The sequence below is a fragment of the Vombatus ursinus genome, unplaced genomic scaffold, assembly GCF_900497805.2.
Source record: "Vombatus ursinus unplaced genomic scaffold, bare-nosed wombat genome assembly UNPS02014773.1, whole genome shotgun sequence".
NCBI lineage: Eukaryota > Metazoa > Chordata > Mammalia > Diprotodontia > Vombatidae > Vombatus > Vombatus ursinus.
Window position 1 is genome coordinate 9742097 of NW_020954551.1, and position 72089 is coordinate 9814185.

General features: G+C 41.2%; 2 protein-coding genes across 2 annotated transcripts; one reads left to right on the forward strand and one right to left on the reverse strand.

The window, feature by feature from the left end:
- The first annotated feature begins 18516 nt into the window (after positions 1-18516).
- Positions 18517-34530, forward strand: CUNH3orf49 (chromosome unknown C3orf49 homolog). Its single transcript, XM_027863780.1, has 5 exons — positions 18517-18641; positions 21927-22249; positions 24027-24151; positions 32148-32261; positions 34333-34530. The coding sequence occupies exons 1-5, from the start codon at positions 18517-18519 to the stop codon at positions 34528-34530; spliced, it is 885 nt and encodes a 294-aa protein (XP_027719581.1).
- A 14335-nt stretch (positions 34531-48865) lies between these two features.
- THOC7 (THO complex 7) lies at positions 48866-57740 on the reverse strand. Its single transcript, XM_027863910.1, has 8 exons — positions 57644-57740; positions 53531-53648; positions 52364-52491; positions 52002-52088; positions 51022-51079; positions 50447-50513; positions 49666-49735; positions 48866-49279 (listed from the first exon to the last, which is right to left on the reverse strand). The coding sequence occupies exons 1-8, from the start codon at positions 57660-57662 to the stop codon at positions 49212-49214; spliced, it is 615 nt and encodes a 204-aa protein (XP_027719711.1). The 5' UTR covers positions 57663-57740; the 3' UTR covers positions 48866-49211.
- Positions 57741-72089: the final 14349 nt, after the last annotated feature.

Consider the following 72089-nt stretch of genomic DNA (forward strand, 5'->3'; position numbering starts at 1 on the left):
GGCATGAAAGATAGCCAGCTGCTCTACAGAATGACAGAGATTCCATTTAATTGGACAAGATGGCATTCTGCCTAGGGTAAAGATAATAAAGGTTTTTTAAACTATCTGGACTGAATGCCCAGATAACTTTACATATTAACCTATTCTTTTGCTTTTGCTTTAAGAATAGAGTAATACAATTGGTAAACAGGAGCAGAAGATCAAATTAGAACAATATGTTAATGCCTTGCAAAAATAGACAGGGAATTCACTGCTAGGAGAACTGTCAAGTGGTCCAGTGGAAGAAGAGCTAGAATTATGCTACCCTTTCCATCCTACAGAGTCCCACTATGAGAGTAATACTCCAAGGAGTTAAATGACAGTAAGGAAAAAATTCCATGTATTCTGAAATATTCAGAGAAGCCTTATTTGTGATACTAAAAAGCTGGAAGTAAGATATGTGTCCAAAGTTTGGGGACTGGCTGGATGAACTGTAGCAGGGGAATACAATGGGATAGTGCTATACTATAAGGAATGATCCATACAAAGAATTCAAAGGAACAAGGGAAAACTCACATGAAGTCATGCCAAACAAGGAAAGCAGGGACAAAAGAGTAATACGTTGCATTTGTATTATATACACGTTTGAATTACATGTGTAATGAGGGTCTGGGGGCAGCTAGGTGGCAAAGTAGATAGATCACCAGGCCTAGAATCAGGAAGACTCATCTTCCTGAGTTCAAAGCCAGTCTCAGACACTTACTACCTGTATGACCCTGGGCAAGTCACTTCACCTTGTTTACCTCAGTTTCCTAATCTATAAAATGAGCTGGAGAAGGAAATGGCAAACCACTCCAGTTTCTTTGCCAAGAAAACCCTAACACAAAATGTTGAATGTGACAGAAAAATGACTGAGCAACAACAAAAATCAGGGTCTAGCATATCTGTAGAATGTGTCTAATGACATCTCTATGTAAAGATTCAGGGATGCTGCTTCTGAGAGAGTGGTGATGAAGAGGGATGGAAGTGTACCAGAGAGCCTTAGGCATTTTGACCTTCTATAACTGGTTCTGGTTGGGTGGTGAAGGGTGAACAGGAGGCTCTCTGATTGGCTTTAGAGGCACTCGGAAAGACCTTTCAACTTCACATTTCTTCTTTGCTACTCTTTGCCTCATTTGTTTTCAGCTGTGCTCTGGTGTCTATTGAGAGAGACTATGCCATGTGGCCCACTGAGAAATGGGATTTCCTTTGCCTTTTGGTTCATTTTTCTTTCACTCTAAGCACAATTAACGAAGTCTCCAACCTTGAGCAAATAAACCACAGGGATCCAGGGATCAAAATCCAGGCCAGATTTTACAGCCAGCATAGCATTGATGCCCCAAGGAGCAAAGGGCAAACTTGGGGACCACAGAGCAGCAGAAGGACTCATCTGTCAGTGACACCACTTTTGGATACGAACTTAGTAAACCAAATGCTATGTAGGAACCAAGTTAAGTTTTAAACCTAATCCACTCCTAAACCCCAACCCCAGGTGATATAGGAAGAATAATGTTCTTGAGATGTTGGGGAAATGTTAGTATGTTTGTCTTGGCTATATTCTTGAAGTAAATATCTCTTTCCAAAAATCAATTGATGTTAAGTAGTTAAATGGAACTGTAGTACTATTTGATGGCCCCCTAAGAATGGGGGGAACAGAGCTAGTGGTAACTTGAAATGATAGCAGAGAAAAGAGATACCCCATAAACCCCCAGAGTACCCTGGAACCCTAAAGAGGATGTATCAAACCTAGGCTTGAGAGGATAGCAACAAAGAGCTAAATTAGATATGAATTCAATGATATAAAGCTAAGCCAAAAAGACAGATTGACAAAAACAACATCATCAAAACTGTGAGCATTCCACACATCATCCCACTCAATTAGTGTATGCCTTGGGATGAAAATATGATAAAAAATGAATCTGAAGATGCCTATCTGAACAGGAGGCAAACCACCAAGCTCCCTCTACTCCAGCAAAATCCAAAGGTTCATGCTAACCTGAATAATGATTAAGAAATCCAGAGAAACTAATCATTTCTTTCATCTCACAAAAACACAAAAAGTTAACCAGAAATCTACAGACAATAGGAATGGGAGATTCCCTTCTCCCCACCCCCAGCAAAGTAAGGGCCAACACAACTAGCAGCAGGACACAACAGAAGCAAAGCCTTCAAGACTCTGTGTCTAGAGGTATCAGGAGTGGAGGGCTCCCTGGAAAAAGTCCCAGGGAGGTCAGGAAGTCCCAAGGTGGGACTCATGGAAGCAGTGAGCAGAAATGAGCAGGAAACAGTGTGGCACTGACCAGCACAGTGCCACTGTGCTGATGAAATTGTCCTGCCCCAGGATCTTTGAGATCCCTAACACTGTGTCCATGTAGGATCCTGAAGATCCAGTAATGTGAATCTCAAAAATTGGGGGGGGGGGGGTACGGGAGGGAGCCTAATCTGGGAGGTAGAAGTTAGTGCAAAAACCTAGGGGACCTAGAATAAGACTAAGCAAAGATGACTACCACACAAAAAAGGTACAAAAAGAGCAGAACCTGGTCCTGGCCCAAAGGCTCCATTCAGGGACTAAAGTTAAAGAAAGGAACAAACCAAAGAAGACACCAAAACACACACACACACACACACACACACACACACACACACACTCACTCACTCACATACATTTGCAAAGCTAGATATCAAGAGAGAAAGATAGAGTAACTGCTAACAATTGTAAGCAGAGACTGGAAAGAAAAAATGTATTTTCCATGAGGACTACATGAATAGCTTCAACAAATGGATCACTGCCTTGTCATGGCAGCAGTCAGTGAAATTATGAGCTGTGCCATGCATGATTACCCAAGTTGGACAGGTCATGGTGGAGAGTTCTGACAAAGGGCGATCCACTGGAGAAGGAAATGGCAAACCACTCCAGTATCTTTGCCAAGAAAACCCAATGGACAGCACTAAAACAATAAAAGAGATGACATTGAAGGATGAACTCCCAAGGTTAGAAGGTGCCCAATACGTTCCTGGGGAAGAACAAAGGACAACAAGAAGTAGCTCCAGTACTAATGGAGCAGCTGGGCCAAAGACAAAGCTCAAAGGAAGCTCAGCTACAGATGTGAGTGTTGACAAAAGGAGAATCCAATGCTGTAAAGATCAATGTTGCATAGGAATCTTAAAGGTAAAATCTATGAACCATGGTGAGCTGGATCTGGTCAAATAGGAGATAGAGAGATTAAACATTGACATCTTAGGGGTCAATGAACTTAAGTGGTTGGGAATGGATTAATTTAATTCAAATGATCACTACCTATACTACTGTGGGCAAGAATCTCTTAGAAGAAATGGAGTAACCCTCATAGTTAATAAAAGGATGAGAAAAGCACTAGAGTATAATCTCAAAATTGACTGGATGATAGCTGTTCAAATGCAAGGCAAACTATTCAACAACGCAGGAATATAGATCTATGCTCCAATCACTGATGTCAAAGGGGCCAAAGTTGATCAGTTCTATTAAGACCTACAATATCTGTTTGAAATAACCTTAAAAAAAAGGTGTCATATTCATCATAGGGGAACGGAATGCTAAGGGAGGAAATCAAAAGATAATTGCAGGCAAGATAATAAAAGATTATCAAAAGATATTAACAGTCAAGTTTGGCCTTGGAGTACAAAATGAAGCAGGGCAGAGACTAATAGAGTTTTGGCAAGATAATTTGCTGATCAGAACAAACACTTTTTCAACAAATCAAAAGGCAACTCTGCACACAGACAACACCAGATGGTCAATATCAAAATCAGACTGATTATATATTTTGCAGCCAAAGGTGGAAAGGCTCTCTATACAATCAGTTGAAAACAAGACCTTAAGCTGATTGGGGCTGAGATCATGAGCTTCTTCTTGCACAATTCAGACTTAAATTGAAGAAAGAAGGGAAAACCATCAGCCCATAGAGGTATGACCTAAATAACATCCCTTATGAATGCAAAATGGAAGTGATGAATAGATTTAAGGGGTTAGATCTGATAGATAGAGTGTCTGAATAACTATGGACAGAGGTTTGCAATATTGTACAGGAGGCAGCAACAAAAAACATTTCAAAGAAAAGCAAGAAAGCAAAATGGTTATCTGATGAGGCTTTACAAACAGCTGAGGAAAGAAGGAAAGCGAAAGGAGAAAGGAGAAAGGGAAAGATATGCCCAACTGAATGCAGAATTCCAGAGAAAGCAAGGAGAGATAAGGTTTTCTTAAATGAGCAATGCAAAGAAATAGAAGAAAACAATAAAATGGAAAGGACAAGAGATCTCTTCAAGAAAATCAGGTATCAAGGGAATGTTTCATAGAAAAAATGAGCATGATAAAAGACAAAAATAGTAGGGATTTAACAGAAGTAGAGGAGATTAAGAAATGACAGGAAGATACAGAAGAACTATACAAGAAAGATCTTAACATCACCAATAATCATGATGATGTGGTTGCTGATCTAGAGCCAGATATCCTGAAGAATGAAGTCAAGTATGCCTTAGGAAGCATTGCTAACAATAAGGCTAGTGGAGGTGATGGAATTCCAGCTGAGCTATTTAAAATCCTAAAAGAGGGGGCAGCTAGGTGGTGCAGTGGACAGAGCTCCCGCCTTGGAGGTAGGAGGACCTGAGTTTAAATCTGCCCTCAGACACTTGACACTTACTAGCTGTGTGACCTTGGGCAAGTCACTTAACCCCAATTACCTCACAAAAAAAGACTTAAAATCCTAAAAGATGATGCTGTCCAAGTGCTGCACTCAACATGCCAGCAAATTTGGAAAATTCAACAGTGACCACCGGATTGGAAAAGATCAGTTAACATCCCAATGCTAAATAAAATCAATACCAAGGAATTTTCAAATTACTGAACAGTTACACAAGCTAGACTTCAGCAATACATAAACTGAGAATTACCAGAAGAGCAGGCTGGTTTTCAAAGAGGCAGAGGAACTAGAGACCAAATTGCCAACATTTTCTGGATTATAGAGAAAGCAAAGGAGTTCCAGAAAAACATCTACTTCTGCTTCATTGATTACACTTTTAAAGCCTTTGACTGTGTGGATCACTACAAAATGTGGCAAGTCCTCAAACAGATGGGAGCACCAGATCATCTTGTCTCCTGAGGAACCTGTATGTGAGCCAAGAAGCAAAAGTTAGAATCAAACATGGAAAACTGATTGGTTTAAGATTGGAAAAGGAGTTTGACAAGGGTATATATTGTCACCTTATTTATTTAACTCATATGAAAAGCACATCATGCAAAATGCCAGGCTGGATGCATTAAAAGCCATAATTTCTCCCAGGAGAAATACAACAATCTCAGTTATGCAGATGATACTACTCTGTTGGCAGAAAGTGAAAAGGATTAAGAAGTGTCTTGATGAGGGTGAAAAAGGAGAGTGTAAAAGCTAGCTAGAAGCTTAACATAAAAAAGTGAAATTCTTGTCAACTTGTCCCATCACTTCCTGGAAAATAGAGAGAGAAGAAAAAAAAGCAGTATCAGATTTTATATCTTGGGCTCAAAGATCGTTACAGACAGTGACTGTAGCCATGAGATTAAAAGATGCTTGCTCCTTGAAAGGAAAGCTGTGACAAATCTGGACAGCTTACTAAAAAGCACAGATATCACCTTGCCCACAAAGGTCCACATAGTCAAAGCTATGGTAATGTGAGAATCTAAGAGTTGGATTACAAGGAAAACTGAGTGCTGCAGAATTGATGCTTTTAAATTGTGGTGCTGGAGAAGACTTTTGAGAGTCCCTTGGACAGCAAGATCAAATCAGTCAATACTTAAAGAAATTAATTCAGTCCTTTTAATCATATTTTCATATCCAGCCTTTTATTATAATAATTTGTGTGACTATCTTAAAGCCCTATTGGACCATAGGCTATGCGGATGAAGGGGATATGTATTATTCTTCTTTGTATACACCAAAGTCATTAACTCATAGTAGGTACTCATTACATTTTTGATGAGTAAATGAATGAATCACTCATAATTAAGCACAATTCCTTAGAGCTACACACCACTACTGTCATGGACATTTTGGATCCCCCAGAGGCTCAAGATAGTCTGTAGATCTTATATAGCTCATAAGCTTACCAGGCTCTCCCAAATTGGACCTTTTAATACTCAGTCAGAAGACACAATTAGCTCTTGGCAAAGGCATTTCCTGGTATCACATAGTAAGAGAAGTAGCCGTAAACATAATCTTATGTGAATACATTCAGCATCAACGGGGAGAGCTTAGACTCATAAAGTTCACTAGTGGAGAGGAACACTTGTAAATAACACATTTGACCAAAGAAATTTCTTCCTCTGAGGATACAAGACACCTCATATCTTACAATGATGCCCTTTTACTCTTTCTTGAGGGATACAGCATCTCTGGTAGGCAAATCGTTCTACTGGATCCAGTGGGACCTACTCCTAGGTAAGGCACGTGGTCCTGATGTTTGGCTATAATCTCCACCTTTTTATTTATTTTTTTTGTAAATAGTATTTTTTCCCAATTACATGTAAAGATGGTTTTCAACATTCATTTTTATAATATTTTGAGTTTCAAATTTTTCTCCCTTTCCCCTACCTAAGATGGCAAGTAATCTGATATAGGTTGTACATATGCAATCATGTTGAACATATTTCCACATTAGTTATGTTGTGAAAGAAGAAACAGAACAAAAGGAAAAAAAAACATGGGGGAGAAGCAAAGAAAGTAAAAATAGTATGCTTTGGGAAAAAAAAGAAACTAATTCAGGCTAATCGCTAGAAGGTCAAATACTAAAGCTGAAGCTTAAATACTTTGGCCATATAATAAGAAGATGGAACTCATTGGAAGAGACTCTGATGTTGGGAAAGGCTGAAGGCAAAAGGAGAAGAAGATTGGAAAAATATAACATATCTGATATCAAAAACAACTCAGCTAGAAAACAGGTCAAGGAGAAATCATTTAAGAATCAGTGAACTCCTTGAAAAAATGTGATTTTAAAAATGATTATAATAATAATAATTATAAAGGTCTGAATACTATATTTCAAGAAATCATAAATGAAAACTGCCCAGATCTATAAGAAACACAGGGTAAAATATATAAAGAAGAAATCACAGACAAGCAGAACAGTTTTGAAAGTAATATATAGAATTTGTTATATACTTTTTTAAAACTATTGCATTATTTTTATTTATATTTTTATTTTTTAATTTATTTATTTATCTTTAGTTCTTAACATTCACTTCCACAAGATTTTGAGTTTCAAATTTTCTCCCCATCTTGCCCCTACCCCTATCCCAAGACAGCATGCAGTCTGAATACCCCTTCCCCTAATCTGGCCTTCTTTCTGTCACCCCTCCTCTTCTCTTATCCCCTTCCTTTTCTATTTTCCTGTAGGGCCGGATAGATTTCTATACCCCATTGCCTTTATATCTCATTTTCCAGTTGCATGTAAAAATAATTTTTAACATTTGTTTTTAAAACTTTGGGTTCCAAATTCTCTCCCTTCCTCCCTCCCCACCCACTCTCATTGAGAAGGCAAGCAACTAGATACAGGTTATACATGTGTAGTCACGCGAAACATTTCCATAGGAGTCATGTTGTAAAAAACTAACTATGTTTCCCTTCATCCTATCCCACCCCCTGTTCATTCTATTCTGTCTTTTGACCCTGTCCCTCCTCAGAAGTGTTTGCTTCTGATTGCTCCCTCCCCCAATCTGCCTTCCCTTCTATCATCCCCCCTCTTATCCCTTTTCCCCCTATTTTCCTGTAGCATAAGATAGATTTCCATATCCAATTGAGTACGCATGTTATCCCCTCCTTAAGCCTAATCTGATGAGAATAAGATTCACTCATTCCCTCTCACCTTCCCCCACTTCCCCTCCACTGTAAAAGCTTCTTCTTGTCTGTTTTATGTCAAATAATTTACCCCATTCTGCCTCTCCCTTCCTCCTTCTCCCAGTATAATCCTCTCTCACCCCTTAATTTTATTTTTAAGATATCAGCCTTTCATCTTCAACTCACCCTGTGCCCTCTATCTATCTATCTATCTATCTATCTATCTATCTATCTATCTATCTATCTATCTACATACACACACACACACACACACACACACACACATACACACACACACATTTTTCCCTCCAACTGCCCTTATACTGACAAAGGTCTCAAGAGTTACAAATATCATCTTTCCATGTAGGAATGTAAACAATTCAACTTTAATAAGTCCCTTATGATTTCTCTTTCCTGTTTACCTTTTCATGCTTCTCTTGAGTCTTTGAAAGTCAAATTTTCTACTCAGCTCTGGTCTTTTCATCAAGAATGCTTGAAAGTCCTCTTTTTCACTGAATGTCCATTTTTTCAACTGAAGGACTATACTCAGTTTTGCTGGGTAGCTGATTCTTGGTTGTAATCCTATCTCCTTTGGCCTCAGTTATATCATATTCCAAGCCCTCTGGTCTCTTAATGTAGAAGCTGCTAAAATCTTGTGTTATACTGATTGTGTTTCCACAATACTTGAATTATTTCTTTCTGGCTGCTTGCAATATTTTCTTCTTGACCTGGGAACTCTGTAATTCGGCTATAATATTCCTAGGAGTTTTCTGTTGGGGATCTCTTCCAGGAGGTGATCAGTGGATTCTTTTCATTTCTATTTTACCCTCTCGTTCAATAATATCAGGGAAGTTTTCCTTGATAATTTCTTGAAAGATGATGTCTAGGCTCTTTTTTTTTAATCATGGCTTTCAGGTAGTCCAATAATTTTTAAATTAGTTCTCCTGGATCTGTTTTCCAAGTCAGTGGTTTTTCCAATGAGATATTTCACATTGTCTTCTATTTTTTCATTCTTTTGGTTTTGTTCTACAATTTCTTGATTTCTCATAAAGTTACTAGCTTCTATTTGCTCCATTCTAATTTTTAAGAAAGTATTTTTTACTTTTTTTTTAAGAAAGTATTTTCTTCAGTGAGCTTTTGAACTTCTTTTCCATTTGGTCAATTCTTTTTAAGACATTCTTCTCCTCATTGGCTTTTTAGACCTCTTTTGTCATTTGGGTTGGTCTATTTTTTAAGGTGTTATTTTTTTTCATGTTTTTTGAGTCTCCTTCAGCAAGCTGTTGACTTGTTTTTCATGATTTTCTTGCATCACTCTCATTTCTCTTCCCAGTTTTTCTTCTACTTCTCTTACTTGCTTCTCAAAATCCTTTTTGAGTTCTTCCATGGCCTGGGACTGATTCACATTTTTCTTGGAGGCTTTGGAGGTAGGAGCTTTGACTTTGTTGTCTTCTGCCTATATGTTTCGATCTTCTTTGTCACCAAAGCAAGATTCTATGGTCTGACTTTTTTTGTGCTCTTTGCTTATGATCCCAGCCAATTTGTTACAGTAGGAGTCTGCTTCCAGGATGGATAATGTACTGTCCCAAGCTTTGGGGGTTTTGTGCAGCTGTTTTCAGAGATACTTCTAGGGACCTGTAAATTTTCAGTTCTTCCAAGGTAGTATGATAAAAGGCAAGGTGTTTACTCCTTTCCTGGCCTGGGCTTTTGTTTATGAGTGACCACAAGCACTCTTTTCTGACTTGGAACTGTGAGGGGGATTCCCTCTCCACCACCACCACAAGCTCCACTATACCAATGCTCCTCCTCGCCCCAGGATCCAAGAAGGGACAAAGCAAGGGAATCCTGCCTCAGCACCAGCAAAAAGATCCCTGAAATCCCCCTCTGATTGGCTGCTTGATCCCCACTCCATCTGTGGGCTGAAAGCTCTGGAAGCAGCCACTGCCTCGGGCTGCACCAGGACTTGGGCTGGACCTTTCCTACTGACCTTCTAAGTTGTCTTTAGCATTTATGGGTTGAGAAGTCTGGAAACCACCACAGCTACCCACGATTCAGTCCCCTAAGGCCTGCTCCAGGATGGCTGAGGCCAGGTCTTTGCTGGTGTGGCCCACAGCTAAACTGTGTTCCTCTCCCAGCACGATGTAAGAGACCTTTCCTGCCTACCTTCCAGGTTGTCTTGGGCTGGAAATTTGTTTCACTCTGTCTTTTTGTGGGTTCTGCTGCTCTAGAATTTGTTTAGAGCAATTTTTTACAGTTATTTGGAGAGGCTTGGGGGAGAGCTCAAGAAAGCCCCTGCTTTTACTTAGCCATCTTGACCCCACCCTGTTATATACTTTCGAAAAAAGCAAATGACTTGAAATGGTGATTCAGGGGTTTTATTATGGAATACTCTTTTTGATAGACATTTTCTTTTAAGTTCAGAATTTTAAATATGTGTGTGTGTGCATGTGTGTGTATATGTATGTGTGTGGGTATATGTGTATGTATATATTTTAAAAGACCACTTCAACATTGACAAACTGTGACCATGCAAGTCTGGAATGGACACAATAGAAACTATACACCACACTGTACACTCACACATCTGGTAAAGACTACATGCCCAGCAAAACCAGCCTGCCACACAAGACCAGTGATGAATAGACCCAGTGGGCACAGCATGAAGCCAGTATCTGCCTTTTTTCTGTGACCCTGAAAGAATGACGCTATGTGTCATCCCTCCATAGATGTGCCTTGGCCACCCACATTCTCTACACACGTCCACTCCAGCCATTGGTACATGTGCTTACAGGAGAAGGTGCCCCAGGTCTGTAGGGAAATATCATATTGCTTCCTTTCTTACTACTCCTATTTTTTTTGAAATGCCTTTACTTTGAAAAAAGAAAGAAAAAATAGATTAACCTTCCTCATCTGCCTTTCCCTTAGGAGATCTCAATTCCCACATGCCTTTAATAGTGTATATAACTCTTCATGCTGAATGTGATTCTAGAAAAATGGTTCTTAAACATTTTTTGACTCTTGGCACCATATTCTTTCCTTGAGCAATAAGAACACACTAAAATGTAAGTTGCTAGCACAAGGGAGAGTTGGGAGATTCACACCCGCTACTCAACTGGAGCGGTGATTTTGTTGAGCTCTTTGAAAATTCAAGATGTGAAGTGGTTTGAGAGGAGTGTGTATAGGAACCAGGCAAATTTTGTTTGTAGGTGCTATACTTATCACGCTACATATGCTATTGAAGTAAAATTTATACTAAACAAAAATACTCATCAATTTTCTTTTTTACTTGCAAAAATTTTATATTCAAAATTTAGTATCACAGCTAGCAAAATTCACGGCACACTGGTAGGCCCAGACACAACCTTTGGAAACCTCACATGTCCTCTTCACTGTCCTATCAAATAAATTGGCTATTTAATCTTCTTGGGCTGATGAAACTAACAAATAACAGCCTTGATTAACTTTTTTAGCATTCTTAGCTAGAAGTAACTCATACTGTTCCTTCTGATTTCCTTATGTCCTCTCTCCTCATGGAGAGCCAGGAAGAAAAAAAGTCATGAGATAGTACAATCACACTGGAAGATAATCCATATGTAAAGCCCTTAATATAAAATAGCTAGGTGCCATAATGAAAGAGAGAGAGAGAGAGAGAGAGAGAGAAAGCTGGACAAGTAACAACCTCACTTAGTCTTAATATTCTCATCAGCAAAATGAGGATGATAATAACAGCTCACTGGATTGTTGTGAGGATCAAATGCAATTACGTATGTAATGCACTTTGAGAATCTTAATGAGCTATATAAATGCTAGCTATTATTATTGTTGTTGTTGTTGTTATGATGATGGGAGTATTTTTCCCTACTAATCAACTTTCCTATCAACTAAGCCTTCATTTGTTTTTGTTTTCTTTTTCTTCTAGTTGAGTAGAAGTTCTGGTAATTTCCTGATTAATAGTTTAAATGGGTGTAGTGAAAATAAAATTTCCATTCAATTGTTTCCGTAAGTCATATCCACCTGCTTCCTGATACAGGGTTACTTTTTCTCAAAAAAGATCTCAGTCCTCTCTATCTACAATTGTTACAACATACTGTAGCCATTTCTGGGTGATTTAAGAAATGGCATTATTTAGCATATAATTTTCTCCTTAATGTTGACCTTAGCTACCACCTCTCTTCTGGTCAGTCAGGCAATAAACATTGATTAAGTGCTTACTGTGTTAATCCACTATATAAGCAAAGATTACAAATGAAAAGGGGGTAGAAGAAGTGAATGGAATCCTGGGATTTGGTATTTCTTCTCAGCCCTGCAAGTTATTTGGAACCATCTTAAACTTTGAGCAGGAAGGGCTCAAATTCTTATAATCTAGCCACTACTTAGATTTTTATAATCTAGCTGATAAACCACTAGCTTACTAACGTTCAGACTCCTTAAGAGTCTGCGCAATATGATGTATGTTCTAATAAACCTTGTCTTTTGCTGAAAAAAAAAAAAAAACTTTGAACAGGAAGACAAACTTGATTCACTCCTAGGAACTCTCAAAGGGACTCGTACAATTTGCAAAAACAGCAGTTTGAAGGGGCAGCTAGATGGCGCAGTCAATAGAGCATAGGCCCTGAAGTCAAGAAGACCTGAGTTCAAATCCCGACTCAGACCAAACACTTGACACTTACTAACTGTGTAACCCTGGGCAAGTCACTTAACCCCAATTGCCTAAAAATTTAAAAAAAGAGCAATTTGAGAGAGAGAAGAAAAGAATACAAGAGCTGAGCAGCAGCAGAAGCTGTGGGGACACTGTCCAGCACAACCCAGGATATAATGAGAACAGTTGGGAAAAGTTGGAGGCCCAGAGACAACAGGCAAGTAGGGAAACAGAGAGGAGAACAGAAAAGCAGCAGAGAAGGGAGAAGCTACTACTACTACTACTACTACTACTACTACTACTACTACTACTACTATGTAAGTCCCACATAGATGAAGCCTAGTGATTTCATCAGGATAGGGAACTGCTGGTGTAAGGAACTACTGCTGCTGCTGCTAATACTACTTCTGTTGCTGCTGCTGCTGTCATCTCTACATCACTATGCTTACTCCTTGTCCTTAAACTTTTGCCGCAGACTCAAACATAATGATGTCAGGGCTAAATTAGAGCTAAACAAACATGATTATTTAGGACGGAGCCGAACCTCTCATTTAATGGTGCAGATTTTCCTAACAGGGTTATAGTGATTTTATTGATAATTTTCATCTTATGTAAACTTCATAAAAGACCCTGTGGACCTGAGGGCTGTTGTATTGCTCCTGGGATTAAAAAAAAAGAAAGAAAGAAAGAAAACAAGCTAATTGCTGTAACAAACTGTGGTTGATTAAATTTCCAGAGAGAAAAGGGATAGTGAGGAGAGGAAGGTGCACAAGAAAAGCTCACATCCTGAACCCCTTCCCAGGGAACAGTCCGGAAAGACCCGGAAAGACCTGGAAAGGAGTCACCTTGCTCTGCTCTTCAGGGAAGATGAAAAGAAAGGATGGAATGCAGGGACCTATTCCAGCCTCCACTGTGACCTCCACTAGTCACAACCAAGAAAACAATGGCCACAAAACTGAAGTCAAATGCAAGGACGTTAGTGCCTGGGATAAAGTTCAAGCCCACATCCTTCCTTTCTGTTTAACAATCCATAAACTAAAAAAAAAAAATAAATTAAAGCTACAGATACGTTAGTTGGATTTACTTAACTGGTATTTGAATATTTGTTGGGAAGCATCTATATGTTGTGCCAAGACAAAATATATTAATGATTTCTTCAAATAAGAAGTTTAAGTGCCCTAGAAAATATTTGAAATTTTTGTTTATTATTTTTGTAAGTGTTCAATAATGATGATTTTATTTTATTTCAACTGTCTTGGACATTTCAAATGTTCAACCAAGTAGAACATAAGCTTCTTGAGGGCAGGGACTATTTTAGATTTTTTAACATCTGACTTTCCAGTGCCTAAGGGTGTATAGACAGAAACTGAATGGAACCAGTTAGAATTCATCGGAACATGCTCATAGATTGTGAGATGCCATCTACCATTCTGATTTAGCAGAAACCACCAATTAGTTCCTTCTACCTTCCAAAACTTTTTTATTTCCCAAAATTACTGCCCTATTTTAATTCTGTATGGCAGGCTAACAGATGCCAAAGCAATAATTCAGTAAGAAAAGAAAAGCATCAAATGAATTGCTTTCAAATGTGCAAAAAAGCAAGCAGTTGATGGATGTATTGATTTTTCAGTTTGTTGAAAGACCCCCCCAATTTGATTAAAAATTTCAAATTAATGAATTAAAAATATTTTTAACACACCTACTATAAACAAGGTACTGGGCACTAGGGATGCAAAGATAAACACTTCGTAGTAATTTTCTACATCAATGCTACCAATTTTAACAAAAAAAAACAAAAAACAAAAAACCAAGAACCCAAATTGGGATTAAAATTATTCCAAAGGCATCCGAATCAGAAAACAAAGTTATAGATACTGACCTGGGGCAGCAACCAATAAAAACAGAAAATGAGCAACAATCATCATTTTAGGGATGGTTTCTTCTCCAGGAGCAGCCCTGGCTCTGAGCTGACTCCCAGCAAGGGGCATGCACTCCTCCAGGAGCTTGTGAAATTGTTTCTGCGGGAAACATTCTGGTTTCTAGGTGCTTTCTGTAAACTTTGCCATAGCATAGCACTCACAAAGTAATCTCTGGCTGCTGAAAAGTGACACCCTCATTTCTCAAGAGAGAAAAAAAAATCCAGAGGGATTTGTCTTGTTGCGCTAAGACCAACAGATTCACTTAGTACCCTACAAGGACTCCTCTGTCTCGTGATTCCTCAGGAACTTGGGGGACATGAATTAGTAGGAAAGTCTCAGGGGATGACCAGCTCACTGGGACCATTCTTCACTTTACAAGAGAGTTTAGTTTAAAGGCATCAAACAAATGATTAGATTTGCCTGGATTTAATTTATTGATCACTTTTCAGGAGCACACTTCTGCGTAAAAGCAATTATTTAAAAAAGAGAACCATGATACTTTTTAAACTTCATTTTTCTTGAGTTATTTTATCTGTTTTCTTTCACAACATAACTATTATGGGGGGAGGGAGAGAACCATAGCTAACCAGACTCCAAGCCATGAATCTGCTTACATCCTAACAGCCAAGCTGGTTGGCTGCCAGGGAAGCTTATGTTGGCAACAGGTGTCGCTCCTATAGAAATCTGATCACTTCTCTGTATCTCTCATCGTTCGCAAGCCTAAACAAGTAAGCAGCCTGGTACAGAGTACACTCACCATCTGGCCAAATGGGGAAGCTCTGGGTCAGGTCTAGGTGACCTCATCCCAGTAGTTTGAAAGATGGTCAAAAGAGCGCTTACTGCCTCTAAAGCTAGGATTCTTAATCAGACGCGTCATGGTTCAGGGGCTATGGATGGATTTCAAGGGCTCCATGAACTTGAGTGGGAGAAATTACATTTCTATTTTCATGGGTGATACAGCAGATAGAGTGCCAGGCCTGGAGTCAGAAAGAACTGAGTTCAAATACGGCCACAGATGGTTACTAGCTGTGTGACCCTGGTTAAGTCACTTAACCCTGTTCACCTCAGTTTCTTCATCTGTAAAATAAACTGAAAAAGGAAATGGCAAACCATTCCAGTATCTTTACCAAGAAAACCCTGAATGGGGTCATGAAGAGTCTTGAAATGACTGAACAAAATGTTCATGAAGCTCTGGTTTCCTTTACAATCCTATGTATTTTATGTTGTGCATTTAAAAAAGCATTCTTCAAAGAAGGAGTCCATAGGCTTCACCAGACTACCAAAGGAGTCCATGTCACAAAAAAAGGTGACAAATCCCTGATCTACAGCCAGAGGACCTGAGTTCAAATCCCACTGATGACATTATCCATGTCACTTTGGGCAAGTAAACTTAGCTTCCTTCAATCTCAGTTTTCTCAACTGTAAAACTGAGGAGCCTAGACTAGATGACTTTGAATGTCCCTTCCAATTTTAAATCTATAAAGATCTTATGACTAGATTAGCTACTCACTTCCTGTGTGACCTTGTCCCTTCCCTTTACTGGGCTACAGTTTTCTTATCTACAAAATGAGAGAAGTGACCTAGAGCACCTCTAAGGTACTAACTAACCTGTTCTATTTATTTCTGATCCTCTTATCAGATAACTGGGCAGCTAGGTGGTGCCATAGTGCCTAGAGCACTGGGCTTGAGAGGAATCAGGAATGCTCATCTTCATGAGTTCAAATCTGGCCTCAGACGCTTATCAGCTGTGTGACCCTGGGCAAGTCAACACAGTTTCCTCATCTGTATAATGAGCTGGAGAAGGAAATGGCAAACTACTCCAGTATCTTTGCCGAGAAAACCCCAAATGGGGTCACAGAATTGGACACAACTGAAATGACAACAAAAATCATTCCATCCTTCTTTACCACAGGTATTCAGACTTGTGGCAGGTAAATCAAAGCACTTGCTATGCATATTTTCTCAGATACTAGGTTAATATAAAAATAAAATATAGCATCTATCTTCATGGTGCTTATAATCCAGTAGGGGTGATTAGACATCGCCTGATGGACCAGCTTCCCATGGCCAAAGTATAGTATTAATATAATAGTTGACATTTACATAATACCTTAAATTTTGCATACATTATCAGACAGGCAGCTTGGGGTGGTGTTCTGTTTCAGATTCTCACACTTGCTAGCTGTGAAATCGTGGATGTGAGGCGTAATTTCTCTAAGCCTCACTTTCCTCATCTATAAAATAAGGATAATAATAGGACCTCCTTCACCGGAATATTATTTACTACCTTCTCATTTTATCCTTACTACAACCCCATGAGATAGGGACTACAGGTAATATTGTTATATTCACCATTTTGCAGAAGAAGAAATTAAGGCTCCTAGAACTTAAGTGGTTTGCCCATGGTTCCAGGACCAACAAGTGTCAGAACTGAAATGTGAACCCAGTGCCAGCCGTTGGGTAAGGAAGATCTGAGTTCAAATCTAGCCTAAGACACTTACTAGCTGTGTGATGCTGGGCAAATCACTTAACCTCTGCCCCATCTTCCTCATCTGTAAAATGGGGATAATAATAGTGCCTACCTTCCAGGGTTGCTATGAGGGTCAAATGATGTTTTATATGTGTGTGTGTGTATGTATATGTGTGTAAATATATATATATATGTACACATAAGTTTTACATATTATCTATAATATTATCATTTTATGTATATCACTGTATAAATTCTAGTTATTATTATTATTAAATAACTATAGGAAGTAACTATAGGAAACCAAAACTGTCCCATGTTAAACAAAACAGAAGAAATTGCTCAAGGAATCCTCAGCAGACAGATCCGTTCTTCTTCAACCTACATCCAGTGAGTTCTAGTTCCAAGGGTAGGTGTGTCTCCTAGACTTTCTAGTCCCTCCCTTTGTTCCATAAAATCTTTGAATTCAGACAAGCAGGAAAAAGCATTTCCCCCACATTTCTGAATTCTGTGAATTCTCCCCAAATGAAAGAATCAGTTCCTTTTTCAGGAAATGCCAGGACCAGAATTCAGGATAATGATGTATTTTCATGTTATTACTGGCTTTTCAAATTGTCACAATAACTCAGCTACAAGAAAATTGAAGAGTAAAAGGGAAAGAAAACCAAGAGTTTGCTGCCACCCGGTGGTCACAGATACCTATTGAGTATTTTCTCCTCGGTAGTAGTATCCATTCAAGGAATGTGAGCTGGAGATGGGGATAGATCACAAAGATTAGGTTGGAGCAAACACCATATGTTTGGAGGCAGATGTGACCTTGTTCTGTCAGGGATCACAGAGCAGTTCCAAAACATGATCCTCAGAGGAGTGTCCTTAGGGGGCTCTGTAGTCAACGTTTCAACATACTTTGAGAGGGCTGAAGTCTTGGTGAGCATCCATAAAGATTGCACCTATTGTCACTGTGCATGCCATCTCACTTGCTTCTCACTGGTCCTGCCAAAATTAGCTTAAGTTGGAGAGAATCGATACATAATTTGTTGCATGCATGCCACAATGAAATTGTAAGGTCATTGTTCTCTACCTGCCAAACTCACATTCCTGTCTTTACTATGCATTTCCATCAGCAGCAAAACTATATATTTTGGCTATATCTTAGCCAACAGAAAAGCCTCCCTAACTCCCCAAACTGAAATTTATAGTTCATTTTCCTTCAAGAACTCAAATATTCACATTATTATTCTGGTAGAACAATAAGAAATTACTAATTTGTGCAATTATTTTAATATTACCCAAATGGAAAAAAATTGAAAACCATGACACGGAGGTCATTATTTTTCTACCCTCATCATTTGTGGAGAAATTTACCACACGTTTAAAAAGGGACCAAGGAATGTCCCATGTCTCTGACAAGTGCATCATCAGCGGCCAATAGGAATGCTAAATATGGTCCCTCCTCAGAAATAATATTTACTTTCAAGGCAACCAAAGGAGAGTCTTTGAAATTCCTAAAGGCTGTTTGGACATAGACAAGCCAGAAGATGAAATGGGGCCCTCCATCCCTCTGCTGAAAAGTGTGTAAATACACCAGTCTCAGAAAGCTAGTGTACCTCACATGAACTGATTTCAGTAGAAATGTATCAGTTTCCGAGGCACTTTTCTGAATCTTTTAAGACTGCTTATGGAAAAGGGCAACAGCCTAGAAGTTTTCCACCAACCAAAAGAAAACATGAGCCCCTCAAAAGAAAAGGAATTGAAAGGTGAGTAACCAGAATTCCTTTCTCTTAAAACTAACAAATGAGTATGTTTTCTTGGCTTTTTCATTATGTGGTATAGATTATGAATCATACTTATTGAAAGAGTCATAACTTCTTCTTATTACATGTTAACACTTTAATAATGTGTTCTATTTAATATTTCAGAAAGTACAGAACCCTACCCCAACAATCCAATGGATCTGTGATCCCATCCATATGTTTATGCCCTCCAGGAATGCAACAAGGAGGAAGAGATAGAGACAGAGAGGGACAGAGTCAAAAAGACAGAGACAGAAAGACAACAAGAGACAGAAAGACAGAGACAGAGAGAAACAGAGACAGAGACAAAGAAGGAATGGGGAGAGGGGGAAGGGGGAGAGGGGGAAGAGGGAGAGGGATAAGGGGAAGGAGAGGGACAGAAGAAAGAGAGGGAGAAGAAGAGGGAAAGGGAGAGAGAGAGAGGGAGGCAGTGGAAACAACCCTAACTTGAGAATTAAGAGGATCTGGGTTCAAATCCTGCTTCTGACACCTCCTTGTTCCAGGCCACTGTGTCTAGATATGAGGGAGTTGGGCTAGTTGTAAATCCATGAGCCTGTAACTATTTGTATCTGAAATAAGGTCTCAGGCCATATGAGGAAAATCCCATAATTTCCCCCTAAAGTCTGGTTTTCATTCTCTGATTGGAAATGAAGGGAAAACATTGATGTTGAAATGATAGGTAATCCACAAGATTCTGAGTCAAAGACTTTTACCATTTCAGCAACTCTGATTAGACACCATTCAATGTGACACTATAACCAAATGCTTTTTGATTAGTTTCTCTGAAAAGTTTCTGTGTGTGTGTGTGCGTGTGTGTGTGTGTGTGTGTTTGGCTGCTGAAATATGTACCACTTATCTCCTATCTTGCAACATTGCAACTCATCTCATGTAACATTTTAAAACTCTGTCTTGTAATCAACATTCCTTATCAAGTTCCAAGCCATGGAAGACAGACAAGAACATCATTGGTGACCAGTGAGAATGCCAGCCAGGATCTCTCCCCTAAAATAATGCATGTAACACTTTGAAGCTTCTCTCCAAATACTGTAATTGAACTTGAGAAGTCAGTCTGGTCATAGTAAATAATGTGCTGTCTTCTTATCTCTAGAGGCTGCTCCTTGACCTTCTCAGCAGCCTTCATGAGGGACATTTCAGACAAGTAAGATCTTTTCATGAAGACTAGGACCCTAAGGAAGCAATAATTAACTTTTATTGGGTTTGTCCATAACTATTTTACAGTTTTCATTGCTTTGCTAAGAAGTAGCAATGTGCCCCTTGGGACAAATATCATCGCAAGTAAAATAAGATAACTCCTCGGTAAGACATTAAAATAGGAAATGCAAATTTAAAAATAGTACCGTTAAAATTGCTTTTGGAGAGTGATGACACCAATTTTTTTTCCTTGGGTCTCCAAGCAAAAATTTCAGAAAGGTCCCTTTTCCCTTTGTGAACTGAAAAACACAGAGGTTGCCAGTGAAGGATGCAGTCCCCTACTTGCCTGGCCGCTCTTACAACACAGGAACAGTCAGTTAGCCCTAGAAAGATAGAAGGCGGCACCTAGCAGAAGCTGTCTCCTTGTTCTCAAATACCATGTGCACTTTCGCCATGCAGCTCTAAACCTCATGAGCAATTGAGTTCAAATTTAAAGACTTGCCCGAAATAATAATAGCTAGCATTTATATCACGTTTTGTGGTTGACAAAGCACTTTACATATTATCTCATTTGATGCTCAAAACAATAGGTGTTATCATTACCCCCATTTTACAGATGAAGTTAAGACTGGGAAACATCCAGGGTCACCCAGGCAGGAAGTATCTGGGGCAGGATTTGAATTGAAGTCTTCCTGATCCCAAGTCAAGCTCTCTCTTCATTCTGTCATCTAAACTGCCTCATTTTTACCTAGCTGAAATGGGTAATATAGTTAGATCTGAAAGGGACCCTAAAGGTCCCTGAGTCCAACCGTCCCACTTTAAAGATTAAAAAAACTGAGGCTCAGAGACATTGCAGAGTCAGTGACTTGCAGAATCTGAACCCTAGTTATCCTGGCTCCAAATCAGCACTCGATGCCATGACGCTGACTCTACTTATTCTTTGCTTAATCAGCAGAATCTGTGATTAAGATGAGGCTACCACCCCAACTCTACTACCATGATTTTGTCCTCTTATTGTACCTCCTTAACCTCTAACCCTCCAAGTCTCTGGCCTCATTGTGGAGATCGGAGTAGAAAGAATGGGGTTTGAAGGCTAATTTTTCAAGTGAGTGGTCTTTGATTGCAGAGTCCTTGGCAGGTCGAAGAGACACTCTGAGTCATGGATAGTATTACTCTATCGGTGTGTATGTATCTCAAATGTGTTCACATTGTTTCTTACCAATAGAATGTAAGCTCCTTGAGAGCAGAGACGATTTGGTTTTTATCTCTGTATTCCCCTGCTACGTGGTAAGCACTTAATAAATGCTTATTGAATGAATGAATAAATACTACATAAAGTGTTTTGCAAACTTGAAAGTGTTATATGTGTCAGTTACTATTGCTACTACTATATAGTATTTGTAAATTAATATTTGTAAAGCACTTAATATAGTGCCTGGCACATAGTAGGCACTATATAGATGCTTATTCCTTCCCTTTCCCCCCTTTATCACTGACTGTTGTGGCTCCTACTAAGTTGAGGGTAGGGAGAGGGATACATGGAGTAATTTAAGCAATATTTTTAAAATATTAAATATTTTAAATATATCAATAAAAAGGTATTCTAAGAAATATTATCACTAAGCATGTAGGAGGCATTAGGCAAATCACTTTGCCCCAGGGAACCCCTGTTTCCTCCTCAGGAACATGAAGGTGCTAGCCCGGAGGATCGAATAAAATAACTGAGGTAAAGCCCTCTGCAATCCTTAAATCATCATATAAATGCTAGCTAGTTTGCTGTCCCGGCATTCTATTTTTCTGAGTCCTGTAAGCCCTAACTGGACGGTCGCCATGCCTGTTACTGACCACATGTGCCTGGATTTATATAACACTAAATGGTTGCTTAAAAAAGTGAAAAAACAAATCAATCACCTTTTTATCTACAAATGTCCAAATGACAGTTTAAACTGACCTTTCTTTCCCCTGCTGTGTTAATTCAGTGGGCCATTTGTGTGGGCACTGGGTAGATGGGGGCAACCCTTGAAAGTTTGTTTTCATGATTTTTCAAATTTTATTTACTTAAAGGACCTTAATTACAGTTCTCCTCTCTTTGCTAAGGTGGCATAGAGCTGTGTCTACCAACTTAGTTAAACAAAATGTACTGGTCCCCAAAGAGGAATCTTCCAGTGGGAGTGACCTAGAATCACAACAAAGTCCAGAAAATAAGAAGAAGAATTTTATGAAGAAAATAAAGACTGCTTTCAGGAGAACACTGCCTGAGCACTACAGAATCAAAGCAGCAAGGTCCCATAAAAGCGGCCCCTCAAACCACAAGGAAGCTCTCTTTTCAAACACTCAGAGTCTCCTTCCTAGAATTGCCAAGGAGCGGCGGCCTCACAAATTATTTGCCAAGCCCCAAATAGGAAAGCTTCCACAAAATGGTAACTAATGGAATGGACATTTGTATAGAAGGGGGAGGACAGGGTGAGGGAGGGAGGTGAGGCAAGGAAATGAAATGGAAAGAACGGTGGGTTTGGAATTAGAGGATTAAAGCCCTTGCTCTGCTGACTTACTACCAACACAATTTTGGACAAGTTTTTTTTTTTTCCCTTACTAGACCTCAGTTTCCTCATCTGTAAAAGGAAAGGACTGACTTGGCTGATCCCTAATGTCTCTTCCAGGAAATAAGGAAGGAAGGAAGGAAGGAAGGAAGGAAGGAAGGAAGGAAGGAAGGAAGGAAGAAGGAAGAAAGGGAGGAAAGGAGGGAGAGAGGAAGGAAGAGAGGGAGGGAGGAAAAAAGGAAAGGGGGGAGGAAGGCAAGGAGGGAGGAAGGTAAAGAGGAAGGGAAAAAAGGAAGGAAATCCCTTATAGTATCTTAGCATGTGCAGGGAGTCCACATCAAGTAAACTAGAAATCATGTCTCTCTGTCTATTTGTCTGTCTTACTGTCTATGTCTATGTCAGTGTCTCTGTGTGTCTATATGTATTTGTGTTTTATAAACAAATCTGGTGTTTTTCTGGTTGTAAATCTGGTTGATTACTTTTTCAAACAAACCCACTCTACTGGAAAAAAGCAGTCACCGACATGGGCATCCAAGCATCTTGTAATAACCTGGCGTGGACTGACCTGTACATTTCTATTGAAAAAAACAACAACAAAGAAAACACACTATTAATCTGACTTACCTAAACACAGGGAACCAGGGGAAGGTGAAGGGTCAGGAACAAAGGGAGAGCTGATTTCTTCTCTGACTTCCAAATCCCTGACTAGCTTTAATTTCTTGTTCTTAGTCAGTGAGTAATACTAAAACCATTCTCCCTACTGCATCAATAACAATTTACTGGCTAAAATCCATCTCAATCAACTAGAAACCCTCATGACATATTCTTGCCCTCCCTGTAAGATGAGCTCTCACCTTTTCTTCATCTTCAGTTATAGGGTCCCAGATCAGGCTTCAAAGTCATATATCGAAGAGATGACCCTACTCCATTGTGAATTGGTTTCCATAGAGGCTTTGGTGACAAAAAATAGGAGCATAGGAGAGAAGAAAAGGCTGATTCAGGAAAATCTACTTCCACCAAAGGGGTCATCATTAATGGCTTCTGAAGTAGCTTTTTCCAGCAATAAGACTTCTTAATCTTCTCTCTCAAGTCCTGTAGTAATACCTCTCTAGGGTGAAGAGGTGGTTATGTTTTTTTGGGTTTATTTGTTTTTTTAAGTCAGAAAAGCTTTTGAGCACAGGGCTGGTAATGAATTATCTTGACTTTTATGGAAAGGCCAGGCTTGCTAAATTTAGAGAGGCTCATCATATGAAGTTTGCCTTCTCAGTGATGATTTTTTTTTTTTGCTCAAAGCAACTCACAAAGACTATCTACTAAAGTTTGGAGGGGTTATAATTTTCACTAATAAAGAAATTGTCCACATCAATGAAACCAGAAACTAATACAGGATCATATGAAGAAACATGAGATATTATCTAAGTCCTTTATTTTACAGAGAGGGAAATTGAGCCCCAGTGAAACTAAGTGACTTGTCTAAGATCACACAGGAAGTAAGTCACAGAGTCACAATTTGAACTCTGGTTCTCTGACTCCAAATCCAATACTCTTCTCACTAGACCTTGGCTTCTGGATGTATTAGTGAATGAACAAAAATGTCTGATGTAAATAAAACATTCATGTTTGTGATTCTCATCCACTTTTTCTCCCTTTCTTAAAGCAACCATTCAACTGGATGTTGTAGAAGCAGAAACTGAAGAGATTACTGGGGGAAATACCCTTGTTCGAGCCAGAAGGACAACAAGACAGCTCTCTGTGACCTCTCTCCCTTCTGGACTTCAGAAGGTAAAATGATTCATGATCACAGAAGTTTGAGTTGGAAGGACCAATAGAGGTCACCTGGAGTTGTCTAGACTCTAGACTAAGTCACATCCAACAATGAAGCCCCACCCCAGCACACCAGAAAAGGGCTCAGACAGTCTCTGCTTGAATATCTCTAACAGGGAGAACCCACAGCTTTGCGGCAGCTCTAATCATTGGGACATTTATCAGGAAACCAAACCTACATTTGACTCTTTGAACTTCCTGCCCATTTCTCCTGGTTCTGTCCTTGGAACCAAACAAAACAAGCTGAATCCTTTTCCAGGCTAAACTCTTGAAAGGAGTGGTCACTTGCCCTCAAGCTTCCCTTCCATCTTTTCTATTCTAACAAGTTCCTTTCTGCTAGTGAAAAACAGAGCAGAATAGACTATCTCTTTGTTGGTTCCTCAGCCATTTTGAAGAATGATCTTGTCATTAAAGTAAGTCAAGAATTGATTGACCTTTGTCAGAGAGCTCTAGCAGATATCTGGATAATGAAGTCTCTCATCACTATTTTATCATGGCTCCATGCCAGATTCTCAGCCTTTTCATTTGATTTCTCAGAAGATACTTTCTTACCATCCTCTGTAAGGAGTACTCTGACCCTGACCAGGAATCTATGATGTTTGTGTTTGTCCAAAAGCCTAAATACTCATCCTCAGGAAGCAACTTCTTAGTCAGCTGTTCAATTCCCAAATGAATGCTTCTCCTTTGCATTCTTTGCCTTCAATGGGCAACAGTGAGGTAAAAAAACATCTGTGCCCCTAAAGCCTTCAGTGGCTTGCACAATAAAATTAGGCGATATTTTTAATATTCCTTCTGACTGTCATTTGTGCCCATATGAATCACCAGAAAGGGATGGTAACCATCCGTTTTGATTAGCCTTGCAAGTTTCTCTGTTACGTTTTAGATACATACCCCCAACAGGGAGTAGAAATGTCCATTGTTGTTATCAGAATGACAATGCCCCTGTGTGAGAAAGTCATCGATAATCACCATTCTTCACTTTGTTCACTTCTTCCGACCCTGATGGTCTTTCATTTGGCACATTCTGTGGCTCAACTTTATCATTCCTTGGAGTATAAGCATCTTTTGTCTCCTCAAAACATCCAATTCTCTCCTCTTCAAGAGGAACCTCAAATCTGTTTTTAAGTTTTAAGGATAACTTTTCTCCTCTGTATATCATTCTTCTACTCCCTAAACTGACAAGGGTCAAATTTCCTCTTGTTTGCCCCAAATACCTTTTTTTTTCATTTAATCCCCACTTCAAATCCCTCTCAATATGTGTGGAGTGTGGAGTCCCTTTACCTCTTCCAGGAGGGAACTTAACTTACAATTAGAATACAAATAACTGACACTTGACTGTGTCAGAAATATAAACACTAATCATTCAATGTGAGTCACTGCAAAATTCTTCCTGCTCTCCATCTAGACTTCAATTTTCAGCTTTGGTTTTGTTGTTTTTTCCCAACTACTTGTGGTTGCTTACACTTCATCTCAAGTTCTTTTAATAATCTCTACAGGTAATTATCACCTCAAGGATTTGACGTCCCCATCTAATTTTCTAACCTTAGTCTCAAGGAAAACTCCACAAGGATACCCTACCCCTCTTCCCTCTAACTTTCTGTCCACTTTAACAACCATCAATCTACTCTACCAATCTATTTTAACCACCCTTTTTCCCACTTATCTTTTCTTACTTACCTTTTCTTCTTAACCTTGCCTTGCCAACTATCTTCTCCATTTCTTTCTCCTTGAGCTTTTTTCCTAATCCATTTTAATCCTTTATTCTTTCTCTCTTTCAGTCTTCTCTCAAAGAATCTGGAAGTATGATATGCACCTGCATCATAGAATTTAAGAGTTCAAAGAGCCCTCAGTAGCTAACTGTTCCAAATCATTAATGAAGTGAATCCTCATTTTATTCTGTCTCATGGTTTTTCAGCTCCTCCCTTGACTTTGAAAGAAGGAAAACCTCTTACCTATAAAGACAGATCATTAGCCTTTTGGGAAACTCTAATTGTTGGAAATGTTTTTCCTGACGTCAGGTCTAAAATTGCATTTTTATAAGTTCCACCCATTATTCCTGGTTCTGCCATTTAAGAACAGAACAAATCTAATAAAACAGAACAAATTTAATTCCTTCTCACATTACAGTCCTTCAAATATTTGACATAGTAATCATGTCCCCCCTGAGAGTCCTCTTCTATCATGTCCCCAATGAGTGTTCTCTTCTGAGGCTAAATATATCTACTTTCTTGGACTAGAGGTAGCTAGGTGCACAGTGGATAGAGCACCGGGCCTGGAATCAGGAAGACCTGAGTTCAAATGTGTCCTTAAATACTTAATTACTAGCTGTGTGAGCAAGTCACTTTACCACTATCTGACTCTGTTTCCTCAACTACAAAATGGTGATAATAATAGCACCTACCTCCTATGGTTGTTAAGAAGATCAAATGAAATAAATACTTGTAAAGCACTTAGCACAATACCTGGCACACTGTGGATGCTTAATAAATACCTGTTTCCTCTCCTGCCTCCATGAGGTCAAAACTATTTTCATAAGAATACTAAGACATTATTTGCCCATTAAACTACTCCTCTCTTTTCCACCTGCATATATATGTGAAGTCAAATGTTCTTCACATGCTTCAATCAAAACAACATATCAGAGCAAACTGAATGCAGAATCAGACATGAGAATTCAACTATCTTTTATTAAGCCAGACACTAAAAAGATTTGCAAAAATATGTCAAACAATGCCATTCTCATTATTTTTTTTGTTTGGGAAAATATAGATTTTTTTATAAAGATACATTATTTCTGTTAAGACAAAATGGGGTTTTTAACTTATTTTAAATGAACAAATAAATACCTTTAAAGTTTAGCACCTTTCACTTCTAATCTGATAAATATCCATAGATAGAACCCAGACAAACCAAAACTTTTTAGGGTTCTCAATAATTCTGAAGAATGTAAAGGGGATGCGGAGACCAAAAAGGTTGAGACTTACTACCCTAAGGTATACCCATCCAAAGCCATAATTCAGTCATGATAATAACTACCTGTGAGATCAAATTTTCTCACTTGCCTTAGCACCTCTGAGGCATCCTGTCTGTTGCCTAAGCTTTGGGCATTTGTGTATGAACATTTGAGGGCATGGGTTTTACTATGTTCACCCTTATTGGGTTATGTCTATTCGCAAATCAACAACTTTTCTTCTTCCTTCATTGTAGCTACTCCTACGGTATTTAGCTTGGAGGGTATACACAAAGGAGCCTTCTCCTTCTCCCTTCCATTTTAGTTTAAAGCCTTTCTAAATTAGATTTGGGAAACACCTGGCAAATACATTTTTTACAGCCTTTCCTTATTAGCTATTCTCTGCACTTGATCAGGTATCTGGCCTAATTTTTAAGCCATGGTCAAGAAGCTTAAATCCCATTCTCAGACACCTCATTATCTTATCCAGCTGTTTAGTTCCCAAATTCATTTTTTTCCTTCCTTTGTCCCCTTCCTTTAATGGACAATAGTGAGGAAATCACAGCCTGTCCCTCTGTGGTCTTCAATTTCTTACCCGACTTCTTAATCTCAGGCAATACTTTTTTAGGTTCCTTCTGGCCACACCGTTGGTGTCCACTCTCCTCAGTTGTGAGTGATTGTATCGGTCTTAATATGTCTCAGGATGTTCTCTGCTATGCTCTAGATATACACACCCCGGGGCGACAACATCTCAACTGTGGTCAGCAGATCCACCAACAACTTTCAGAGCAGGGAATCACCAACTTCTCTTCTGCTTCTCCCTCTGCCACATACTGGATAATCTTTCACATGATAGAGTTTCTGGGGTTCCACTAGGTACTTCTTGGAAGCACAAGTAGCTTCTTCCTGCTCAGAGCATCTGGCCACCTTGCCGGTCTTTAAATTCTCATTGCAGCACCACTGTCCTTTCCTTTCTCCTTCTCTTCTGTGTCATGCTCTTCTGCTCCCTTCCACTCCAGTCCCTTCAGATTGCCTCTTCTCCTCCCCCTCCATTCCTGTCCAAGTTGAAGCCTGGCTTTTGTTTCCTCTAAGATTACTTCATTCTCCCTAACATCCTGAAGTGTGGGGAAGATTCAAGTCTCCATCTTCTCCAGTTGGGAGATAAACTTATACTTGGAACACTGATGATGGTCACTTGTCTGCAGTAGAAATACAAAAATCACATACTGGAGGCCAATCATGGTAAAATTTCCTCCTCTTTTCCATACTGATTGAGATTTTTCAGTCTTGTTTTAAAAATAAATACTAGCTAATATTAGTAAATATATTATACTGCTATTTTTAAATATGTTTATTCTGCAACCACAGGCACTTAGTTAAAATTTTAACAGCCAATAAAAGATTTCCAAAAATTAATATAACTCACTTTCCTTTCCTTAGTCTTGCAACCTCAGCTTTACTCACCTTCCCTTCAGTATTCTTCCAGTCTCCTGTCTTTCACCAAATTGCCCCACCTACCAACTTAATCTATCGACTTGCTTTGCCCTCTAATCGTTCCACTTGCTTTTTCATATTTATTTTGCCTTATCTTGCCAACTTACTTTCTCCCTTTGCTGCCTCAAGTCTTTGACTTCCTAAGTACTTTTATATCCTCCCTAATTGTCCTTGATTTAGTTCCTCTTTCACCCCAGAAATAAAATTGAGACCAGTACCTGGGTCCAAGATTTTTCTCCTTTCAGTTTCTCCCGAACTTCTCCAAATGTCTCCTCTTCAGATTCAATCTCTGATCTCCTTCACAAACCACTTAACAGACCCTCTTTTTCCTTTATTCAGCTCACGTTCTCATATTTTTTCCCTATCCTTCTCCCAAGACCCTCTTCGATAAAAACCAGAAATTAATCAATGTGATGTTAGAACAAAATTGCTTCCAAAGGCCTTTTGGATCAGAAGCTAACTTGCCATTTCGTGTGTTTCTAATACCAAAAAATTCTTCTATCTCAAATGCCAAACAAAGCCAGAGATAGCATTTGTTGTTTTATTTATTGTTTGGTTTTGTTGTTGTTGTTGTTGTTTTTTGTTTTTTGGGGGGTCTTTTTTGGGTTTTTTTTTTTGGTCTGCTATGTCAAACTGTTGATTTACTTTGAGTCCAGTAATTCTATCTCCCAGTTCTCTTTTATGGGATTTCATAGGTCTAACCATACCACCCCCAAGTGCAAACTCAATCAGAAACTAACTGATTTGGGGTGAATGCGGTGTTCAGGGAAGACTAGCACCTCTGGTATGAGAGATTGTTGAGCCCTTTTCAGGGCTGCTCATCCACCTTTGGTGTCTACCTGGCACACAACTCACACCAATGGCTCTAAGAAGCTGCAGCATGTACCACAGCTACACCCCAGTAAAACTGTCTCAGCAGATGGACTAAACCAGGTTGAAGGTAACTGACAGGCCTCATTGGTAAGCTAGGAGGATGTCTACCCCAGCATGTGAAGACTTCACCCCAGAGGAAGGGGTGGATAAGAACAATCTGTTCCCATGGCCGTTAAGGTGGAGGAAGTGGGCATTGTGAAGCACTTAGAATTTGGTCAGACATCAAAGAGGCCAAGGTTATCCACTGCATCCTGGGCCACTGCCTGTCATATTGACTTTTGTTTTGCCACTGGACTTGGATGACTCTGGAAAGAGATTGAGGATAATGACTTTGTGCAACTCTGACTCACTTAAATCCAATTCACCCCATCATATCATTGGTCCTCTTTGAAAATGAAGGATAGCCACCACCAACAATGTACTTCCATCTAACTTTCAGGAGAAACTAATATCAAAGAAAGACAATTGGTAGTGTTAAACCATGGTGGCTCAGATGCTGTATGTCATGCATGTTTGAAAGTGGATATGGTAAAGGATAGGTTGAAGGAGCTAGTTGATCTTTAACTTGAAGAAGGGAAACCTGAGAGGGGGGAAGAGGAGGCAGGCAGGGAGAGAAACACGACAGCTGCCTTCAAGATGTGAAGGTCTGTCACATGAAACAGAGATTAGATTTTTTTTTTCCTTACTGGTCCCAAGAAGGCAAAGCTAAAAGCAATGGGGAAAGGTACACAGCGGCAAATTTAGACTTGAAACGAAGACAAATCTCCTATTGGAGCCACCCCAAAGCAGTAGTGGTCGCACTAAGGGACCATAGCTCCCCTCTTCCCCTCTCAGGTTGTCAAGACAAAACTGGTCATTGGTCAGGATGTCATCAAAGGGATCCTAGTTCAAGTGTGGGTTAGACAAGATGTCCTTTGAGGTCCTTTCCAACTCCAATAATTCTGTGATTCTGTGATTTCACAGAAGCAGCCTAGGATAGTGGGTAGAATAGTGCAACTGGAATCAGGAAGCCCTGGATTCAAGTCCCACAATAGGTAGATAAATAGAGGATAGACAAGTTGATACGTAGGTAGGTAGATAGTAGGTGGATGGATGGATAGACAGACAGACAGACACAGACAGAGACAGACAGAGATAAATAGAAAGGTTGATACAGATTTATTAAATGCTTACTATGTGCCAGGCACTGTGCTAAGCACTAGAGGTATAATGCAAGCAAACCAACAAGACAGTTTCCACCCTCACGGATCTTACATTCTAATAGGGGAAAACAAAACATAGAAAGGAGCGGGGAAAGGAGGAGTCAGGGGACACTGACATATGCTGGGAGTGCTCATGAAATGGTGGTCCCAGCTAGATACTCAACAAGAGAACAGGATCTAGGGTGGAGGCATCTTGAGGAGGTGGAGAAGAAATGAACTTACATGCTGTGTGACCCTGGACAAGTCACATAACCTCTAGGACCCTCCAGCAACCCCCTAGTACTTATCTGTTGTCATAGAAAGGTTGTCATGTGTGTTAGTAGAGTGAGTTTTAACACGAGACTCCCCCATGCTGAGAAAATCACAGTTTCTTCCTGTATTTGCATATGGAAGATTTCCTACTGTGGAACTCTATGGGTTTCTAAGTATATGTGAATTGGAGTGGAGAACTGGGGCAATTTTCTGGTTAATTCCACAGCCCAAATGAGTCACACCTCACTTATCTGGATATTTTAGGTTAGTGGGATTTGTCTTGAATTATCCAGATGTGGCAGTCACTTCACTTTTCTACATTGCTCTGTGTGTAGACTGTCCATAGAGGAAGTAGGTTTTCAAATAGGTCTCCATGATCAGAGGGCTCTCATGCTTAGGTTCAAAATTTTGCTTTCTCTGCTACATTTGCTCCAACCCCATTTGTGAACCATTCAGCCAAGCCCATAGAGGTGGTGTGGGGAGTGGACAGGCACCGCCAACTTTATACAGGACTTACACAAAGGTGTGCGATCTGATTATTCAGTGCATAAGGAAGGAACAGGGAAGAAAAAATTAAACCAGAGCTCATTAGCCAGGAGCCATGACCTTGGAATGATTTCCCATGGCAATCTCATAGGGCAAGTACTTTAACTAGCAAACCAGGGTGAGGGGAAGGAAGTACGATGCATGGGGAGAAAAAGCCCAGGGCTTTCTTTTCATGTTCCCAGACTCTTCAGCCATCAGAATAAAGGAATGTGCCGAACGGTGTGCCCAAATTAATGGCTTTATCCAGTAATAATGAGCTTTTGGAGGCACTGGTCCATGGAAGCTCAGATCACTTACTGAGCTCAGTGGTTCCAGGGGTAATTTTCCCTCCTCTACTTATGTTTGACCTGTTTCCTCTCAATGCTATAGATTCTCTCTGAGCCAGGCCTTCTTGTTTCTCTGCATCCTACAGATCTCTTCAAAGAAAGCTCTTTGCACAAAGCACATCCACAGGGCGTGGAGAATAATATGCCTATGTACGGCTGTCAGCCAAATATTTTTACCTGGCAGATGTTCATAGTTTACAAGCAAATACATTTTATGAGTTATTGTACCTTGTAAAATGCGTATTTAAACATTAATGGAGGGCTCCTGGTAGCTCTCCCTGCCTGATCGGTTTTTTCAATTCTTTCACTAGGTCTCATATTTATCAAAGAAGAGACGGCGCTTCCCAGTGCTTAGAAAAAAGAAAGCTAACATGGAAAACATCCTTTGTGCCTCTGATTTGCCAGTAGGAAAACTTCAGATGCAGGTATCAGACTACGCTTTTTGCTTTGCTTTTGTATTTTAGGTGATAGAAGTAAGTAGTATGTGAAGTCTAAAAAACATATCGATATAATAGCTATCCAACAAGAGAGGAATGTGGAAAGAAATTTTTGTATATTAATATTAATTAGAATGCAATCAAGATAGATAAGTGTGAGGGACACAGAGAAGCCTGGAAAGACATTTATAAAATTATGCAACATGTGTGCTGGGGGATGAGGAGAAATTGAACCAGAAGAATATTATACACTTCCTCTCATCAAATAAGGAAAAATGAATGAGAATCAAGCAAGCAAAAAGCAACAAGCATTTATGAAGTCACTCATGCACCAGGCGTTCTGCTAGGCACTGGGAATACACAAGCAAAAGTGAAATAATCCCTGCCTTCGGCATGCTTCCATTTTATCAGGAGGACAACAGGTACACTTATAGGTATATACAAAAGAGAGTCATAGCTTTTGAATTGGAAAGGACCTTAGAATTCATCAAGGTCACCTCTTTAATTTTCAGGTGAACAAACTGAGGTCCAGAAAGATGAAGTCACTTCAAAGGGAACTCAGCTAGTAAGTGTCAGGAGGAGGATTCAAATCCAGGTCTTTCTGACCCCACGATCACAGTGCTAATCACTGCCCCCTGCAATGTCACTGGAGAGGAGGGGAGGACACTAGGAGCAAAGGGGCATCAGAGAAGGCCTCATGTTGGAGGCAGTGATTGAACTGACTCTTGAATGAAAACAGGATTTCTTTCTTTCTTTCTTTCTTTGGTTAGGCAATTGGGGTTAAGTGACTTGCCCAGGGTCACACAGCTAGTAAGTGTCAAGTGTCTGAGGTCGGATTTGAACTCAGCGCCGGGGCTCTATCTATTGCGCCACCTAGCTGCCCCCGAAAATAGGATTTCTAAGGAGCAGAAGCAATGGCAAAGAATGGACCAAGAATTCTGAGCGAGACTTAGAGGACTCTGATGGGAGGGAAAGTATGATAAGACGTTATGCACTGAAATGAATTGATTTAAACTTGAATCGTTACTAAGCACATTTAGTTGTTCGTATGTTGTTAGGTGGTAGATGCTGAGCTTCTAATATCCAAATCCTCAGATGGGTCTACAGTCTCATGGGTGTTGGTTTGATGCAGATCCTTCCAATAATGCAGATTGAAAAAGGCACCCATGGCTGTCCATCTAGCATCCTTTGCAATTGACGTGTGTTCAGTACATTTTCTCTTCTGCTCATACATTTCCCTGAAGATTTAGAGTATAGAAGACACGAGTTCAAGTCTTGCCTGAAACACTTACTGGCTGAGCGACCCTGGTCAAGTCACTGAACCTCTCTCAGCCTCAGTTTTGTCATTTATAAAATGGGGATTATAATAGCACCTACCTCAGATGACTGTCGTGAGAACCAGATGGGTATATGTAAAGCACTTTGCAAATCAGAAAACACTATGCAAATGCCAGCTGTTATTATTATCTCTATCATCACTATTTCGATGTATTGCAGCCTGCTTCCTACCACCTGCCTCTTCATGGTCCTCTGAGTGGGGCTATTTCTTTTCAACTCTTTGGTGACTAGCTCACAGTCTTAAGATGGCACTAGTAAGATATTGGTATTAAAAAGCTATGCCTTGATTATTACAAACTTAAACACCTTACTTTTTTCTAAAGCTCCTAAGCGTACGTTTTAAAATGAAAATGTGGACACGGGATTAGAATGATTACAAGAATTAAGGAAGCATAGACGTGAAGACCACCTGAAAGGCATGCCAACCACAACAACCAGGTCCCATACAATAGATTTCAGGATTGAGTGAATTCCACTAAAAATAAATGCAGGCACAAGGGCATTTTTTTTTTAAAGAAAAAGGAGACTTTTTGCCACCAGAAGGCAAATATCTATTGTTGAGGTCTCAAATGATGGCCAGTACTCAAATTAGATGAATACTCTGGGATTTGAAAATGCTTGCTAAACTTCTTGACTCTTGCTTCTCCAAAAGCAGCTTGCACTTCCACGTCTACAATGCACCCAAGTCTGCTGTCGTATTTCTTTGTATCTGTCCACTTAGGTGGATGACCTCATAGAAACGGTGACAGAAAAATCCATCAAACTCCTGGCCCAAAGACACGCAGAACTCCAGCAGTGTGAATTTCTCGGAGATGAGATTCTTCAGTCATCCAAGCAGTTCCAGAGGGTTTCCAAGAGAACCATGAGGAAATATAAATGGAAAAATGTGTGTTTTCCATGTACTTGTTGCTGCTATTGAGTCCATTACAGCTAGTATGGGCCGCTAGGTGGCGCCATAGTGCACAGAGTGCCAGGCCTGGAGTCAGGAAGATTCATCTTCCTGAGTTCAAATCTGACCTCAGACACTTATTAGACGTGTGACCCTGGGTAAGTCACTTCACCCTGTTTACCTCAGTTTCCTCATTTGTAAAATGAGCTACAGAAGGAAATGCAAAATCACTCCAATATCTTTGGTAAGAAAATCCTAAATGGGGTCATGAAGAGTCAGAAACAACTGAACAACAACACAGTATAAAAAATGATATTCCTAATGCACAGGTCTGACTATGTTCATCACCCCCCTCCTGAGGTTTCTGTGGTTCCCTACTGCCCCTAGGATCAACTACACACTCCTCTGGTTGGCATTTGACTCTGATCACAACTTGGTTCCAACCTCTCTTTCCATATGGTCCACATTAGTCCCCCTACACACTACAAACAGAACACGCTACAAACTGCCGTTCCCATGTACAGCATTCTATCTCTGATCCACTTGTCTTCACACAGCCTGACTCCCACACCTGGGATGATGCCCGTCTTTACCTCTGCCTCCTGAAAGGGAGTAGGATGTAGTAGAGAGGTCATTGAACTTGAGTCAGGAAAACTCAGGGATTTAGATTCAAATTCTGCCTTAGACACTCACTGCCTTTGGGGCCCTGGATAAGTCATTGAATTTTGCTGCGCCTCAGTCTCCTCATCTGTAAAATGACAGGTTTGAACTTGATGGGGTCTCTGAGGTCCCTTTCAACTCTACAATCTAAGATCCTGGGATCCCGAGTTCTTTCGGAGGCCCACCTTAGGTTCTGCCTCCTCCATATCGCCAGCCTTTCCAGGTCTTCTTAGCTGCTGGTGATCAACAAATGACTTTGTATGTATTTGTGGATGCTCTCATCTGATGTAGATGATGTTCTGCAATCGATAGTTTTGAAGAGTTTCCTAGAGAATTGAGAGATTAATTGACTTACCTGTGATCCTACCGCCAGTATGTTCTAAGGCAGGATTTGAACCCAGGTCCTCCTGACTCAATGGCCAGTCCTCTATTCACGACACCACGCTGCCTCTCTCTGCCTTTTCAAAATGGACTTTGTCCTGCACCTTTCCCCATTCCTTCTCTCTCTCTCTCTCTCTCATTCTTTTTCGCCCTCTCCTCACTCTCTCTCCCCTCTTCCTCTGTATCTCTCTCTATCTTTCCACCCTTTCTCTCATTTCTCAGCTCCAATGGGTTTTACTCTCATCTCTATGCAGAAGATTCCAGGCCTACACATCCAGCCCTAGTATCTCTCCTGAAGTCCCGCCCCACACCACCAACTACCTTATTGGCCTTTTCCAATCAGATGTTTCAGAGGCATCTCAAATTCAACATGCTGGATTCAGAACTCATTACCATTCCCTTCTGAAGTTCTCTATTTCTGTCAAGGACACCGGCATCCTTCCAGTTACCCAACTTTGGAACCTCAGAGCCATTATCTCCTCTTCATTCACCATCACTCTTTACAACCAATGAGTTGCTGTCTTGTCATTTCTACATTGGCAGCTAGGTGGCTTAGTGGATAGAGTGTTGGGCTTGGAGCTGGAAAGATCGGTGTTCAAATTTAACCTCAGACACTAGCTGTGTGATGCTGGAAAAATCACTTAACTTCTGCCATCATCAGTTTCTTTATCATAAATTGGGGATCATAAGAGCACCTAACTGCTAGGATTGTTGTGAGAACAAAATGAGACATTTGTAAAGTACTCCGGAAACCTTAAAGTGCCATATAAATGATAGCTATCATCATCATTATCCTGCCTCCACAATATCTCAAATCTGTCCCCTTCTCTCCACTTACATGACATGACCACCACTCCAGTTCAGCCCCTCATTACCTCTCACCTGAATTATTTCAACAGCCTCCTAATGATCTCCCAGACACCCATGTCTCCTCACTCCAATTTGTTCTCTACTCAGCCATCAAATTTATATGCCCTAAAGCAAAAGACTGACCACATCAGTCCTCTGCTCATGGACCTCCAGGGTATCCCTCTTGCTTCTGAAAGGAAAGGCAAACTCCTTGACATTTAAAGTTCTTCATCATCTGACTCTGGCCTACCTAGCCACATTTATGACACGTTATTCTGCTGCACACACTTCATTCCAGCTCAGCTGGTCCACTCGCTGTTTGTCTGTCTCTAACCTCCCTGCCTTTCAGTGAGCTGTCCACTGTACCCAGAAGCCTCTCTCTCCTCCCTTCCACCTCTTAGAAGTTGTAGCTTTCTTCAAAGCTCAGATCCTGTCACCTCATGCATAAAACCTGGTGCAACCCCTCCAATTGTTGGTATTCTTCCCACCTACAGATCACTTTGCACTATTCTGTCATATTTTGTATTTTTCTGTGCCCCACCCCCCTTTAGAACACAAGCTTGCAAAGGCAAAGGCTGCTTCATTTTAGTCTTTGTCCCAGCAACCAGTTTTGTGCCTTGTAGAGAATATTAAATGAATGATTATAGATTTGGAGATGGAAATTGTCATATGGAGAACTCACCCAATTCTCTTAGCACATTAACCCATTGGGAACTCTTTTTCCTCAGTCCCTTTTAGATCAGGATGTCTTATAGCTCTAAAGTATTTAGAAAATTGGAGATAGAAATTGGAATTTAATTTCTACCTACTAGCAAGTTTCCATTGTATATTCTTTGGTCTAAGTATTTAGGATGGCACATCTAATCATTATTCATGGTATCATAGATTTAGATCTGGAAGCTACCTTGGAGGACATTTAGTCCAAAACCTTCCTTTTACATGAAGAAGCAAAGGCCCTGAGATGTCAATGACTAGCCCACTGTCACAAAAGAGTGTCAGAAATGATGCTTTAACCCAAGTCCTCAGACTTCAAATTTACTATTCTTTCTGAAAGCAATTTGTATATGGTAAAGCTCAGAGGAAACATTTTACCTTCATGGGGAGAAAAAAAAATGTTGCTTTTTACAGTAGTAGTCCTATACTAACTTTAAAAGTTTATTCTTCAAAATAAAAAAAAATCTGCTCACAGTTCAACTAAGAAAATAAACAAAAATGGCGATGCCATTGGACTGAGTATTATGATTGCATTGCTCATAGGGTCAAAACCATTCACCAAATATTCATGGATCAGTTCACTCTGACCCTTGTCCTCGAGGATCTTTCTATCTCTAGGGGACCAGAATCTCAAACTCAAGGAACAAAATTTTGTTCTGATGCTATAAACATGCAGGTAATGCCCAGTTTACGATCCTGTGCCTCGAAAGTTTCTAATTATATATACTTTTTTGTTGCAACAAAGAGTTTAATTAGGGGATGGGAGATGGAAGGGGATAGGCTGAAATCATTAGAAGTCAACAGTCATATTAAAAAAAAGAAAGCAAAATATTTAAAAGCAGGGAAATTTTCTAAATGAGTTGTTTGGAACTAAAGATATTTCCCCATAGAAACAATATTACTTTTAATTAATTAATTAATTTAAAGTTTTCAACATTCACTTTTATAAGATTTTGAGTTCTAATTTCTCCCCTCTCCCTTTAATCCCCTCTCCCCAATCTGATATAGGCTATACAGGTATGGTCATATTACACATATTTCCACATTAGTCACGTTGTGAAAGAAGAATCAGAACAAAAGGGAAAAAATGAGTAAGAAAAAACAACAACAAAAAAGAGAAAATAGTGTGCTTTGTTCTGCGTTCAGACTCCATAGTTCTTTTTCGGGATGTAGATAGCATTTTTCATCATGAATTCCATCTTTCGGAATTGTCTTCGATCATTGCATTGCTCAGAAGAGCACAATGTTGCTGTTACTGTGTACAGTGTTCTCCTGGTTCTGCTCACTTCATTCATCATCAGTTCATGCAAGTCTTTCCGGGTATTAGAAGCAATAAGATTAATGGTGATTAGGTCCCAGATCTTAAAACCTTACAGAGCTCATTCTAATACTTAACTCCTTTTTTCAGTAATGGTTGCACCTTCTCTCATGACCCCAGTACACTGGTCCTGTAGAAGGAATAAGCAGACTTCTTGATCCCCATTGCATCATCCCAAACCTTCCTCTGCCACCATCACCAAGCAACCTCTCCTGCTTTGTGGTTAAATCCCACCAAACCAAAGCCTGGTGGCTGTTATTTTTTTCCTCCCCCTTCCCCAAAAGATCCCTAGGTCATGATCCCTCCTTCCTCTCTCTCTTTCCTCAAGGAACACACTAGGGGCTCAAAGTCTTCCTCACCACTCCAACCCCTGACCTGATAGCAGGGGTCTTGAACATAGCACACTCATGGATCCTCAAACACCTTAGACTCCTGGTTTCCTCACCTCTCATGACTGATCCTTCACTTTACTTCAGCTCTAAAAAGTAAAGTCACACCTTTAAGCTTACTAACACCCACAACTGTGCCCCTTCGGTGGTCAAGAATTGTTCATTTCCACTATTTGACCATGACTTCCCATCATTCCATCTCACTCTATACCTCACTCCTCATCTTTACCATGACTTCCAATCCTGTCACCCTTCAGTATGCCCTGAAGCTTTTAGCACTGTACTGATGTCATTTTTCTCCTTTCCAAGACTTGAGCCTATAGTTAAGCAGGTCATTGTTAAACTATCTTCTACCCTTAATTGTCTCATCCCTGTGCCTTATTGCCACTTCTGTCTTATCAGACTGCAACTCAAGACTGTTCCATCATCCATCTTCTCTGGTCCTAACTCACATGCTACTGAACTGTGCTGGAGAAAATCACTCCCCCAGGTTGAGTATGTCCACAACACAGATATCTACTGATTCTCAGATGGGGCTGTACTCCAGCAGGCAGCCCTTTTACTCTTCCCTAACTGATCATCATCACACTCCCCAGACTACTCCTTCCCCACCCCCACTCAGCATAGGGTGCCTCATATTTTATAGAGAAAATAGAGACCATTTGCCAGAAGATCCCGTTCTCTCTTCTATATCTCAAGATCCTTGACATCATCCTCCATTCTCTAATCCTTTATTCCAGTCTCTAATGAAGAGATGGCTCTTCTCTTAACTAAGGTCAGACCCTCTACATTTGCCCTTGATCCCAACCCCCCCCCTTTGCCAGAAGATTGTCCCTACAATCATCATCTCTCTAAATCTCTGATCTCTCTCCTTCTACCTATTCCTTTCCTACCGTCCACAAACATGTTCATCTTTTCCCCATGTTTAAAAAACCCTCGCGTGACCCTGTAATTTCTTCAATCTCTGCTTTTTATATAAAAAAAACCCAAGAAAAGCTTTCTACTTTCATTGCTTCTATTTCGTCTCTTCTCATTCATTTTCAGCCCCTTGTAATATGACTTCAACCTTAATCATTCAACTTGGATAGCTCTCTCTAATGTTGTCAGAGAGAGATACAGAGAGACAGAGACAGAGAGATTCAGAGAGACAGAGAGAGAGAGAGACAGAGATAGAGAGAGAGAGAGAGAGAGAGAGATAGTTGTGTTACAACTCTTTCTTCTGTAACACAGTTACAGAATCTCTATAACCACTGTCAGCTTTCCCCCACTTCTCCTCTCAGCTTCATGGGGAGGGGAGTCCAGCAGAGGGAGACTCTCAAGATAGGTACCAGGGGTTTTGTCCCTGGTACTACAAATCAGTTTTCCCCTGTAATCTTTTCAAGGGCAAGGGCAAGAGACTCATTTTAGAGGGATCATGAGTGAACACTTTAAGGATTTGAATTTTCAGGTGTTCGTTCAAAATGATTTTGTCTCGTCATGGTTCTCTCTTTGTCCTGCAGATTCAGCCATTGTGGCTCTATATTTGGTGCATGATTCCCTTTATCCCCTTCAGGAGGGTTAGAGTCAAAGGGGTTTACAAAAAGTGATCAAACCAATATCTTGCTTGTATGTGATCCAGTTGACATTAAATACATTTTAAATAAACTGCCAAAAAAAGAGATTAGTCTCCAAAGCCTTTATTGCCTTTTTTTTTTTTTGTAACATGGCCCCCTTTGGCGGTTATCAAATTTAAAAAGAAAACAAGTTTGCATACCCTAGGTTAGTGCCTTCAAGTGACTTTGTGAGTAAAACATCAATTCTGTAATTTGTTAGGGCTATTGTCCTGAACTCTCTTAACTGCTAGAGCCTTCACCCACAAAATTGCCTTGTTCGTACTTTTTATGTACTGTGTTTACTTGTGTATATACATGTTTTCTTTTTTGAAAAATCTCAACTCCTTGAGAGAAGGGTCTATTTCATTTGTGTCTTTATATACCTATCAATGAACACAGTTTCTGGTGCTTAGTGGGATATTAACAGATACTTTTGATTAATTGGTTAATACACAGAGTTCTAGATCAGGTGAGTAGGGAGTAAAGTGAGACACAACAAGTCTGCCAGATACAGTGGGCCAGATAAGGCGGCCTCCAGATTCCGCAGGTAAATGACCAAATAAATGTATTTAATCACTGGAACAGCAGATCCTAGGTCACGGCAGTGAAGCCTTCCAGGGTGGAAGTTCTAGAGATAAAAGAGTTAAAACTGCCAGAGCAGGGTTTTATGGTCTACAGGTCAAAAGGTTTTCCAGCTATCTGAGAAGATGGCTGCGGAGTATGGAGCGAAATGAAGCATATTGGGGCTAATCGAGTAGAAGTGCTCATAGAAGCAGGAATATGCTGGAGCCAGCTCCAACCAGCTAAAGAGAGTCACTGGTTAAAATTTCAATGTGAGCATTCAGTGCATAAATGCTACAAATCAGGACCTGATTTATTGCTTTTGACGATCGTTTAGTGTCTACAGTCTAGACTTAAGAAAGTGACAGGGAACATATTAATAATGCAGATTAAACTTAAAGATGTGTCCTGCATACAGTATCCCCCTCCCTGCCAAGGAGCTGATTGTTAAACATTTACCAGTAGGCCCCTGAAGAAGTAATAGCTCCCTTTGAACCTTATCAGTTACAGTTCACTTAACCAATAATAAAGTGCAAAGTTAAATGATAACTGCTTCTAGAACACAAAGACAAAGAAAATATAACATAAAATACCCTGAGGTTGAAAAGAACAGGGTTTTTGTTTTCCCCACTCCTTCAAAGTTATAGATCCATTAATTGTACTACTACTTCAGTCTTTTTATTTTTTGCTTTTTGATGAGGCAATTGGGGTTAAGTGACTTGCCCAGGGTCACACAGCTAATAAGTGTTATGTGTCTGAGGCCAGATTTGAACTCAGGTCCTCCTGACTCCAGGGCCGGTACTCTGTCCATTGTGCCACCTAGCTGCCCCTACTTCAGTCTTTTTAAAGAAAGAAGGTTAGTCCAACCCCAGACCCAGCAAAATGTCAAAGATGAAAAAATGTGAATAAGCAGCAGCTCAGGGGTTGAGAAAGACAGGACATTATTAATATGCTGGTAGAGTGGCAAACTGATGTAACCATTCTAGAAATCAAGACGGAATTATGCTAAGAAGGGGAAAGAAGAGAAAGGAAAGGAAAAGAAAGGAGAAGGGAAATTTTGAAAAAATGGAGAGGGCTAGGGCATATAGGTTCCCCCATTGTGGGCAATATAATTTTTTTTCAAAGAAATAATGTCACAACTCATGTGAAAGTTGGCATCTTTATCTGTATCTTAAACTAGATTAGGCAGCTAGATGGGACAATGGATAGAGTGGTGTGCCTGGAGTCAAGGAAGACCTGAGTTTAAATGCAGCCTCATACTTATGTGTGTGAAACTGGACAAGTAACTCAACTCCTGTTTGCCTCACCTTCCTCGTCTGTAAAATGGGGATAACAATAGTACCTACCTCCTAGGGTTGTTATGAGGACCAAATGAGATCGTATTTGTAAAGCACTTAGCTCAGTGCTGGCACATAGTAAGCTCGATATAAATGTTAGCTAACATCAGCAGCAGCAGCATTGTTGGGAGACACCTGGGGATGAGTCATCTCCTTTCCCCATCTTTGCCTGCTCTCCTCCCTCTGGGTCCAATTCATTTGGTTGCTCTCCACAAACCTCAGAGGTCCCTCAAATGCCTTGATACATCAGGTTTATATACCCCGAGTCAATCTCCAGGGAGTCCATTCAGCTCAGCCCTATTACAATTACAGCCCTGTAATAATCTTGAGTCTCATAAAGATGATCCTAGGCTTTAAAGCAGGTAGTTAGTTGGCTCAATGGACAAAGCTCTGGTCCTGCAGTCAAGAGGACCCAAATTCCAACCTGGCCTCAAATGTTTACTAGCTATATGACCCTGGACAAGTCTCTGTTTGTCTCAGGTTCCTCATCTGTAAAATTAGTGGAGAAGAAGTAGCAAACTACTCCAGTGTCTCTGCCAAGAAAACCTCAAATGGAATCCCAGAGAGTCAGATACAACTGAAATGACTGAGTTAACAACAGGCTTTATAGTACAGATTTTGGCTATCAGGAATGCGTCTTCTACTTATAACACTGTTGCTATAGAAGTAATAATCTTCTGCAACATTGTTTCCTTTAATCTCATTTTTTTTCCTCCCAAAGAACCAATTCATAAGGTTAGGCGGGATATGCCTTTAAAGAGCTTCACTGCCATGTGTAACGATGTTTCTATGTCACACTGTTTTCAAAATTTTAATTCCGTGATTTGTTGATGTTATAGTCCTGATCCTGCCAAATATAAGTGCTTCCCTTTACATCCCCTGCCCGCATACATTTTTGGACACAACCAACATAACATTTGTTTTCCTTGGCTACACTGATGTGTTACAAATTTTGTTTTTCTTTTCTTTTTTGAGGGTGGAGAGTGAGAGGGGAATAGTATGATAGGGTAGAAAGAAAGAAAGAAAAAAAGAAAGAAAAGTCATTAAAACATTTTTTTTTTTTTTTGCTTTTTGGTGAGGCAGTTGGGGTTAAGTGACTTTCCCAGGGTCACACAGCTAGTAAGTTTCAAGCGTCTGAGGCTGGATTTGAACTCAGGTCCTCCTGACTCCAGGGCAGGTGCTTTATCCACTGCGCCATCGAGATGCCCAATAGCATCTTTTTTAAAGTACAGAGAAGACACTAAAAGGCCAAAAGGAACCGCATACAAACAGGACAACTTTGCAAATTACATGGTGAATGTATTATATGCTTAAAAAGAAAAGTGAGCTATCTGTAATACAGATTTGCAGTTTCATATATAACATGCTTTTTGTATACTGAAACACTCATTTTATTTGATGTTTGTTAAGTCTAGAATAAAAAAGCAAATTCAATAACAGAGAGAAGGAGGGCTCCAGGGGTCTACCAATATTGCCAGGTAAACTCCTTGTCACATGGGATGTAACCTACCATTTGTTTCTTTTAGCAATAGCCCTCCTTGGTCCACTGTTGACCTCTAGAGCAACTCACAACCTTTCTTATAGAAGTATAGATGCAGAGAGAGAAATGGAAAGGACCTTAGATCATCTAGTCCACAAATGTCAGAAAGGGGGTTTTCCCCATACAACTCTTGCCACTTCCCAGTGCAGGAGAACCAGATTAAAATATACTTGGGAAATATTAAACAAAATAAATAAAAATACAATGAAACAAAGATAATGTGAAATTGTGGTTTTCTAAGTCAATATGGGGCCTGCAGGGATCCTTACGTACAATTTAGCGACCCTCTTTTCTATTTGAGTTTGATGCCACTGATCCAGTCCTTTCAGCTGATAAATGAAAGAAATGGAGGTCTAGTAAGCTAATGACTTCACTAAGGTCACACAGGCAGCATCAGAGCTTGGATTCAAACCCAAATTTCCTTTGATTCCAAACTCATCACACTTTTCACTGTGTCATGCTGTCTCCTGCTCTATTCTGCTATTCTAGAAATTAGGGGGTGGGGTAATTATTGGTATAAATAGTTTAAAAAAAGTATTTCTTCTTCTTGGCAAGCCCTTTCTCATCCCTTTCCTTTTCTTCTTCCCTTAGACTGCTGAAGGAGAACAGTCACACAAAGGTTCACCAGATCACAGCTTTCAGGGACTGTTTAGTCCAACTCCTTCATTCTACCAATGAGGAAACTGAGGCCTAAGGAGATGTGACTTGCCCAAAGTCAAACAGGTAGTAAGTCTAGGAGGTAGCATTTGAACCAGATCCTGAGTCCAGATCTCATGGTCATTGGCACTGAGTTCAGATTGATCACATTCCAGAGGAAAAGGAAAAAGATTCAAGTTGTTTTAGACAATGGGCAGTTGGGAGAAAGCAGGGTGAGGATGTGAGATAAGAGTAGGGACTAGTGGTGGAAGTAATATCTCTTTCCCTGCATCCAAGTTAGGTTAGTTTTTCCTTAAAAGGCATTGAATCCATCCTAAAGACCTAATTGGCTCAGCGGACTAAAGACTCAGGTTCTTCCCCTCCTGGTCATGAACACAAAATATCTGTGAGGGACACTAGTCTCTTTCTGATGCTTGGTTGGTGGAAAACCACCAGCTACAGTTGTCCTCGGGGAGGATGCTGTTGAATGTTCTTCTTTTGCTATGGCTAAGACTGATGGATGGAACAAGCATTTATATTGAGCCTACTATGTGCCAGGCACTATGCAAAGCACTTTACAAATATTATCTCACTTAATCTTCAAACTACCCTGGGAGGTAGGTGCTGTTATCATCCCCATTTTACAGTTGAGGAAACTGAGGTAAACAAAGGTTAAGTGACTTACCCAGCGTCACACAGCTAGTAAGTGTCTGTGGCCAAATTTGAACTCAGATCTTTCTGAATCGAGGTGCAGGAGCACTCTCTCCACTGTGCCACCTAGCTATCTCTGTTGAATGAACTATGAATGTCTCATTTTGTGCCATTATCCACCATAAACTACCAAGGACTGACCTCAGTCAGGTCCAACCCAGAACAATTGGCCCCACAGTCACATAGGATTGGAAGAGAATGATTTCATTAAAATGGGGATGGATAGTGCAGAGGAAGGTGAGCCCAGACTAGCTCTTGGTGATACCTCCAAATGGTGTTTGCTCAGTCACGCCCCACCCAGGAATATTAGAGAATAAACTGCCCTAAGCTATTCAGCTCGGAGAGACTTATGTGAACATGTAATAGTCTGAAGAACTGAACCCTGAGGATAATTGCCTTAAACCACCCCTCAGACCCACCAGCTTGTCTTCCAGCCTGGTGACTCAAGGGTCTTCTAAGTTCCACTAGATGATTTTCTCAATACTCAGTGGAGGATGTGTTAATTTACTAGGAGGAATTGATTTGTGGTGGGGGCAGGGGGTGTGAGTGGGGGAGGAGGAAGGAATTGAAAGCTATTTCCCTCTTATTGGAAAGGACAAATATAGAAGAATGAGACCACCCTCCTCTTGCTGAGACTGGATGCCTTGGTACTGCTAAGAGACTTCCTCACCTAATTTTCTTGGGTGAAGCCTACTGAAAGCCCCACTCCCATTGAGGGGGACCTCCTTATGTATGAATGGGGAAAAATTATTTAAATTTTTTTTGCTAATGACAATGAAGATGAATAAATAGTCCTTAGTCCCATAACTGTATTTGTACATAGAGTTTAAGTGACTTAGACAAAGACACTAAGGAGTTAAACTCTGTGTGTGAGTGTGTGTGTGTGTGTATGTGTTCTTAAAGTATAAACATGCATATATTTTCTGTGTACATATATACTTTATACATGTGCACACATGTGTGTATACATACATACATATATCATGTACACACACATAGATAGATAGATACATAGATAGATAGACACATAGATAGGTAGATATTAAGGAGAAAGCGATGAGTCAGGCAGGCAGGTTAAGGAGCACCACTAAGAACACAAACATCCAGTGACAGGATGCAAACTAAGATCCCTGGAATTTTAGTATTGTCCAACAATTGCCCTCAAGGGAGGTACTGTTCAGTCGTTTCAGTCGTGTCTGACTCTCCGTGACCCCATTTGGGATTTTCTTGGCAGAGATACCAGAGTAGTTTCCCATTTCCTTCTCCAGCTCATTTTACAGATGAGGAAACTGAAGCAAACAGGGTTAAGTGACTTGCCCTGGATTACACAGCTAGGAAGTGTCTGAGACCAGATTTGAACTCAGGAAGACAAGTCTTCCAGACTCCCGGTCGAGCGCTCCTTCCACTGCGCCACCTAGCTGCCCCCTCAGAGGAGTAGCACATCCTTATTTTGGCATTTGAGATGCCAACTGGAGTTGTGCCACGTGGACTTTGTTGTGATTCTTTGGCACACACCATCAAGGGAGGCAGGCATTTGAAAGGACAGGAGCCTAGAGACATTTCTGGAATTGGAGAGATGGACAAATGTGCCAACTGCACTCCAGTTAATTTGCTGAGGACAGGCAAGGATGCCGCATCAGTTTTAAGTTTCCAGTCTCTCTCCTGAACTGTGAACTGGAATCTCTCCTTGGAGCTTCTAGCAAAGGGACCCTGCAGAGCTCAGGCCTCCAGTAGCCTCCTCCATGGGAAAGGCTGCCCATGCACTAGCCTTTTGGATTCCGGTGTCTCCTAGTCTTGATATCTGCTCTGTGTATTCAAGACATCAGGACGCCTCAGTGCAGGCCAGCTAGCAGCAGGAACGATTTCCTACAATGGAGGTCAAGCCCAAGTTGTGGCATGATAGGCCAGAATCCTTTGGCCCACGTAGCAATTCCTGCCCTCATTAACTACAGGCGCAGCAGCAGGGATGCAGCACGTGGCCCCAGCCTAGGAAGAGCAGGAGGGGTGCCCCTAGTGCACTTGCCAAGCCCAGGCAGGCGGTAAATATAGACTCACAGGAACCCTGTCCACAGCAGAGGACTATGATTGGTCCTGGCAGACACAGGCTTTGGCTGCGACGGTCAGTGGGCAGACACGGCAGCCCAGTGGCATGAGTGGGCTCTGGCAAAGGCCAATGCAGCCCCTTGTAGAACAGATGGATCTCTCCATATATGCTGACAGTTCAATACCCAATGACCATTGCCCATCTCTTCCTCAAGGAGGGCCTGGTTGGGAGTTAGTTTGTTTTCGGGCAACAAGGGGGAAGTAAATTGCCTACTCGGACCTCCTGGCAGGGGAGCGGTCCCTTAGGGTCTCTCTTAAAGCAAAGATTCTGTATTCTTTCCCCCCACCCACTTCCCTGCCACACTCATGGGGCTCCCAGGGAGGTGAGATGTCCCAGCTGGTAGGCCAGGGAATATTAAGTGGAAACTCCCCGGCCTATGAGGATTGGTGACCGCAGTGAATGCCATCACCTTGGTGCTGGTGCCGTTCTTGCTTACATTCACCTCTCTGCACTGGAGAGACCCAGCGTCAACTGCAAGATTTGGTGCCACCCACCACATGGAGCTGACTGTGCGAGACCTGGAACTCAATCCACACAAAGGTGTGCTTGGGAGGAGACGAGCAAGCCAAGGATTTCCGGTCTTTTTTCTCCCCGATCTCTTCCTCCTTCAAGGAGCTGCTACTTTGGCTTTTCTTTCCCTACCCAAGTGCTCGTCTCCCTTTGTTAACTGTTTAAGGACCTGCCTCCATTGAACACGTATACCAGCCCTGAGCATGACTGGGAGTTACTGGGGAGGGGGTACAAGTCAGGGTGGGGAAAGAGAGGAGAAATGAAAGGGATGATGGCAGACATCGTTTCTACCTCCTACCCAAAAGAATGTCAACTTCTGGAGGGCCATTACTTGCCTGGCGTTTGTATTCTCAGCACCTAGTGCCTAGTGCATGGCAACAGATTAATAGATACTGTTTGAATGACTAGCCTTGGGGTGAGGGGAGAAGCAGAGACAAGGGGCCTGGGGAGCTGCTCATGGAGAGAGATGAGAGGCGGCACAGAACGCAGGCCAGAACACAGCGATCAACCCCACCGTCTTGTCCAATTCTGTTGCTTCTTACTCCAGAATGTTTCTCTTTACTGAGTCCCTACTATGCGCAAAGCACTGTAGCAGGGAGTGGTCTGTAGGGGCTTTCTAAGACAACTACGAATGGGTGCATTTTAGATTCAATGTATCATGTGCTTATCGGAATTTTGTTCCCCTTACGCTGGTCTTCAAGCAGAGGTGGGAGGGCTGCTTGTGGGGAGAGGCCAGAAAGTATTCCTGGTGACATCCAACTCTTAACATGCTATGATTTCATGAACCAAACAAAGCATGTCAATTTGTTTTCAGAAATATTTTATAACCTTAATGACTAAATCTGTTTAACTTTCATTTAAAGGTAAACAACTCATTTCTCTAGGTTAGAAACTGATTCATTTGCTCATGTGTTTTCCCCATATGTAGAAGAAGCGTGACATAGAAATCGCGGTCAACTGCTGGTCTGGTAGTCAGGAAGACTTGGTTACAATCTCCTTCAGCATGAGGATAAATCATCACCTCTCTGTCCCTTGGACAGCTCCTCAGGACTTAGGTACTATGTTTTTTGTGTGTGTGTGTGTGTGTGTGTGTGTGTGTGTGTGTGTGTGTGTGTACACATGAATATGTCTATGGGTACATTCTAGAAGTGCTCCTTTGTAAAATACAACTTATGAGAATCAATTTCAATTTTACCATTTTAACAACTACCAAAATATACATGAAAATACAAACTGAAAACATTTGAATAAAAAAATTTCATAAAAACAAACTTCCTTTAAAATAGTTTCTTTGCCTAGTTGGACATTTAAAAAAAAATTGATAAAAATTTGTCATCCACAGTCTGCTAGTTTCACCAAAGTTACAATGATTTAACAGGTGAAAGGACACTAAGAGATGTTTAGTCCGCCTAGGGTTTCATCTCTGTTTCCATGCTGGCTTCCTGGGCCTCTTCCACCTCTGAGAGTTTTTCATCATCTGAAATTGAGACATACACACGAAACAAGTGAGTGCCAGCGATGAGTGTGATGACACCCACATAAAACGCTTCACACAAATCTAGTAATAACAAAGCCTTGATCTAGGAACATTTTCAGAAAGCTCACCCACATTTTAACATGACAGAATCCCAGAGTGCACTGTGTGCCCAGCTAGGGTCTAGTGAGCACCTTTCCTGGAGCTGGCTGAGGAGTTATAACCTTCATTTTCATGAAAAGCTGGTTGTAACCCTACCCAGAGACAGGCACAACACAAGGTTCATGCAATGTGCTAGTCTAACTCTTTCTAAAAAAGAGTTTCAGCTTTTAAAAAACAGGTTATTAATACTTAAAAGGAAACTGTTAGCTTTAATATAAGGCACTTACTTTCTAATGTCTGCTGAAGTTCATGGATAGTACTAAGAAGAACATGGAACTGCTTTCGCCTTAATTCCAGCTTGATTTAAAAAAAAAAAGAAAATGTTGAAATTTAAGGTGATGTACAAAAATAAGACTGATACTCATGCTGACAGAGCCTCGCTGTTTCTACCTCCACACCTCCCACGTTTCCTTCCCTCCACTAACACAGCCACCACCTTCCTTCTAGCCCTCATCAACCCTTAACCAGACTAACATAAGCGTGTTCACACTCCCATCCCTCCCTCCCTCAGCTGCCGAAATGGTTTTTGTGGAATGCAGGTCTAATCAGGCTGTCCTCCTACTCACTCTAACAGGACCCTAGTGCCTGCTCTTCTTGGCACTGACGGGGCTTCCTTCCTATTCGCTCCTCCTCAAAACAGGACGTTCCATCTCTTGCCTCCACGCCTTTGCCCTGGAATCCCCAAGGCCTCTAACACTCCTCCTCTTCAGTTCACCTAGCTTCCTTACAGATGCAGCTCCAACACCCCCTCCTTCTGGAGGAGACCTTTCCTGTCCCCCCCCCCCCCCCCACCCCCGGCCAGCTGCCTGTGCCTCCCAATGAGATCATCTTTCATCTACTTCGTACATATCTTGTATCTACATAGTTGTTTACATATTGTCTCCCCCTTTAGAACACAGCCTTTGTGAAGGCAGGGACTGTTTTTGGCCCTAGCATTTAGTACAGAGCCTGGCACAGACTAAGCATTTAATACCTGACTGACTGACAGATATAAATAAACAAGCATACCTTATCTTCAACATTTTCTTTTATATGAGAAAGATGCTGTAATTCTTTCCCCAAAGCATCTAGTTCCCTAAAAAAGAAGAGTAAAGTGAGTAATATACATTTTGCCTATTTTTAAAAAGGAATCAATATCAAATAATTTATTTTTTGGTCAAAACTTTGTAAAAAATCAAAGTACCCATGCACAGTATCAGAGACAAGCAGAACAGAATATACTAAATAATTAGGCTGCCACATCTGAATAGTTTACACAGTTGTTTGGTAATTTTGAAGTGCTAATATGCATTTTCAATCAAGAACCGTTCTAGGCAATGAAATAATATGTAATATTAAGTACCCAACCTGTTCTCTCTCATTATTTCAGAATGATGGCTTATTTTCCCTAGTAGCTCAATCTGGCAGAAGAGTTTTATAAATGTTACATGCTCTTCTCTGCCACACTTTTAGGGATATTAAATAAAAACAGATGTTTCAGAACGACAAATCCATAAGTTCTTTAAAAAAAAAAAATAGAGATAGCTATTACCTAGAGGTGTAAGTACACATTAATTAGAAGCAAAGTAAAATATTAAACTTACTTTAATGTTTCATGCCTGTCTGGATGGTGCTGTATGACTTTTGCCAAAGCATCATATTCTGAAAGACACAAGCCCATGGCTATTTACCAAAGGCACCTCTCCCCCTCCCCCCCACCCCCGACTTCCCCCACGAAAGACTGGCCAGTAGAGTAGAGAAGGCCTGATCCAAAAGTTTGGTTTTACCTTGTAAGGGTCACTTAATCTTTGTGTAAAATGGGGACATTAATACACGTGCTCTTGTTCTCTTTCTCAAGGATGACTGTGAGAATCAGCTAAGACATGATATATTGATCCAAATGCAGGCTAACCTTCCAATTATGAATTACATAAAAAAAGAGTTCAATCTATAATCAAAACAAATTCTTTTTGTTTGCTTAACCCCTAAGGCTGCCCTGGGAACCACATGGAAGAAAGCATCTTTCCTCTCTCTTCTTGCCTAAAGGTAGGAGATGATTGGGTGTCAGTGTCTGCTTACAGCTGCCAGCCCCTTCAAAACGCAAAATTCCAGAACAGCCATTTGTTCTGATGTATGCTATTTTCTGTGTTATTTTACAGTGTATAACTCAAAGATTTTTCACTTTAGAGTTGCAATCTATCTTGGCCTAGATTTGGACCAATATGGTAATATGTATAAACACATGTAAAAGGTAAGATGTATTTAGCCAGATACATTTGCTCTTTAAGCTGTGAATCAAGCTTTTTTTTGCACTTGGTGCATGTCCCTCTCCCATTTGCAAAACAGCCAATTTCTGCATAATGATCTTAACAAGGAACGTAGTACACATTTTTTTAAAAAAATGCACTGATTAAAACACAATGATTATAAATGCCATTTGAACCTGGTAAAGAAGTAATTCCGGCCAGCATAAATTTATTATTGACATTAAGAGATATTTTTAAGATTCAGAGGTTCCCTTCTTTTTGTAATTCATCATAATTTAGACTACCTCAGAGCACATTACATCACACACGATTCTTACCCTGGCGATTTTTCCGTATTCGTTTTGCTTGAAGGATCTGCTTTTTGCACTCAGCAATTTTTTCATGTGCTCCAGCTATGCTATTTTCTATGTAAAAAAAATAAAAACAATAAAAAAGACACAGCTGTAACTTCATCAACAATAATCTTTTTCTAGGTCAATCTGAAATATATTTAACTAAATTTTCAACTGCCAATAAAATGTTACAATTTTTAAAAGAGCTAACTTCTCTAAAATACTATATGGGAATCTTTTTTGAACCAAAGATTCCTAGATAACATTCTTTCAGATTTTAAACTCCAAACTTTAAGATTGATAAGACAAGAACAAATCTAAATATAAACCACTTCAACTGTACTTACCTATGTCTTTGTAAATTTTTTCATAATTCTCCATTTCTCTGAGATTCATATCATATACAAGCAGGGTTTTCCCCATTGAAAATTCACATTGAGACAATGTACTCAGCATGCGTTGGTATTGACTGTAGCTAAAAATAATGAAAAATGAAGATGCTTAAAATAGAGAAAAACTGTTAAAAGATAATATATAGCTGTCAGTAATGAAAATCTTACTATTACACTTTAGTGGAAGATATTGTATCATACCAATGAAAATATAGTAGGTTCTGAGTTCATTCTCATGTAAAATGTACTTAGAGTAACTTAAATTTTTCTTTTTTAATGCATGCTTTTATTGAATTTAATTCACAAATTTAAGTTTAGGGTTATATTACATTTTAATAAACTCTAGATTTATATGTGGTGATTTTCAGTTGGGCTGAATAAGTAATTTTAAAACAAACCAACTTCAAAATGTATTTCATACAAACACCTAAATAAATCAAACCTACAACTTTGTTGTTGCTATTCATTTCGCCTTTTTTTCCCCTGCACATGCAGAAAGCTAATTTACAAGAAATCTTGCTAAGTTTCTATTTGTTTGAAGATGTAGCCAAATTTTGATTATCTTGTTAATGGGACACCACTAAAGAGAAAATACAAATATTATCCAAAAAGTCACTTCAAATACATCCTTTCCTCACCACACTGTTGAAAGGAACCAAATAAGGAATCTGAATTTGGTCTTTTATCCCCCTTTGATAAACTCATCTCCCCAAGAATTAATCATATAAAATCGCTGAATTCCAGAACTGGAAGAGACCCCGGAGGCTGTCATTTAGTTCTATATATTCCACAAAGTGAACTCCCCCTATGACATGTCCGACAAAGCAGATCATCGGGCCTGTGCCTGAAGACCTCGGGAAAGGGGAATGCAGCCCATTACACTTGGGGAGAGTTCTAATTGTGAGAAAGTTGCTTTTTACAAGCCAAAATGAAGCCCTTTGAACACTAGCTTAGTGCTACCTTGTCTCATTTTAGACAAAACTGACAGTTAATGTTTGAAAAAAATCAAGAGTTGACTGAATCGAACATATTTCCATTTATAGTAAATTGAGAATGAGCAAAACATTTACAGACTCAATCAAATGGGGAAAATGGTACATAAACAAAAATAAAATGACACACCCTTCTTCCTGAGATCCAGCATTGCACCATTTAATGAAACTCTTCACTAACAGGTTGATTCTCCTATCATCACCAGCACCATCACCATCAATTAAGAGACGCTTTCTTATAACTTCATCTAAAAGAAAGAAAAGTAATGAATATTAAAACGACCTAATGGAACAATTGTAATTACACTCTGTTCAGGTGGACTGATAATGAAAAACAAATTTGTCAGCACTACTTTACTCCTGCTAAAATCCCTAAGAAATGGAGAGAATTTCCAGGTACTGATAAGGAATTAATTTGATAATCCTTGAGTCTAACTTTAAGAAAACTTCACTGGGGAAATTTGCGCCTCATGTGATACATTATTAGTGTAGAATAGAAGGAACCACAGTCATCAAGTCTAAATCTCTCATTTTATAAATGAGAAAAATGAGACACAGTTAAGATTAAGGTTGCTCAAAATTCCACAGGTGAAGACAGCGACCTCTTATATTTGAGTCCCACTAATAGAGCTAAGCATTGCAGGTGCTACTGGGTATCTCTGGAAGCCTGAGGCAGTGAGCGTACGTGTATATTTATGTGTTTGTGCGTGCGCACACAAAAGTGATGCAAGCAGGGAAAGAGACAAATACAGTAAAGAGAAGGGAGGAAAAAAAAGGATGTGAAGTGTTTTCAATATAAACTGCAACTTATTGTCCACAAATCTCTAAAGTTTCTATTCCACTGGGACCCTAAGTTGGTCTTTCCAGCAAATTTTCTTCCCTCTGCTCCACTGAACTTAAAAAGAAGGAAAGGATGAACAAATAAGGACCACTAAATGAGTATCTATCTCCTCTGTGGTGTCTTTACCCCAGAATTACGATGTTCCAGCTTAGCGGGAACAATGGTGGATTCCTAGAGAGTCTGCCTGATAAATCACTCCCCAAACATTTAACAATAGTTCCAGTACACAGGTAGAATTCTAATTCCAAGAACAAGAGAGAGAAATGGTAGTAGATAAGAGTATTGGACTTCTAGGCAGAAAGACTTGCATTCACCTGATACTCACGAGCTGTGAAACCAAAGGCAAATCATTTTAACTTCTTAGTTACCTCATCAATAAAACGAGGATGATCATATTCATACTACCTACATTCCAGGGTACTGTGAGAAAGGACCTTAATATTTTAAGTGCTTTATAAATGAGAGTTACAGTTACTACGTACAAGGGAGCCAATGAAAAGCTAGGGAAGAACATGAAAGCAGGATTTTGGGAAAATTAATCAGGCGGCAAATATACACAAGATAATGTGTAAAAGAAGAGAAAGGCTGCAAGCAAGAGGCCTAGATTTGAAATCAGGTAGTGATGTCTGGTAGACAGCTGATGATATGTTAAAGTAGAGTTTTGTAGAGATCGGGCCTGGATACACAGATTTAGGAGTGATTTATATAGACAATAACTGACTCCATGAGAACAGATGTGATTACTGAGAGAGGGCTAAGAAGGCATAGGACAGGACCTTGAGAAACAATCAGGTCAGCAGGCAGGAAACGAATGAAGATTCTAAAAAGGAGCTGAGGAATAGCCACACAGGTAGGAGAAATAATAATAATGATGATGATAACTTTTACTTAGCACTTATTATGTACCAGACACTGTACTAAGCATTTTACAATTATTACCTCACTTGATTCTCATAGGAACCTTGGAAGGTAGGTGTTATTATTGTCCCAATTTTATAGGAGGAAACTGAGGCTGAGAGATGTTACGTGACTAGCCCAAGGTCACACAGCTAGGATATCTAAAGTCACATTTGCATTCAGGTGTTCTATCCACTGTACCACCTCCTAGCTGCCATAATACTGTCCACAAGGAGAGTTTGGTCAATTGTACCAAGTACAGTGGAAAGAGCACTGAATTTAGAGTGAAAGTCCCTGGGCTTCAACTCCAGGCTCTGCTATTTACCACTTGGGTGACTGTGGACAAGTCACTTAACCAATCGAGCTCTTGGCTTCCTCATCATTTTGGCTCTAGATCTATGAAGATGAGCCCTGAGAAAAGATCCCTGGATTTAGCAGGGAAGCAATCACTTGTAATCTCAACAGAGTGCAGGGTCCCACACTAGATTACAGGGGACTGAGATCATAGACAAAGCAAAAGCAACCAGCACATACAATTGTAATCCAATATAGATGATTGGTCTTGAAAAGGAGGCTAGGTACAGGTGGTTAGCTTGATGAGATGGATGGCAAGGTCAAGTGAGGTATTTTTGTTGTTTTAAAGGACCTGAGCATGTGGGGGGGGAGGGGGAGGATCAGCAGTTAGAAAAAGATGGGGGGAAAAAAGAGATGTGAGAGAGTAAACTCCTGGAGGAGATGGAGGTGGGGGAATATGAGACTGAGGGCACAGGTAAGATTGGTCTTCAAAAGGAGACTGAAGGGAAAAGACTACCGAAAGAAAAAAAATCACACTGTACCCTAAATGGAACAATTTAGGAAAATGGAAAATTATGCTACATCATCTCCAATTTCCCTCTTCTTTTGCTGCCCCCAGACATCTCTTAGCTATACCTTGAACCTTGGGGTTGTTCTGCTGGGGAATACAGTACAGACTTCACAGCAATAAGGCACTATTCTCATTGCTGATTAACGTTCTCAGAGTCAAGACACCAGGCATATGTCCCTGTCAAACTGTCAGACCTTTCAGCAACTTCTGACACTGTGTTGCAATCTCACTTGAGAGATGTGACACAGATGGCATTACATTAAACTGGCTGGCATCCTCACTTTGAAAGATCACAATCCTGAACCCTTCAAAATTCTATCCCCTCCTTCCCACAGACAAGGCAGTGGAGGAATTTTGGAATTCAACCCTCTATCATTCCCGAAGTATCGATCAGGAGCAATCAAGCATCAATATCTAAGGATCTAAATACTGAACAAAGATACTCCCCTTGTTGAAAAGATCTGGCCAAAGCTTAACAAACACATAAAATAGAGGGGATTCAAACTTCGAAGAGCAAAAGGCCTTGCAAAAGAAATGCCCGTCTAGCCATCAACTATCAAAGCAAAATGCCTACAGGGTTTATAATCGATTCTCCATCACTGATTCCAGTTATGTACATGATGCTGTTCAAGCAGCTCACTTACACTAACCGGGTGGTACAGAGGATGGAGCTTTTGGCCTGGAGTCAGGAAGACCTGAGTTCAAATCTGTCTTCAGATACCTATCGGCTATATGAGCCTGGGCAAGCCACTTGTCCCTGTTTGCCTCAGTTTCCTCATCTGTAAAACCAGCTGGAGAAGGAGATGGCAAGGCACTCGAGTGTCTCTCCCAAGAAAACTCCAACTGGGGTCGGGAACAGTCGGACACGACTGACCAAGTCCTAGTTTGCCTACAAAATCACGGTTAATTAATTGCTCAAGTGCTTTTGTGATTTCAAAACTCCATGAGGCTAAGAATCAAGAAGCTGGGAAACGCTCCCAGAGGTAAAAGCCGGGGCGCACCTTAACTTTTCTGGCCACATGACACCCCAAATTATGTCCTCCCCCCACTCCTTTAATCTGGGTGTGCACTTTTACACACACCCACACACACGTGTACAAATAACAGGCAGGCCGCGTTTCCAGCGGGTCCGGCCCCCCGCCAGGCCAAAGGGACACAAAAGACAACAACAAACCGGCACCGGCGGCCCGAGTACAGGAAAACGTGGCTGGTAAAGCGAGCCGCGGTCGGTGTTCTCCCCGGACGGCGCCGCCGGGCCCGAGGGCAGCCCACGCGTGCCCCCTCCACCGGCGGCGGACGCGGCGGGGGGCCGGGCGGCTGTCAGCGTCGGGGACCGGGGGGAATCCGGCTGTGGAGCCGACCGGCGCCCGGCGCTCCCCCACGGACCCCGCTCCCCTCTCCATCCGTCCCGTATCGAGGGGTCCGAGCCCTTCCGTGACGCCCCCAGGGCCGGCGACCCCCTCTCCCCAGCTTTCCTTTGGACGGCCGGTCCCACCGCCCCCTCCCGAGGAGCTCTGTAGGACTGGGGTGGGGGTGGGACAGCTCGGGTCCGAGGCCGGCTGCCTGGTTCTGTGAGGGAGGAGAGAGTCGCTCCAGGGACCTACGGCCCCGCTCCCTCCCACCCGGCGGCGCCCCCTCACCGTCCGTCACGGCCCCCATGGCGCCCTCGGTGGCGGCGGCTCGTCAACCGCGTCCGGCGGCTCCGGGTCAAACTCCCACAATGCAGCCGGGCAAACAGCCATGGAGGCCGAGGGGGCGGGCCCTGCCGCCGAGCCGCCGCCGAGCCGCGCGTGCCCGGCCCCGCCCCCGAGGGGGAGGGGGGAGGCCGGGGCGGGGCCGCGAGGGGCGGAGGGCCCAGCACGCCCGGCCCCGAGGCCCCGCCCCGTAGCCCCGCCCCGCGCCGCAGGACGCGCTGCTTCCGCCCGCCAGGTGAGAGCTGCGGCGGGGCCGGGCCGGGCGGGAGGGGCGAGGCGGCGCGCCCACGTGGCGCGGGCCCGAGCGAGGTGGGGGGCGGTACGGGACCGCGGATCCAGGAGCCCCCTTCCGGGGACTGGGGACTGGGGGGGTAGGGGCGGGGAGGGAAGGTCACCGCGGGGGTCTGCGGGCGTGCGGGGGACGGGGGAGGGGGGGCAGCGCGAGCGCGCGCGCGCCGGGGGCGGGGGCGGGGCTGGGCAGCGGCGCTCCGCCCACCAGCCTCCACTACCTGCAAAGTTCGCGCGGGAACCGGCTCCCGGGCCCGCGTTCTGTGGCGCGAGGCGGGGGGGGGGGGGGGCGGCGATGCCTGCGATGCCTGCGTGCACGCACGGATGCCTGCCTGATGCGCAGGGGTCCGGGGCTCCAACCTGTCATTACTGCGCGACTCACACCCCCCACCCCGCCCATGTCCGGTGTTAAAGGGAAGCTAAAGGTAGAATGGGCGGGAGGCCGATGCGGAGCTCCCGCCCTGCACGCCCTTCCAGCGGCCGAGGCCGAAAGCCACTCGAATTTGGGTCCTTGTGGCCAAATGTCTTCCCCAGGGCCAGGTGCGAGGCCCGGGGGAGGTCAGATGCTTGCGAACTGAAGGCTAACGAAAAACCCACTGAGATCCCATTAACTAGGTAATGTCGGGGTCTGCCTCTCCCTTCCCTCTGGAGATGGTCTCCTGTTTACTTTGTGGACTGCTCCTTTGCGCGTGGTCGTTTGCATCTTGTCTCCCCCATTGGGATCAGCTTTAGGGTGTGTGCCAACCCCCCAAATCCCCAAAAAGTCGAACGGGAAAACCCCCAACCAAAGCCGACTGCTTTTGCCTTTCTTTGTGTCTCCTGGGTTTGGCACAGTGCCTGGCGCCTATCGGTGCTTTATAAATGCTTCTGGATTGCACTTGAACCCCATCTCCCCGTACCCATTTAAGTACGCCCCGAAGAGTTCACCAATGGATGACCCATAGCCTAGCAGATCTCATTCCCCTTAGACCTCGTCCTTTCATCCCTTTGCTTCAGTGCATCATGGAACAGCCCATGATTTAATTATGTGAAAATAGTGTCTTGAGTCTTTGATCCTGTAACTGGAAATTAGTACAGATACTTAATACCTTTTTTTTTTTTAAGTTTGAGAGGAATATTGTTATCCTGACCTATTCAGGGCTTAACAAAGCCCACTTGCACTGTGGTAAAACAACTTGAGTGTAGATGGAATGAATTTACATTTTTTTTATATTGATTGTGTATTGGGTTGAAGTCACTCAATAATTGTGCCAATCAACATTTTAGTAAGTGCTTAGTAGGTGTCAGGTACTGCCCTAAGTGCTGAAGATGAAAAAAACAAAAAGCAGTCAAAGGGCTTACATTCTAAAGAGAGGGAGAACTTGAAAATAATTGGGTACATAAAAGCTCTTAGTATGGAGGAGATGGAGCTAGAAGGGCCTTCACGGTCATGTCCTTTAACCCCTCAGTCCATAGATGAAGAAACTAAACTAAGCTTTCAGGAGGTTAAGGGATTTGCCCCAAAGCACACAGATTTTAAGTGGAAAAGTCAGAATTTGAACCCAGAAACCTCTGATTGGAGATCCAGCATGCTTTCTAGTCCTGAGCCAAACTGCTCCGTTTGCCCTCCAGCCTTGTTCAGCTTGTTGGGCCCAGAAGGAGGAGAACGTCCTAACCCAGATTAGAATTACTTTAGATCTTCACAATCACTGATTATAAATCTGATGTTTTGTGTCTTTTCAAGGGGTAAATTTTACTAAGGTTTTAATTGGAATGATCATTGTAAGGAAGACAGTTGTATAGTTAACATTATTTTGGATGTTGCCATTAGAAATGATGATTTTGGAAAAAAAATAACAGCCTTTTTTTTTGGTGGTGGTGATGGTGGTGGTTTTTACTTTTAGAAAATAGGAAGGAAGATATTCTCCTGCCCTACCCCTTTTGTAACTTTGTGAAATTTTCATGTGAAGTTATATCAGATACTCAGTTGATATTCAGGGTAGACTGTTAGGCCCTTTAATTTTGTTTAGCTCTGGGGGTTAAAGGGACTGATTAGAGTAACTTTAATTTGTCAGATATTCAACACAACAAACACTTGATGGCACTTGAGTAAAGTGGCTCCATTCAGCACCATTATTTTAACCTCTCATAAAGCCTTGTGGTCCACACAATTTCATCTGATTGGATTATCTCAGATACATGGTCATTGATGTGAATATTGAATTCAGTAAACCTTTCTTAAGCTGCTGCTGGGTTGAAGGCACTTTGCCAGGTTCCCAAAATGAAAGTTTCTGTCCAAAAGGAACTCCCTTTTTTCATTAATTAATTACCCTTTTCATAAAATATCATGAAATTAAGTAATATACAAAATAATTTTTCAGAATATAGTCCCTCCCTCTGTGTAACCAATCTGCAATGGCAACCTATATTCATTAGTATTTTATGTTAAAGTATAGTCAGTCAGGTGGTACAGTGAATAGAGGCTTACCCTGGAATCAGGAAGACCTGTCTAGGCCCTTACTAACTCTGTGACCCTGGGCAGGTTGCTTAACTTCTGTTTGTCTCTGTTTCCTTATCTGTAAAATAAGGATAATACTAGCACTTAGCCACCATGGTGGTTGTAAAATGAGATTTGCAAAGCACTTAAAGTAATGTTATATAAATGGCAGCTATTTTATTGTTATTATTAAAGTAATTTTTAAAAAATATTTGCTTTCCCCCATTCAGAGTAAGAGAACAGATCTCTGGTGAAAATGTAGAACCGAGATAACATTGATATGCTTACAAGCCTTCCTGTCACTTGCTGTGATCATAAGTGTGGCTAGTTATCCAAGATCTCCAGCAAGTGAAATTCTTGATTTCCTTATATCTAAGAGAAACCAGTAAAGGTTTCACCTGCCCTGCTCTGACTTTCTTCTTACCTGTGCTGGAATTCTGAGCAGAGAAACCAAGTGGGCAATATTCTTTTATTTACCTTAAAAAGTAATTTTTCCTGCCACTGATTTTGCTTTTCACTTTTCTGTGTCAAGATGGAACACATTGGCGCTTTGTTACCCTAAAGGCTCTAGGATGTGCTCAAGTACCTTGGACCCTCAAAGGACTTTAGGTTTTTCACTTTTGGATTTTAAGCTCCTTTAGGGAAAGGACTGTCTTGCTCATTCCTTAAAACTCAAACCCCTAGAAGCCGTATCTTGTTTAAGTCTGTTAGACTGTGATCTTTTTGTGCATTGTGACTGTCTCCTGCCTTTCTTTGTATCTTAGCACAGTAGGTTAGCATGTGGTAGGTTCTTAATAAATGTTCATTGGCTTTTATTTTTGTATCCAAGTACCTGCCACAGTGAACTACAGTCCATCAACAGGTTTTATTAAAGCTCCTACTGTGTGCCATGGACTTTGTTAGTCACTGGAGATAAAAGCACAATAAATGAACTAGTCTCTCCTTGAAATGATGTTACATTCTGATGGGGGGGACAGCAAGTATACTCAGCATAAATATAAAATTAATAAATGTATTTAAATATATGTGCATACTATATACACACACAAAGTACATGTGTACGTTTATATTTATGCACACATATACACATATGCACATACACAGAGTAGTTAACCATAAGGAAAATGTTTTTTGATTGAACCAAATTGAATTCTTTCCAACAAATTATCTTCTTATCCCTAGTAGTTTTACATTTTGATCTAACAGCCTCAAAGGAAAATCAGAAATGGTTCCTGTTTTCAGCAGGAGGCTCCTGAAGCATCTCACCCAGGGGCAGTTTGGCTGGTGGGTTGTATCTAAATTTTGGTTTGTGTCATGCAGGCCTGCAGGCCTGTACACGTTGGGCACCCTGGCCCAGGATGGTTTGTGGTCTGGAAGAATACCGGCGATTCTATAGATTTGTTCCTTAGCTATGCCCTTGTTTGCTGGCATTGTCAGCTCAGAAAACTTCAGGTCTGTGCTATGTGACCACCCTGCCAGAGTGCACTCCTGAAGGTTAAGTAGCTGTATGGGTTCATGACTGTTAGGCCACCTTGAAGCCTGCCTAGAGCTTATTACATCATAACTGGATTATATTTATCATTTATAATTTTCTAAGTTTCTCTAGTTTTATCCAGCCGGATGTTAGTGTGTTCTCTTCCGTTTTTCTAAAGTTAAAACACATATCAATGCAGTTGCCTTTGGAAATTTCTTAGATTTTATATTCCTGCTTATTTTAATAATACTCCTGGGAAAAGTGAGGTTGCCCCTTCATGCAACTAATGTGAAACCATTACCTTGAAGAAATCCCTATCGTTGGCCTTTCCTTCCCTTTCTTCATGATATGTTTAGTTAAGTAAAATACATAAAGGTCCCTCTTGTGCTCCACACCCCCTAGAGAATAAATGAGGTATGGGGGGTGTGTGTGTGTGTGTGTGTGTGTGTGTGTGTGTGTGTGTGTGTGTGTTGTGTGTAATTTCATCCCGCAGCAGTTGACCTTCCTAGGTCCTCTTCCTTTGGGGCCAAGTTTCATTTCTCCCACCCTCCCCCCTCTCTTAACCAGCGTGTGGATGGATACTAGGGAAGAAAACGGATCATGTTTTGTCCTCTTTTTTTAAACCACTTAGTGCTATTTTAATAGAATAATATAGTTTTGTTGGCTCTTTTTTTGGACTAGATTTTTAAATGTAAAATTGAAAAAAAAAAACTACGTTAGAAATTGAAAGTGCAAGGTTTGAGTTTTCCTGTGTTGAATAGTTTTGCATGTTCGGAATGAGCTGTCTCAGACATTTATAGAGGCGCAGGATTTATTTATTAAATTAGAGTTTGTTTTAGGCAGAACACATTTTCCTTATTGCCATTCCACCTCAACCCCAAATTGAGAACAAAACAAAAATGAAACTCATTGAAAACATAGTCAATCAAAACACATTTCCATGTTGACCATATTCAAGAGTATGTCTCATTCTTCATTCTGAGTCCTTCTCTCTTTTAGGAGATGGGAAGGCATGTTTCATTGTGAGTGCTCTGGAGCTGGAGAGACATAAGATTGAAGAAAAAAGTTCTTAGCATTTATTACTAACTTCAAAATTTTAAACTCCTCTTCCTAAAATTTAAATGTAATAATTTAAAAAATATTTTGGGGGCCTCAGTTTCCTCATCTGTGAAATGGGAAAGCTGAACTATTACAGTTCCTTCTAGCATAAAATGTCGAAACTCAGTAATTTGTTCCCTAAGGGCCGTTACTTCCTGAGATTTCTAAATTTTTAGCTGCACTTTATTATGCTTAATTAGCAATGGAATAACTTCCTTGTGTAGCCTTTTAAATGTTTTTCCCATTATTTCTGATCGTATCGATATGTAATGATATTATCCAGTAGCTTTAAATTCTTAACTTTCAGAAGAACAAAAATCACAAAATCATTATATTTTGATGGAATTGATGGAAAAAATAGCCCTTTTCCTCTGATCTCTTTTATTCTTATACAATGTTTTGATATAGAAAGAGAGTCTGTTAAACATCTGTGCTTGTGGGCATAAAAAAATTGTCTTGTTACTATGTGGTGAATTTCTTTGTGGGTTTGTTTTTTTGTTTGTTTGTTTGTAATTGAAATATGTTAGAGGTCCGAATACCCAGAGCAAAAATTGTGAAAAGAGTAAAGGGAGATTCTCTTTTGGTACTAGAATAAATGAAAGGGATTTTGTAATTTTTGTTGATTTGAACTAACTGCCTTGAACTTCAACCCAAGTATGCACCTGCATCCTTGTGGTTTAACTATAATTATTTTCAAGATTTTCACTGAGTTTCACTTAGATTATTTTAGCACTTTTTTTTCTTTTCTTTTTAAAGTTCTGGCAATGGTTCATTTAAAAGTGAGAACATTAGACTAGCAACGACGAATGAAAAATTCCTGTCTTTGAACTCAGCCATTTATGTTTTGTCCTCTTGGATGCTATTATTGGTTTATCACAAGGAGTTTTAGGAAATCTGTGGAATGGAAACTGAAGACCAAAAGGAAAATGAAATTGTGTCCTAAAGGGCTGCATCGTGTTGCTGAGGTCTAGCAATGGGTTGTTGGGAGTGCTCTGTTTGTATCTGAAGAGGGATGGCTTAGCTCGTTAGTATCGTGAGAATTCATGACTGGGCTTGTGTCTTGTTCTGTAGGATGGCTTTTAAGGTTTCTTACCCATTCTGTTGGTACAGAGTGCTGTGCAGAAACAGTCCAGTGAGATGGGGAGTGTCAGCATTATTATCCCCATTTTCCAGATAGGGAGAGTGGGGCATGGAGGAGTTAAATATCTGAGTGAGTGTGGGCTTGGGACTTGAAAGCAAGGCTTCCTTATCCAGTGACCAGAGTGTTTTCCATTGTATCCTTTTGTGGACTGAATTTTAAAAAGTGATACATAGTAAGAGAGTCATTGATCTGTCATCATCAGAGGTATACAACACGATGCCTTTGCCTAACACTCTCAAGGAAGGCTGGAGAAGATTGGAAATATTTAACAAAATAAATAAAAATTCATTAAAACATAGGTAAAATCACATCATAAAACTTAAGTCAATATTTGATTCTGCCCACAGGGATCCTTATATACAGATGAGTGGAGCCCTTTTTAATTTGACTTTGGCACAATAATGAATCTTCCAATAGAATAATAAGATTCTTAAGACAGAATCAGCTAATCATTTATTTACATAGGTGCCAGGCACTGTGTTAAGTGCTTAATAAATGCAAGAACATTTATTAATAAATGAACATTTACATTAATATATTATTATTAATAATAAATATTTGTGTTATTATTAATATAAATAAATATTATAAATAAATGCTCTTGCATTTATTAAGCACCTTTTGTATGCCAGGGACTGTATAGGTGCTATGGGTACAAAGACAAAAATCAAACAGTTCCTGCTCTCGGGAGAACTTGCTTTTACTTGGGGGAGACATCACAGAGGTCTTTAAGTATGTGTAGAATAAAAATGAGTGAATTTACTATGGCTTAAGAAGAAAGGACACCAGCAGCTGGGAGGACCAGAGAGGGCTTTACATAAAAGATGGCACATGTTTGGAAGGGAAATTCAAAATTCATTGTATTTTATAGATGGGGAAACCAAGTCCTAAGGAAGTCATCACACTGTGAGGTGGAGTAGCTGACATCTGGGGCTCTGCACTTCCCAGTCCTGGGCATGTTGTGCTATTTCACGTCATCAAGCGAAACTCGGGCTAAAAAATGTAACTCTTTTTGATAAACACGCTAGGATCTGAGATCTATGAGGGACCTCAGAAGCCATCCAGGGCAATCCCCATGTTTCACAGATGAGGAAACCAAGGCCCAGGGAGGCCGTGTGACAGAGGTAGAGTTGGAGTCCAGAGTAGCTAACTCTAAATTCATTGTTCGTTCCACTAGGACTTTTAAAAACTGATTTTACCGAACACAAAGTGTTGAAGTGTTTCTTGATGGTTCAAAGTAGGAGGCCCTACTGAGGCAGGTAACTCGGTGCCCATCGGGGAGTCCACTACGGTGCTGTATGCTGTGTCCCTTGGGGTCCTGTCTGCCTTTTGTTGTTAGAATGAGAGAAGGTGAGAGCTGACCTCACGTTTTACAGAGGAGGAGACTGAGGACCAAATATGTGACTGGCTCAAGGTCTCTGCTTGTTGGGTGGCAAACCCAAGACCCCCGTCTAGGTTCCCCAGCTTCCCACTCCAACACCCTTCTTTCTTCATCTGCCTCCTCCTGCTGTCATGTTGCTCATATCAGCCTGTCCTTCTCCTGCTTTGAAATGATACTAGTCATTTACATTTAGATAGTGTTTTATAGCTCTCAGAAATGTTCCCACACACATTATCTCCAACAAGGGAATTCAGGCCAGAAGTGTGGGTATCTCTGTTTTATCTCCGAGTAAACTGAGAATGGGCTTAGTGACTTGGATGTGCTTCGGTTACAAGGTGAGTAGGACCTTAAGATGGTGAAGCTAGAACTGGAAGGAACCATGGATGTCATCTAGGCCAGCCCTCTCTTTTTCTGGGTAGGAAGCAGGCCCAGAGGGCTTGTGACTCGCCCAAGGTGACACAGTAGCAGAGCTGGGATTTGAATCCAGCTCCTGTGACCCTCAGTTTGCTGAGATCCTTCTGTTGCACACCAAGGCAGCCGAGCTCAGACTAGAAGGCAGATCTTTGGGCTTCCATACACAATTGCACAGTGTTTAACTCTTATCAGAACCAAGGATGCCAGTATATCGGCCTTTCTACTTATGCCCAGTTTTCAGGCCCCAGATTGCAAGGTTTAGATAAAGGAGGTAAGGCTGTGATTATGCTTTTGGAAGTAACCGGGCATCAGGTAGGTAATTACCACCTGCCTTTGCCTGGGCCTCTCCTTGAAAAACAAAAATCCCACAAATTTCTAATTTATGTCAAGCCAACAAACATTTATTAAGCACTTGGTGTGTGCTGGGCCTTGTGCTGATCACCAGGGAGGTGAACAGAAGAGCAAGATGCCTGCCCTCCAGGAGCTCCCCTTCTCCTGCTGGAGAGCCTCAGGCTGCCCAGCAGAGGCCAGGGCATCCTAGGCCATATTATTTCCACTGTAAAAGCCCTCTCTGCTTTTGACATTGAACCATTTGACAATGCCAAGACTATGGTGGAGAGAACTTTTTTTCTGGGTGTTAGGTGGCTGTAGCTGCTGAGTTGCCAGGCCGAGTCTCCACTGGGATGATTCCCTGGATGAAGGCTGCAGGGGCTCCAATGGAAGTAGGGTGGCTTGGGGGATTGCCTGGGCTGGCTCCATCATGCTTGGAGGCTAAGGTTTCACTCACCTTCCTGTCTCTCTGTCATGGCAATGTGCTGCTTCAGTTCAACTCATCTCAGTGGGCTGGCCTGCCCTGAGGGCAGGGGAGGGGGGTGAATTGGTAAGGAATAGAGGGTGTCCCCAAAGTCTTACTGCAGTTCTAAGCTATTAAAGCTTAACAGCTTTTGGGACACCCAGTATAAGATACATAGAGAGCAGAATGAAGATGACCTCGGAGGGGAAAGTTCTGCTGGGGAGGCCACCCTCCTACCCACCCACCCAACACATGAACTGAGTCTTGAAAGAAGTCCAGGAGTGTTGAGAGTCAGGGGTGAAGGGAGAGAGCATGCCAGGCATAGGAGGCCTCTGGTGTGAGGATGATGGGAAATGACATGCCGGCTGTGAGAACAGCACAGTCCTGGGCTTGGAGTGTCCATGGAGGGCACTGGGAGAGTTGGAGCCCAAGCTGTCTGTCTAGGCCTCCTTGGTGTATCACACTGATCGTGATAACTGACAGCTTTTTAAAAAATACCTTACCTCTTTCTCAGATTAAGTTGAACTCTTTCAGGCTAAAAATCTAATGTCTTGTTACAGGTCCCAACAGCTGTTAGGGTCACTGTGCTGTACCCTGAATCAGATGTGGCTGTGCTAATTAGGTTAGAGTATGTAGACGCTTGAGTTTTGCTACTGTGTCTCATGGTACTTTTAGTTTTGCCACGATCATTGGCTGGTCTTTAGTGTTCTAACTACAGGAACCAGATAGGCCCGGATAGGTAAAATTTAGGGTTCTTTTTAATAGCTGGTTGTTGGGGGAAAGGGGGAATGGCAGATAGCGTACTGGACTTGGAGATAGGAAGACTTGAGGTTGAATCCTGCATCAGACACATCATTTAACTTTTGTCTCCTCTTTCCTCATCTGTAAAATGGGCGTAATAAGAGCACCATCTCCCAGGGTTGTTGTGAGGATTTAACGACATGATACATGCGGAGCATTTGCAAACTTTAAAGCACTCCATGAATGCTAATATTATTGTTGTTGTTATTCTTTTTGGCCTGGGAGCCATAACTATATTTTATCTGGATGTCAGAAGAGAGAGTATTCACTCTTATATTAGGGCAATTTCAAATGAATCACTTGTTTACATTCGCTAGCTTCTTGATGCTAGTAAAGATGTTTATGATTTTAAAGATTCCCTATTAAGATTTTTCAATGTAAGAAAATGATTTCTATCTTTCCAGCTATCATAGATAAGGAAATAAGACTTGCTTGCTGTGAATCTGATCCAATATGCAGATACTGCCTTTAAAGCTTAAGAATGAGGAATCAGTATGTAGAAACAAACCATTAATAGTGTGTTGTGGTCAGTAGGTCTCTGTGTGAATCATTCCTACATTCCTACAGCTAACAGGCAAGAACCATTGACTTGCTTTCCATAGATCTGGGGTCAGGTATTAACCAGTGGTAGGGATGGTGGAAAGTTTTTATCTGCCATCATTTGGAGTGGAAGGAACACAAGTCTGTTTTATCTGTGGCAGCTTAGACATATAACTGCATCTGATATCTTCGAGACAGTGTTCTACGAAAGGAAACTATTCTGTCCTTTATTTTTATGAGATGTAATTTTATTTGAAAAAGATGGATTTTCATTTTAAAGAGTTTAAAAAAATTCAGCCCAAGGCTATCATGTGTAACAAGAGATTTAAAAGGCCAAACATTCATTTTTTAAGCCTTGAATGACATAGTAATTGCTATTTTAATAACTGACACTTATTTAGCACTTGAAAGTTTATAAAGCACTTTTCCATGTGCTATCTCGTTTGATCCTTACAGCAACACTATACTTAATAATGAAAACAGAATATTATAGATCTACACTCTGAAAAATCTTAGCATGAATGAAGCTTGTAAAGACAGAATTGGACTTGGAACTTCAAGAAATATTAAAATTGTGCCATTCAGACAGACTCAAAGCCTGGCTTGTCTAATTTGGTCAGAGAAAAATGATTCGAGAATAGTCTTGGTATTTGAAAACTGGACACATGAATAGTGATGAGTGGCAGCAAGAGGAAGGAGGATGAGAATAGCTTGAATTTGGCTCTGGCCTGTTGATGGCTTCACACTTCCCAGAAGAGGTTCTACACGAAGGTGTGAGAAGAGATCTGGCTTGCAATTGGAATAACATTAAATAAGAAGTTGTATAGCACATTGTCTGTAATCTGCAGAATCTGCCTTCTTTTCTTTATCTCTGTGTTCCTTTGTGATGTTAGCTGGCGGCTCTGGAATGCCTGCACGTCGCAGATATGTTTGGAATACCCTACTTGTTGACATAAGATGCAGGCATTAGCTTCAGCTCTGTAGAATTCCTCATTGCAGCTCTTCATTGAAGAGCTGTGTCCACACAGAGATTATATATGTACGCACACACACAGTCACACAAAAGAGAAAGAGACACAGAGACGCAGAGACAGTGGCCAAGAGTGGGGTGGAGGTGGGGGGGGGGAGAGAACATTATACAACATCCTGCCCTCCAGATGGCTGGGACCAAAGGCTCTTCACAGGTGACTCCAAGTAACACCTGCCCCACGAGGCCTATTGCAGGGGCACCACAGAGAGCTTCAGAAAAGGAGCTCAAAGCAGATTATGATCTAAGCCTACGCCTCTGCTCTTCAGCGGGGTAAAGGAAAAGGGTTAATCTGGTCCAATCTGTTGAGAAGAGGCAGACAAACCCGCAGCCCGGGTTTCATCTTTTTCATCCTCTTCATCTGTTGCCTTAGCTGAGTAGAAAGATTATCCTGTACAAAATAAGGAAAGAAGGATCAATCCTAGGTAGCTGGATGGTGATACCTGAGGACTTGCTCTTATTTCGGCCTCTTTGGCCATTGGTGGGGCAGCTTAATGGCGCCAGTGGATGGAGTGCTGCACCTGGCGTTGGGAAGACTTGACTCCCAGTCTGGCCTCAGCCACTCACTAGCTGCGTGGCCACCCTGGGCAAATCACTTTGCTGCAGTTTCCATAACTGAATTGAGAATAATAACAGGAACCACTTTCTAGGGTTGTTGGGAAGATCAACCAAATTCAAATTAAGATGGTATTTGTAAAAAGGGCACAGCACAGAGCTTGACACATAGTAGTCAGTGTAGAAATGCCCATTCCCTCTTTGCCCGCCTCCTTCCCTGCATGCGCCGATCAGATCATCCTCGCTGAGAAACCAGGAAAGAGAAATGAAAAGGGAAAGAAGAGCAGAAACTCACCTTCGTGTCCCTTGCAGAGATAAGACTTCTTGGTTTAGTATTGAGTGTGAAAACACAATGCTGACTTGGAGTAGTAGCTGTTTGGGAGAGGAAAGCCACGGTGCATGAGGAGAAAGTGGTAGCTCTCCACGTTTTATTTTCAGCATTTAACAGGCTACTGTGTGTGGGATTCTGAGTACCTTCTCGAGGAGTGTCTGCTCACGGTATCACGCGCAGGCCAGTTTAGAAGTTGTCATTTATGCTTAATAATCTCAAGTGGCTACATGTGGTGCAGAGTGGGAATGAATTCCTCAGTGAAGCTCTGTCTTTGTGAATAATCGGGATAGTGACTGCACACATGCACAGGAGGGAGATGGCTGATTTCCAGAGACCACAATGAGATCGCTTAGGTGAGAAGTATGTAATCGTGGCAGTAGCTTGGAGAGGCTGGATCTGCCATCTGTGAGTGGCTCACCCTTCAGGCTGCTGTTTCTTGGTATGAACATCAGTTATGGGGGGGAGGGGGTCATCTAGGTGGCACAGTGGATAGAGCCCTGGCCCTGGAGTCAGAAGGACCTGAGTTCAAATCCAACCTCAGATTTACTTACTAGCTTTGTGACCCTGAGCAAGTCACTTAGCCCCCATTGCCTCCTCCCCCACCAGAAAAAGCAAGCAAGTATCAGTTATGGGGAAGGATAGCAAATAACACTATCAGTAACATCAGTGGTGATGGTGAGGACATTTGAATGATTATTCATTACCTGAATTCATTTTGGCCGTTTCTCTCTCAACCTGAGTGATCCCGTGTAGAAGAATGTTCAAGCTGGATGACTTGTTTAAAAAAATTTCTTAGACACACCTTTGGTGCTATCACCATGTTTATAGATGTCAGACCACTCTCTTATCTTAGAAATACATTAAAACAAGATGTGGTGGAAAGGGGTGAGATATCATCTGACCAGACTGCTTTGGAAGAAATATAGACTCCAATACTACTATGGACCAGTTAGTTTTGCATAAAGAAAAACCTCTTTTCCTGTCCCAGTCATCTTGCAGATGTAGACATTAATCACAGTGGAAACTGGGGGAGTCTGGACAGCCTAGTACAAATCGGTCATCATTACTAGAAAAATGGGAAGCTGCGACCCGCTGTCAGGGGTTCAGAGATCTTAGTATCAATAGTGCTAGGTATTTGTCTCACACTTATCAAAGTAGTTAAGTATTTCAGCTAAGGATCTGATTGGTTCTCAGAAAGGCTGGAAATTACTGAGAGACTTCACTTGGGGTGTTTTATTGTTAGTCAGACCTAGACTGATCTATCATCTTTTCCATCAAACCTTGGTTTCCTCATCTGAGATACTCAAATGAGATGCTTCGTGGAAAGAACAACACTTTTGCAAACCTCTAGTATGCCATATAAATGTCAGTTATTATTACAGGGATCAGCTTTTCTTTTTTTCTTATTAAAGTAGCATCTGAAGCCTCTTTAAGGTAGGTGGGCGCAGCACTCCATCCACTGGCGCCATTAGCTGCCCCACCAATGGCTGGGTTCCCTTTGTGTACTGAATGACTCCCTTTCCTAGTTGTTATATATCTGCTTCATTGTGGTCCCTTTTGTAGCTCAGGTAAGAATTAATCGTATGTGCTAAATACATAGATACTTATGAATACTAATTTGTGATGAGCCAGAAAGGACAGAGAGGTATTGGTAATAGTGGGAATGACAGGTGGTACTGTGTCTTGGCTGGGAAGAGAATTAGACAAATGAAACAGAAACCTAAGAAACAGTTTATCTGGAGCGGAAATTGGAAAAGGCTACTTTAGGGGGAAATGATCTGGGATTTTTGGGGTGTTAATGGAGAAGAGAGACTGCTGTAAGGAGATGCCTCTGAAGTGAAGAGCCTGTAAGGAAAGGAAAAAGGGTGGCAAAGGAAATGAGTAGAGTAGGTGTGCCCAGGGATGCCACATGTGAGGGCAAAATGGCCTTGGCAAGGCAAGAACTCCTCCTTTTGGGGACATGTTAACACGACTTTGATAAAGTTGGCAGCTCGATCACATCCCTAAGCTGCATACACCCTTGGAATTGCCTTGAAGCATGGATTCACAGGGACGCTCAGTAGGAATGGGAGA

Coding starts and splice junctions, on each gene's coding strand:
- THOC7 (XM_027863910.1), bottom strand. Junction 51,080..52,001: donor AATACGGAAAAATCGCCAGG/GTAAGAATCGTG, acceptor TGTGTCTTTCAG/AATATGATGCTTTGGCAAAA. Junction 49,736..50,446: donor AAGAAAATGTTGAAGATAAG/GTATGCTTGTTT, acceptor TTTTAAATCAAG/CTGGAATTAAGGCGAAAGCA.
- CUNH3orf49 (XM_027863780.1), top strand. CDS start 18,517: ATGTATCAGTTTCCGAGGCACTTTTCTGAATCTTTTAAGACTGCTTAT. Junction 18,642..21,926: donor AAAAGAAAAGGAATTGAAAG/GTGAGTAACCAG, acceptor CTCTTTGCTAAG/GTGGCATAGAGCTGTGTCTA. Junction 22,250..24,026: donor AGGAAAGCTTCCACAAAATG/GTAACTAATGGA, acceptor CCTTTCTTAAAG/CAACCATTCAACTGGATGTT.